The sequence below is a fragment of the Vigna angularis genome, chromosome 5 (assembly GCF_016808095.1).
Source record: "Vigna angularis cultivar LongXiaoDou No.4 chromosome 5, ASM1680809v1, whole genome shotgun sequence".
Taxonomy (NCBI): Eukaryota; Viridiplantae; Streptophyta; class Magnoliopsida; order Fabales; family Fabaceae; genus Vigna; species Vigna angularis.
In genome coordinates, this window is record NC_068974.1 from 21,463,104 (window position 1) to 21,535,192 (window position 72,089).

Consider the following 72,089-nt stretch of genomic DNA (forward strand, 5'->3'; position numbering starts at 1 on the left):
GTTGTAAATGCTAAATCTTTAGAACTAAGGAAGTATTAACCGAGTTTCTATATTTTACATGATAGTTCAACTAGTTTATATATTTTATCATGGTTAAAAAGTGTGAATGGTAATGTGGAATGAGCCATGTGCATGGTTTATTGTAAAAGAAATGTGTATGAGCATTTAAGCACTCTATAGATTAAAGAATGAGCGTGAGGAAATAGAAAAAAAATTTGAATGTAATATCTTAATTTTAGCAGCTTATAATTGTTAAAATAAAATGTTATAAAATTGATAAAATAAAAAAATTGTCTCAAAATATGAATATATTATTAATATCATTATCTAAAAGAAATAATTATAATAATAAATATATTTAAAAGAACTAAGGATTACTTCTATATGACCAAGAGAAAACTTTGTTGTATTATCGTCTTCTATCAGATATGCATCCATACATATCTATACATATCCTTCATATTTTCATATTAATAAGGTAATCATCACAAAAAAAAACCAAACGAATACATAAGAAATATCAAAAGAAAACAACAAGGTAAGCGACACAAAAGAGTTATTCTAAGACAATTAAATCATATCATATATAAGTTAAACATTAATGAAATACAATAACTCATAAACACACATAAATAGTTAACATTAGACTCAATTATCCAAATACATGTCTTTGATATTGAGTTTCATTGTAGGCATGCACTTGTAGTAGTATTTATATTCTGTAAAGCCATAAATAAAGAGGTTATCACCCTACTACTCACAAAGTTAGTCCCTTTCGTGCTTAAGACCAACAATAAAGTGGCTAAGACCTCTTGTCATTCTGTCCCCCACCATTCCTCTCTATATGAGTTGAGTGGTTGGTAGAATATTGAGATATCTCCTTATTAACACCCCCCCCCCTTAATGTCTCAATGCATACACAATTACATCACAAAGAATTTCTCTTTGAAATTCTCATAGCACCATCACCACACATATCAATAAAATATCATCATAATACTCATAAACATACATAAAGTTCATTTTAAATCTATCTCTATCTCAAATAGTAAAAAAAGATAAACATATTCACACATACATTACCAGTACCCAGAGGTGACGCCCAACACTAGACTTCTCGCAAAAAGGTGACGTTCAACATGTCACCTCCACCAATGACCACATACAATGAAGTCATATCCACCACAAACAATCACCACCATGTCACCTCCACCAATGACCACCACAGTCCTTTGGTTCAACTCTCGAACCACCTCGTACAACTAGTTTAATGTTTCCTCCTACACAACACATATTTTAGAACTAACCAAAGCTTTGGAATTGGTTCCAAGCACGAGAGAATAGAATCCAACACCTTAGAATTAGTTCCAAACAAAAGAGAATATATTTGGAATCGATTCCAATTTTCAAAAATACATGCAATTAAAGACGAATATAAGCTGTCAAAAATATCCAAAATCCATTGGTATAGCATATTTTCTAACGAATTATTGATATGTTTAGATTCATCGATAATGTCCTTATAGGAAACAATTATCGACGACCTATATCTGTTAGTAATTACCGACGGTCTATATCCGTCGGTGATCCATCGATAATATGCGAAACAGATTCAAGTGTAGTGAGCAACATTTGCTTCCCACCACCTTGAACTTGGACAATCAAAGACAATCAAAATCACAAAATCCAGATACATCCAAAAATCAATCAAGCAATGTAGTGGTCATAATGAAGTTCATATCATTAAAAACATAATATAATATCGTAAATACAAACGTATAGAAGTGTTTTTAAATCCTATAATATGTACATAAACTAACTAATATATAATAATCGTCATAGTTATTATTAGATCTATTTCTTTCTTCTTCTTAATCCTATTGTTGTTGGGGAGGTTGGTACCAGACAGAGTGTAACGCAGCGGAATAAATCTTAGAGTAGCAGAAAGCGTGTTCGGTCACCTTTTTAAAATAAATTGGTCTGTTTTTAGAAAATTAATTTTCTTTCAGAAAATTTATCGAACAGTTGATATGTGTAAAAGATAAAAAATGTAGGGAATAGAAAATCACACGAGTAATTTTTATACTGGTTCGATTCAACAAAATCTACATCCAGTCGTTAATCACTATAAAAAGTGATTAACAGTTCCACTAAAAAGATGTTTCACAGATTACAACAAATAGTAAATAAAACAGATAAATAAACCTTCCTTCGATGAACGAACCGGAAGAAGAACACTCTGCCAACTCGAAGAGAACCGCTCCGACTATCGACAAACGAAATGCGAGCTTCTCCTATTCACGAGACCAGGCAGAGCACCTTGCTAACTCGAAGAGAGCTTGCACCGACTATCGACACACGACACACGAGCCCCTCCTGTTCACGAGACCAAGCAAGGGAACTTGAACTATAGCTTCTGAGAACTTCCTCTGACAATCAGTATTCTGCAAGAGCTTCTGTTCAACAACTTCCACTTTTGATCTTCACAGAAACCCAATATATAGCCAGCTGTTCTGAATATCTAAGGTTATGTCCCAACTGCCACGAATAATCGATTATTGTAAGTGATAATCGATTATTCAAGTCCGTTACAGGTTTTTCAAAAATGTGATAATCGATTATATGAGGTGATAATCGATTATTCCTGGATGACTTTGTGATAATCGATTATTGCCATTCCATAATCGATTATTGCAGTTAAAAATGCAAGTTTTACAAAGTTTACAAGACTTTCCTACTATATTTAATTTCTACAAATTGCTTTTAAATAATTCTAATATCTTTTTCAACGAAAGCTTCTTGCAGCATCATCAAAACAATTTTCTTCAAGATTTACCAATACTCCTTATTGGTAACAGTCTTGTGTTAAAACTTTTGTAATTTAGTAGATTTATGTATAGGATGTGGTTTATCTCTGATTCTATGAATTGTTTGCCTTAGGTTGCGTTAAAATTCGTTTTGAATCAGAAAATCTCATTTTATACTCAAGATAATCAATTATAAACTTATAATAATCGATTATCAGTAATCAATTATGACTTTCCATAATCGATTATCACGAGCAATTATGAGAATTTTTAGCAAATTTTTTACCGTTGTTCATTCATTAAATGCATAATCGATTACCATAAGTGTATAATCGATTATCACACGTTAATTAGCTGATCACGGATTTTTGGAGGTATCCTTAAGTGAGATCTCTACAAATTGGATTGGAACTCTCATTCTAAAATAAAAAGTACGTTGAATTTGAAATTCTAATCTGATGTGTGCTGTGATAAGTGTTCTAGGGTTTGTGTAATCCTTGTGCTTGTGGCTTTGAGAACTTGGTCTTGGCATAGAACGAGAACTTTCACAAGAGTTGTGATTGACTGTTGTTGTTGTTGCTAAGTGAAAGCTTGTCATCCTTTGTAAAAATTCAAAAGAGGTTCTCATCCTTCTTGAAGCATTCAGAGGAGGTGTTCATCCCTTGTGGGTTTCAGGGGAACTGAGTTTCATCTCTTGTGGTAACAAGAGAGGTGTTCTAACCTTAAACTGTGTTATTTTCTTTGTGATTGTAACAATATGTTGGTTTGTGATAGTGAAGCGTTAATTCTCGTTTGAGATTAACAATTAGATGTAGGATCTGTGTGATTCGAACCAGTATAAAAATCACTTTTGCAATTTTCTCTCTTCCTTACTCTTTTATTTGTTTAAATTGTTATTAAGGAATTTATATTTTACAAGAAAACTATTCAAGGTATTATTTGTGATAAGAAACCAATTCACCCCCTCTTGGTTTGTTGTACACGCTAACCATTCCGCTGCACCGCTCTGACAAAATTTTTGTTTGAGATCATCATAAGCTTGGTCACAAACTTACAGTTGTTGTCTCAACTCTTCATAAACCTAGTCAGCATTCTTGATGGAAACCTATTCAGGGAATCCATTCAAAGGAGTATCAACTTAAGCTAAGGCTAAGAAAGGGAAGTAGAAGAAGGACTTTTAAAAGTTCTTTCTTGTTTTCTTCCTCTAAGCCATAGAGGGATTCTAAATACTTACAATTCTTGTTTTTGTAGGATTCAATAAAGTTAGGAACCACTGACCAACCAACTAGAATTTTGGAAGCATTTTCAAGCTTGGCAACATCGGGGGCTCTTAGAGTTGGCGAACCCCATTCAACAAACAACCTTTTCTGCCCAAGCGCGGCCAGACGCCATCAGCGCTAGCGTAGCTGCCTACTACACGTTTTTGCTGTGTTTTCCATGTAAATCAACATATAAGTCGTGACCTTTTACAACTGGTCTTTCTTGCTGGTTTTCATTTGAATTTTGGAGGGAATTTAGCTCAGATTAGAGGCTCTCCCTTGCCTATAAATAAGGGAGCCCAACCATTGTATTTTCTCTCTTTTGAGGCTTAACAAAATGTTGCAGGATTAATTCCAACTTCTTTTACTCTTCATTCACTTGAGAATTCCAATTCTCTCACTCTCCTCTGGCTTCCTTTCTTAGTAGGAAGACCTTCTGAGCTTAAAGGCATCATACACACACCATACTTTCATTCAGACTTTCATCAAACACCTTCATGTGACTTGATTCCATAGCATCTCTACTGCAGCAATATTCATTCCCCTACGTTTCTCATCCTTTATTTTTTCCATTGGTGACGTCCACCCAACACTGTGTCCTAGTGATGTCTTCGTCATTAGTATTTTTTCTTGTGATGCATCATTAGGAGGCCATGATCCTTGCTCAGATTTGACTTGAGAGTTTAATGGAAAATTCTTCCTATTAAAGAATATGCAAAGTGTAAGTAGAAGGAAGAAGTTTAAAAGGAACAAAATAATACAAGTTTCACATTTGCAAAAGAGTTTGCTTACATGTGTCCTCTACAACCTCTCCTCAACAAACTTGTCAAATCTCTTACGTAGATGAGTTTACTGAAACACCTCATTGATAACGGTTGAAAAACCGTTATTTTTATACTTAATTTTGATGTTAAAAACATCCTTTTTGACTTAGAAGCTTGTTTGAACTCATGTTTTTGCTTTAGTTTTGTGAATAAGAGAGTTGAGGTTATACTTGATGATTTTATCACTAAATTCCCTTGATTTTGTAGGCTATTGGAATGATTTGAAAGAAGAGTTAAAGTATCAAATAGTTGGAATGCAGAAAAGTCAACCAGAATGCAGAAAAGTCAACTAGAGTGCAGAAAAGTAGCGCTGAACGCCAGTTTTGGGCTGAGCGACAGTTTAGTGCCGCAGTTACCGTTGAGCGCCAGTTTCGTGGGCTTGGACCTATTTTCTGTTAGTTTTTAGTTCTATTTAAGGACTTGCACGTCCTAGGGATTGTATATTTTGATGGCTTGAGCACAAAAACATACTTTTCACCCCTTGGGGGTAGATTTGGGGATGCAAGAGTCTCCTCTTCTCTTTCTAGGGTTTTTCTATCTCTTTCATTCTTTTATTCCATTGTCCATCTAGTTTCTCCATGATCATGGGGAACTAAACCTTATTTGTTGTTGGGAAAGATGTAACCTCTTAAACTCTCATGTATTGAATTGATTCTTGATTATATATGCTTTACTTCATTAATTGTTCTTGATATTCTTGCCTTGTTTAATTCATTCATAGCATGATAATTGATTTTGTCGATATGGACACATACGGGGAAATCTGGAACTGGGGAAATTTTCCCAAAAGCAATATTACCTAGACATAGGGATAGGAGGGTTGGTTGCCTTTAAGTTTCTGTGCGAATGTAATGCATGATTAATTGCTAGGGAGACAAGACATTGTGAACTAGTAATTATGAGTAGGCTTTCTTCACCGAGACATCGGGTTTAAGGTAAGTTAGAAAGTGGCATTAACATTAATGAAGAAGATGAATTCATATATGCATGAGAGTAAATTAGGTGAAATCTAAACCCAACAACAATATCATCAACTTCATCCATTGATTCTTGTGTTTAGCCTCAATTGATCAAATTTCATTCATGTTTATTTTATTGCATTTGCATTCAAAACCCCCAAAATTTGTTCTTTAGAGTCTTAATTAGTTGAGTAATCACATAATATTTAGTGTCGTGAGTCTCTTGGGAAACAATACTTGGTCTTACCATTTATTATTACTTGATACGATTAAGTACACTTGCCGAAGTGTTAACACTCATCAATGTGGACAGTCCCAACTCAGGATATGCTAAATAAGGGTTGATGTGTCAGTTGAGGCTCGAACGAGAGCCAACCGTTGAAGCCTAACAAGGTTGAACATATGCGCTCCAAGTGACTAAGCGGGAGAGAGACCAAGGTCTGCTTGGACTATTGATGAATCATTATTTTGTACTATTCACTTAGCTTTCCGCACCGAATCTTATTAGTGAATTGTGTTTAACTCTTCATTATTGTCTCATTTTCATTATTTAGGCTTAATTTGATCAGTAATTCATATTTTTAATTAACTTGAATTATCTGAGTCTGATTATTCTCATTATTAATTGCAGGACAATTTTGGAATTATAATTAGGACTTCAAGAGGGCTGCCACAACATTTAACTTTGTTTGTAATTTTTATTATTTAAATTTTGGACCAAATTTGAGTTTTGGGCCTATTTTTGGTCAATTTTGGGAGAAGCTCATATGAAGGGCATTTTCTTCCAAAGGGGTTTTTAAATACCCAAATCAGATTTAGGGGTAGGATCCTCTCCTACATTTTGCGTTTTTCGGGTCCCACCCCCCCATCCCTTGGGGGTTTTCGGTTTTGTTCTCTTTCCCCTTCCTTGTAATGAATCATTTACATTTTCAATAGCAAATTTAATTTTCGTTTGGTCTTTATGTTTTTGTTCTTACCATTTTGTTTTCAATTTCATTTATTTTTCAATTGCATTTCGTTTTCCCCATTGCATTTTGTTTACGTGTTCAGTTCGTTGCATTTTAATTTTGTTTTACTTTGCTGGCATTTCATCTTGATGGTAGCTTGAATCTGTGTGGGTTGGTGATTAGGGATATTGCTTTGTATCCTTGAAATTTCTTGTTTGTAATTGATGGTGTTGTTCTTGCTTTGCATGATGTCAATTCAGTTTTGTGCTCGCAATTGGGTATATGCTTAGTTTTTCAATTTGTGTTTAATCATCGCTTAATTAGTTGTCGTCACAGTTTCTTAATTTGTGATAGTGCATAATTGATTGAGTGTGTGCAATGTGTTTGCTTAATTCACATTTTTGAAGACCAGATTAACCTTCGCCTAGCTGGTTTATTCGTGTTGGATTAGGGGTGAAAGTAGCGTTTAATTATTGTTAATCTGTGATTGGAGCATTGCAATTGATCTAGATGCCAACCCGTTTTTGTTTAATTTCGTGCTTTAATTTTTTCATTTCTATTCACACAAAATTGTCCAAAAACCATTCCCAACCACGTGTTCGACCTATTGCCTGAACCAATTTTGGTCCTTGAGAGACGACCTAGGAGTCACTTCCTAGTTTATACTGCACTTTAATTGCATAATAATTTGATTTGGGTACGATCTCGATTAGCTATACCATCAAACTTATCAAAATCAAAATTTTATGAAAATAATGTTTTTACATGTGTAAGCGATGCCAACAATTCTTTTTCAGCCAATGTCAAACGTTGAAATTGATCTTGAAGTCATCTCTTCAAGTTTCTCATTTGATTTATAGTGGCATGCTTTCACGACTTTTTGTGAATTTTTCCTTTGCCATCTTAATATTCCATCGGAGCTCTGCCTTAGAGAGCGAGTTGCAATTTCATAGAGAGTTTGCGCAACAACTAATATTCTTGGACAACGCTTATCATTTTATTTAGTATCATCTTGGCCTCCAAGTTCTGCTTTAGCTTGAGAGTCTTCTGAACAAGATACAGAAGATGAAGAATCCAACTGATGGAAAGGAAGGTTAGCAAAAAAAGATGAGAAATTCTTCTTTTTTGAACTACTAGAAGAAGGAATAAGGCTCTGATCATAAGTGAATGTATCAAGGTTTGTGAAGGAACTACGATCAGTATTTTTAGATCCAGTAATGATACTTATCCTCGACCATTTACCTTGGCATGTGCTTCTATTCGCTGATGACTTAACTGCATCAAAATTAGTTCTAGAATGACCACCAAAAGCATGTGACCATGTAAAGGCAGGAAGGTTAAGCCGACGAGACAACTACTTGCCAGAGCGTTGGTCATTATTACTATTCTTTGTGGTGGTAGTAGGCTTGGACACATCAAGCAGCAAAGACTCTAATTACTGTATTGGATGGACTACAAGTCGTTCCAAAACATCCTTTAGCTGATGTAATGGGAAGTTAAGCGGACTAGTTGAACTTTATGTTTCGCTACAATGATCCTTCTGATGAGGATGTATCTAATGAATGCTCTTTATCCCCATTACCAAGACTTTTTGTTGCACAAACTGAACTCAATTGGCAAGTGGACATTTTCATGTTGGAGTAGTCCACCTCCTGTTGGATTTTGCAGCTTTTCGTTGTAACGATACACCTTCCAATCTAGAATTAATTACAAGACTACTTTTTTCATTACCGCTAGGAGAATTTCTGGATGCCTCTTCACCCTTGAGATCGGGAAGCTAACTAGAATTCTTAGAAAGTTGAGTTTCAACAAATTTGTTGCTGGAGGAAAACTCGCCTGCTATTTTTATATTTGCAACTTCATTTTGAATTAGCGAGAAACCCTTGGATCCCATCAATTTGGGTGTGGGTGACAAGTCAAGTGGTAACGACAATTTGAGAGCGTCCATAGACGAAATCCTAAACCCCTTCGATCACTTGTTCTGGATCCCTCAAAGCTCCTAGGACAATATGAAGAACATGTTCGAGCTTACTTTTTATGAGCTCTAAACGACCTTCTAAAATGACACCCAAAGTAGTAACTTGAAAAACATGCTTTGGGATGTTTAAAGCCATAACATCAATAGCTTCTGCAACAGCCTGATTTGGAGCAAAATCATCATCTTCATTTTCATTAGTTGATTTAGCAAGCAAAGGGCATAAAACTTGAAGAATAGGTATGACTAGGCGGGACTGATAAGCATAGCTGTTGAAGTTGAACAAGCTGGGATGCTTGGTCACGAATAGGAGCCTTAAACCCAAGGACAGAGGAAACCGCTCAATCGCGACATTTGAAAAACTTGAGGTTGTGGTCCCCTACTCAAAGCACTCTAAATTGTCCTGAAAACTGGATTATATCCTCCATCATCTAAGTTACATTGTTCTCTCTCTTCTCCTTGTCTTGGCCGTAAGGTTGAGCACCTGTCAAAGGCATTCTGATGCTCAAGTCAGTGATTTACTCAATAATTCTTATAATAAAGATGAGTAATCAAAATTAATTACTTGACCTCTCATTCAGACATATATTTATAAATATCATAATAAGCTTACTGTTTCGCATGACCCATTAATTACCCATATTATTTTTATTAATTTTCAATCAATGACTATTATTCTCCTTAACTGTCCATTAATATCTATTATTGCTCAGAATAATTACCAATTAATGACTATTCTAGACGGATAGGTCATTTCTTCACTAGATAATTGACTGTTCAGTTCTTGGTTGACCGAGTGGTCATACAATATAAAATTCTTAGAGGAGGAGAGTTCTAGGATCAAGAAACAAAAGCAAAGTGATAATATTTATTAAATCAAATTCTATGAGTATAGAATGCAGAGTTCATTTCATAAATTTAAAATTCACATGTTTAGTCCAGCATGTTTTTTAGGCTATAAGTTAGATTAGAAAAATGATGCTTTTTTATTTTCTTAAAAAGACATTGAAAAAGAAATTAAATATAAATGATTTTCTTTTTCATTTTTAAAAAATATATATTTTAAAAAAAATAGGTTTGATTTTTAGGGTTTATAACAAATGTGGAATCAATTAAGCTACTGAGTTGTCGGATTGACGATCAGGGGGTGCCCAGACATTCACGGCGTAGAGGGCTACACAACTGACCGATCAATTTCTAAATTTTAGCGGGTAAGCTGTTCTTCCCTTTTCTCCGTTGTTCTTGAACTTAGACCATGCAATTTCTGCTGGTTGCATGCGTCTTGTAGCGTTCTTCTTAAATTCTCTGTTCAATTCTAGCTCCAAGAGCTGTTTTTATCACCAATTGGTGGTTTGTAGGGTTTTGTTGAGTTTCCTTGCTGTGTAAGGTGCTGTTGAGGTGATCCGGTGAGCTAGGTTGTGATCTTTGAGGTAAGGGGAGCTAGAATACTTCCTTATAACTAGTTATATGTTATGTGTATATACTGAATTATGCATTAATTTTGTTGTTTGGGTTACATTTTAAGTTTTGAGTGTATGGAATGGTATGTACTGGAATGTTCATCTGTGAATCTGTGAACTGATGCTTATGAACTGATGTAAATGTGATGTGTAACTGTAATTGAGTATGTTAGATGAACGTAATCTATTGTGATAGTTGTTATGTTGAAGTTAAATGAATTTGGTAGTGTTTTAGGTTATTTTAGAGGAAGTGAGGTAATGAATTGAAGAGTTAGTGGTCAAAGGCTCTTGTGGTCTATTGGGGCAGTCTAGGTTAGTTATTTATGACTTGTTAGAGTCATCAAACTGGTCAAAAACGGGTGCAAAGTGATAAAATTGAATTTGGGTCATTAAGTTGTTGAATTTGGTGTTTTAGAGTATGAATTTAGTTTTAAACACTATGGATTGATGTTAGGAAGGTTTAGAATCACTTAGATAAGTCTGATTAGGTATAAAACACAATCTAGGGGTGTTAGAATTTGAGGAAAATGATTAGAATTGGTAAATGGGGTGTGAGTTGCATAATTCGGTTCTGCAGATTATGCAAACTCGCTGAAGCGAATGGTTTTGCACAGCGAGTCCTCATAGCGAAGTTCTCTCTGCTTATTCATTCGCATAGCGAGTTGGTGCGTTGTGGGAGTCACTGGAGAGGGTTGCTCTATGTCTGCTGATTCGCATAGCGAATCTGGCCGTTGTGCGACTGGTAGTGGTCTGGAATCACTGCTAGATTAATTCAAATGGCGAATTTGTGCGTACAGCGAGGTGTTTGGGGGTGTGGTCTCTGTCTAGGCTCTCGCATACCGACCCGTGTGCGCTATGAGAGGTGCTTGAGGTTTGGTACCTCTGCGAGTTAATTCGCATAGCGAAAGGTGTCATTGTGCGAGCAACTCCTGTCTCGCCTTGCGGATAGGGTGCGTTGAGCAAACCATCTGAGTCTAGTGTAATCTTTAGTTCTTTATCTTGGTTTGAATTTAGTGAAATGTTGTTTGAGATGTAAAGTATGATTGATGTATATTGCTAAATTAAAAGTATATGAATATAAGAGATATGAATGGTGTTTAAAGTGAAAGTATGGTTAACGGACGTAATTCCATGATCCTCAAGGAGAGGATACATGGTGGTGCCCTATGTTGTGATTCGAAGTGAATTCTCTTGTTGAGAATCGAGTATGTTTAGATTGAATGCAGGAGCTCAGTCATGGGGGTTATCCTGAAACTCCAATGGTCTTTCATTCTCATGTAGAGAGGATTGATCCATGTCGTGAGGAGTAGTAGGAGGTCTTAGTCTTGGAGGCTTTCAGTATGCTCCAAGGCGTGGAACAGACTAACCTCGTGAGTGTGGTAGGGTGAAACCCATTGGCAATGGCTTTGCAAAGCAGTAGATGTCACCACGAGTGCATGACCCGCCATAGTTCGACAATCATTCTAAGTCCGGACGAGTCAAGTTTAAAGTATAACATGGTATGATGTGTGATTCAGTTTACTTGAATTAAGCATGTATGTGTGTTATTGTAATAAGTATGATCTTTGTATATCTAGCTCACCCTTCTGCTTGTGTTTGTATCTTGTATGTATTGTGTTTCATTTTGCAATGATCATCCATTGGATGTGAGTAGAGGTAGATGAGGTGCCTTTGGAGCAGGTCTTGGAGGGTGATGACTCAGTTGTATAGTCTAGCCAGGCTATCTATTTTGTTTTGTGTAGTTTTGAAATACTCTATTGTATATAAAGTTTTAAATTTTATAGCCATTTTTGGATGACTGTAGGATTAACTCTTTATCTACAAGTCTTTAATTGTTCTATTATATTATAATGTAGACTACTCTTTTATATAGTTTATACTATATATTTTGGGATGTTACACCTGAACAATTCAATATAATTTCATTTAAGTATAATTTCCATATATATATATATATATATATATATATATATATATATATATATATATTGTAACTCTTCAAGTTTTTTTTATAGCATTTAACACGGGAAAGTTAATATGTTTAATGAATTCACTATTTAGAAAACGAGGTGTAAAGAATAGGAATATTCTTTAAAACATTTGGAATAATATGTATAGTTATTTTTAGTAAAATATTTCATCATCAACAAAAGTTAATTTTATGTTTTAATAAAGTAATTTTACAATTAGTTTACATAAAAAATTTTAGATACGAAGACAATATTTAAATTTATACTTATTTAAAAATTAATAGAAATTTATTATATTCAAAAAAATATTTTAATTGGAGGTATTTGTGAGAGATAGAGCTGTCAAAACGGGTAATCCGGCCCGACCCAACCCGACCCACCACGGGTTGGCCACTTAGTGAGTCAAACCAACCCGACTCATTTATTAGCGAGCCGAAAAAATTTGAACCCGACCCGACCCATCACGGGTTGGTGGGTTAAACGAGTTGGCTCATTGACTCACTTAACTCTTTTTCACCCTCTTTTTCCGAGATTCTTATAACATTTACTTTGATCGATCAAATTGAAACAGTAATAATTGGACCGATGATATAAAAGAAAATGAAACAAAAGAACTCTATTGTTATATATTTTAAGCTATCAAGCATAAAATTTTGCCAATTTAGTTTAATAAGACATACACAATCGTTTGATCAAGAAACTACACATATATAACCGTTAACAAAAATATATAGCAGAGGAAAACTTTTGGATAAACAACAGCACAACGCAGCACGAAAAGCTCTGCTGCAAAGTAAAGGTTGTGCATTTTGAATAATTAATTTAATTAATCTAATTTCAAAAATAAAAAATTAGGTGCGTTGGTGAGCCAACCCGGCTCACCACGGGTTCAACCCGGGTGAGCCGGGTTCTTAGCGAGCCGGGTCAAAATTGGCTTGCATCAAAATTTTCACATTTTTTTCCAACCCAACCCGGCTCAAACCCGTGATGAGCTAAAAACCTGTGGTGAACCGGGTTAACTCACGGGTTTCAATCCATTTTGACGGCACTAGTAAGAGACACCCTAAGAAGAAAAAAATAATTTCTTATTAATTAAATAAGTCATTTATATATTTTAAAATGTTTATTTAATTTTAAAGAAGGTAAAACCTAATTAAAATAAAGAAAAGTTATTTTATTTATTTAACGTGAATTTTGTTTTTGACAAAGACTATATTTAGTTACAAAATATGTTAGAAGCGATATAACTCAGTTTCTTTTTACAAAAGTTAACAATTAATAAAATTATTAAATATTTGACGTGGTCGTATAGTGGTATATAATAAATATATATGAAGTATTATTTCATACATAAATATTTTTATACGAGTATGATATAAAAATATATATTTTATTTAATATATGAAACTCAAAAAATATATGAAGTGTTATTATATATTTTATTTAATTATATAATAAATAAATATGATATAAAAATATTGATTTAAATATAATAAAATTAAACATATTAAACTATCTAATAAAATATATAATTTTATATATAGATGATATTGATTTTAAAATTTAATTAAAATTTTGTAGTGAAACTATACTCACCTTAATCCTCACTCGATCCATTTGAGAGGAGTTTTGAGTTTGGAGCATGTTTTTATCTTTACTTGAGGAACTTTTTAAGAGAAAATTTTTCAAAAATGAATTAAACTAATTGATGGAACATAGGTCAAATTGACAACTCTAATTATCATATAAAACATACACTTTGACACAACACCCCAACAACAATACATTCAAAAGGAAAATAGACCCTGCACTAAGCCTAACGAGAACCAAATATTTGGTGTGAAACAAGTTATTCCTCAGTTTAAAAAGAAACAGAGAATTTCCAAAACTTAGACATCATAATATCTATTGAAACTACACCAAACCACATATATTACAACCACTAGCCAACAAAATATTCTACACTTTTAACAATTTTAAGGTCTAAAGAAAATTACCTCTCTAAACAACTAATGACAGCACTGCACTACGACTTACGTAAACCAGTAACATCCACTGCCTTTCATTTCAAACGTAAGTCCTCCTAGTCAAACAAAATTCTAGATTTTTCTTCACAAACCACAAGTAGTATTTGTGATTTTGGAGCAAAGAAAAGACTCCAAACTTAATCATTTAACCCAAAACAGTAGATATCATTGGCTTGGGATTACTCCAACAATCATATAAAATTAAATCTTTAAGACACAAAATAAGAAAACAGAAGCAAATTGATTAGTGGGGACCAAAAACAGCGTGGAGACCTGCACCCAACAGCTTCTGGAAATATTCCATTTCGAATTCACACCAACGTGGCCAGAGTTAAACCCCATTTCCTTTCATTCTAGTACTTAACACATGCAATTATCACTCAACCAATTAGGCAAAGAGAAAACAAAAGCATATACGTCAACTCTAATTCAACAATATAGTCAAACTGACACACACAAGCCAGATTATAATTCAAAACATGCTAAACCATTCAACCAATTTGGATTTACATGTTCAGCCAATCATGATTTGTTTTTTTCCAATAAAATAGTAAATGGATCATAACTTGACAGCAAGCCACAGTGCTAGACAACAGCTAGATCACCCTTTCAAGACTAGACAGAACACTTGAATCTTTTGAGGTGGTCACAAAAGTGTTTACCATTTCTTGTCGAGGTAGCATTGGTTTAAAAAAAATGTTTCTCTATAAAAGAAAAGTAAAGGGAAAATGGAACAGATCCTATAATTGTGGTAGGTATAGATTAGGAGTGTTGGTGGCAATCTTGAGAGAGACATTCACTCCACCAGGCATGGATGCATCAAGCATCATTCAGGGCTCATCAACACCACATTGATCAACCAAAATACACAACTACCTCATCTATTATTATATATCTACTTTATCAGAGACTATGCCACACTACGTTCATGTAAATCTACTCTCACAAACAAACCTGATGCATAGATTTTTAGTTGCCCATAGGTCACAAGGAATGTAGTTAAATAACAACGTTAATTCTTTTCATTTTACAACGTTTTGTCATATTAAAAACGAAAGATTGAAGACGATGAAGTGTAGAAAAGATTAGATAAACAATCACCATCAAGAGTGAAGAGAAGGATTGTAGTTGAAGGATTAGATAGACATTTTACTATTTAATTAAATATATTTTTCAAATTAATATAATTATTTTATCAATTTTATTTTCTAAGTAACTGTTTCTTTAATTTTAACTATTTATAAATTTGGCTAATAGTTTAAAACTATTTATACAAAAAGCATGATGTCTCAGTGGACCACATTCATAAGAGTCACTTAAAATGTCTGGTGTCTAGTGGGCGAATAGTCAAAACAGTGTCAGTGCACAATTAAATGTCATTAAATGTATGGTGTAAAGTGTTCATATATTCAAGACAGTATAATTGTACAATTAAATGTGATGAATGTATGGTGTCAATGTAATGGTGTCATTAAATGTCTACACAGCTGACCTGTTTCTCGTTGAACTACGATTTTATTTCTAGCACACGTGTTTTTTAAATCACCATATACATTTCTGCACTTTTGTTCATTCTATTTCAACCAACCATCATCGTCTCCCAAACTCACACTCACACTCACACAAGTCCAAACATGTCTACTGCAACACTTCACGTGCTGGCATACCCCTTTCCAGCATCCGGTCACGTGATCCCCCTCCTGGACTTCGCCAAGGTCCTTCTCTCTCGCGGTGTTAAAGTCACCATTCTCGTCACCCCAAAAACCCATCCCTTGGTCGCAACCAACCCTTCTCCTCTTCTCCAAACCCTACTCCTTCCCGAACCCCAGTTGTCAAATCCCAACTTGAAAGATCTGGCCGACCTTATGAACTCAATGCGTCACCACCACCACCCCTTAATAGTGGACTGGGCTAAGACCCAGTCCACTCCCCCTTCAGCCATTATCTCCGATTACTTCCTCGGCTGGACTCACCTCCTCGGAGATGACCTCGGCGTGCCGCACATCGTTTTCTCCCCCTGCAGCGCCATCAGTCTTGCCGTCATCAATTCCCTATGGCGCGACGCCCCGCAAAATCACAACCCCCAAGACCCAAATTCCGTCGTTTCTTTTCCCAACCTTCCCAACTCCCCGGTTTATCCTTGGTGGCAGATCACGCACCTGTACACTGACAACGAAAGAGGAGGACTCGAATGGGAGCTTCACCGAGAGAACACACTCTTCAATATCGACTCCTGGGGCTTCGTTTTCAACACCTTCACCGAGGCGGAACAAGTTTATATAGACAACATGAAGAAAGAACTCGGACACAAAAGAGTCTGGGCGGTGGGCCCGGTTATACCGATTCAAAACGGTTCGGCGGAACCGGTTGAGCATGGAGGCAACAGCACCGTTTCGCAACGCGAACTCCTTGAATGGTTGGACTCACGCGAGGAATGTTCGGTTATCTATGTGTGTTTCGGGAGCCTTGCGGTTCTCACGAGTTCGCAGATGGAGGTGTTGGCACAGGCTTTGGAACTCAGTGGGGTAAACTTTGTTTTGTCGGTTAGGGTTTCAGACCCTCAAGGGCGGGTACAGGGTAAGGCGGCATGTGGGTTCATGGATCGGGAGGGAGTGAAGGGGAGGGGTTTTTTTATAGAGGGGTGGGCACCGCAGATGATTATACTGAATCACCGCGCGGTGGGTGCGTTTCTGAATCACTCTGGATGGAACTCGATGGTGGAAGCACTGCTTACGGGGGTGGTGATGGTGACGTGGCCGACGGGTGGCGATCAGTACCCAAACGCGAGACTCTTTGTGGATGAATTGGGTGTGGCGATTCGTGGTGCTGAAGGTGAGAAGCTTCCAGAGGCTAGGGAGTTGGCGAAGAGTATTCAGAAGGCTTTGGGGAAAACGAAGGAGAGAGAGAGGGCTGAAGAGTTGAGGGACGCGGCGCTGCGGGCAGTTAGGAGTGGTGGTAGCTCGCAGAGGGAGTTGGATGATTTGTTGAAGCTTCTCAACGAAGTTCACCTTGGGAAAAACGCCGCTTAAAACTTGCTTTTTCTATTAATTAAGTATTTATTCAGATTATCCGCAGCATTTTATTTTAATAAATAAAGTAATTAGCTTATAATTTGTTGAGTCACTCGTGCATTTGATGGTATTCAAATATTAAAGTATAATTGTCGTGCCTTTAAGGACGAAATTAAAAAAAAGTGAAGTTATACCAGTAGGATGATGTTGGTTCGTATGCCTTAGGTAGACTTCAAACTGATTATTTATTTCACCGAAGTCATCGCAGGTACCATCAAATGATTTTCTTTTTCTTTTATCATAGGTGACGTGCATTTTAGTTGATTTTTTTTTCTCACATAGCAAAGATCCCATTTAAAAGGATCGTGACAACGTAGTTTTAACAATAATTTAATAACGTATATGTGTCAAAAAACTATTGGATCATCTAAAATAACTTTTTTTTTTAAAGTTAGCATGTAAGGTTAATGAATTTGGCTTCCGAAAGTCTCTTCTCATTTTCAGTTTTCATTTTCCCTCTATTGTACATTTTAGTTTTCATTTTTGTGTGTGTGTTTTCTCTCCTTTCACTCTTTCTCTCTGATGAAGCAAGCTTCATATTTTCTGGTGAGACAATTTGGTGAGATTCCGGTGAAGCAATGGAAAGCTCCGATGAAAATGTATTTTCTTTCCCTTTTTCATTTTCTGTTTTCCATTTTCCATTTCCCTTTTTTTCCTTTCCCCTTACTCCATTTTCATTTGCTTTGGATGTATCCATTTCCATTTTGAGTTCAGCCGTTATTGTTTTATTTTTCATGCAGTTGAATGTGCGTCATTTATTCAAAACCAAATTTGGTGGAAGTACCCCTTATGAAGCAACAAACATCAACACTATCTTTGAAGGCAAGGAAAGCATTCCCATGAATTAAAGCAATATGTCCACGCGGATGAAGGAAGGTGGACGCAGACGTTTAAAGAGTCGTGCGCTAAGAACTTTGTACAAAGGAACTGGTCTGAAACAATAGTATTGTTTATATTCAATGTTTATTAAGAATAGAAGAAGATTTATGAACATTTTGTAGATGTAAATTGATTGTAAGTAATATTGACAATTATAATAAATATGGAGAAATTGATTTGACTTGATGATTCTGATAATTTGTGCAAATAACTATTGAAGTAATTGATGAGTGATTTTAATCATCAATTATGTTGTTTATTGCATAGAGAAGATCATAGTACATTGCACTTAAAAGGAAAGAGCCCATATGAGTGTTTGGACGAACATAGGTGAAGTACCTTACCATTGTTGTGTCCTTAAGGGTACCTTTTTAAAATTTTCTTAATGGATGAAACTTGTTGGTCATGCTTCTTGTTGCCCACTTCATTGTGGATGAAAAACCTCATTTTGGTGTTTTTAGCAGGTAGGAGAAGTCCTACAACATTTTTAGCCAACACATGTCGTGGTAATCGATTATGCTGTCCCAAAAGCAACATTTTCTAAGCTTCCCAAACGAGTTTACTTACAAGTTATTGTTTCATGTTTTTTATTTTATTTCTCTATTGTGTTCTAATGCACGTGACACCATCAATGATGTGCAACATGAGGCATCCATGCAAAAAATAACCCATAAGGACACAAAAATGACCTTGGGGAGTCAAGTTCTCCTAACTGGGGAGTACAGTTGAAGTTTCTGTACAAATGGCTCTTTTGCCTCTCATAATCGATTACAAGGGTCTTGTAATTGATTACTAGAGGCCAGAGGGCCATTTGTACAAAAACTTCAATTGTACTCCTAAGCTAGATGAACATTACTCCCCATGGTGGTTATTGCTTTGTTTTTGTTGAATTTTTTCATTTTTTGAGATGGGTGAGTGAGTTCAATGTTATTGGGTGTGCTTCCTACCTACACCAATAGTGAGGTTAGGCCATTGATTTCTTCAAAAAAAAAATGTCCATTTAGGTAGTTTTCTTCAACTCAGGTGAGGTGCATGACCATTGTTGTGACACCCTTTCTCGGAGTCTTATAGGAAAATTTTTCATTTTATTAATTAAGAAATATGTCATCCAATGTTGTTACAATGCACAAATTTTAAAAGGCATTTTCAACAAATAATAGATATGTCAACAAGAGGGAAAGATATACGTATAAGATAGCATGTTGTCAACTTTGACATTTACTGACTATTTTAATCATAACTTTTTTCACAGACCTCCAAATGATGTGATTATTTTTTATTAGAAAATAGACTAAAAAATATTTCCAATTACTACTAATTTGTAATTTTTGGACATCTGAGTAGGTACAGTTAATTCCTTAAAGTTAACGTTTTATATATTCCTGCCACCTCTGACCTTTGTTGGTTGTTTTGCTCATAACTTTCTCTACCGAACTCCAAATGAGTTTATTCTTGTTTTGTTGGAATGTAGACTCAAAGATCTTTTAAATTATTACTAACTCATAAATTTTAGACAAATTTAGTAGATGCAGTTAATTTCCCAAAAACAACGTTTTTCTAAGCATCCTAAATGAGTTTACTTTCAAGTTATTGTCTCATGTTTCTTATATTATTCTAATTTATTTTATTTCTTTATAAAATGTCCATAATTCAAGGTAAAATAGTAGTATAATTAAGGTGTGATGTGATTCTACTAGCATAAGCCAAACACTTATATGGACTTCACCTACCTTGGTTTAAACACCTATATGAACTATTTTATCCATAATTGAGTGGGGTAATTGTCCTTTGATGCACTTGACACCATCAATGATCAGCAACATGAGACATCCATGCAAAAAATCACCCATAAGGACACAAAAATAACCCTGGGGAGTCAAGTTCTCCCAACTAGGGAGTACAGTTGAAGTTTCTGTACAAATGGCTCTCTGGCCTCTGGTAATCGATTATAGGGGTCTTGTAATCGATTACTAGAGGCCAAAGGGCCATTTGTACAGAAACTTCAATTGTACTCCCAAGCTAGATGAACACTACTCCCCATGGTGGTTATTGCTCTAGTTTGTGACTTTTTCATTTCTTGTGAATGGGTGACTGAGTTCCATGTGAATGGGTGTGTTCCCTGCACCAATGAACACATTAGGCCATTGAATATATGGCAAAAATGTGATGGATCTCATCTAGCTTACAGGAAAGCACATAAATGACCTTTTTTTCAACAATTCAATGGTCTAATGTGTTCATTGGTGCAAAAAACACCGCCTATGACCATGAAACTAACTCATCCATATGAAAATTGGAATAAAAGACCCAATTGAATGATGAGGGAACTCCCTCTTCCAAGGAAAAAACATGACAAAATCATTCAATTGAATTGGATCTTTTTTTTAGGCACCAACACTCAAGCCTATCAAGGTCGCTTAAAGAATCAATTTTTGTACCAAACACTCATAACCAAATAAAGGTTTCAATATATATGGTCGAACAAAACTGGGAGAAAACGTATGGTATTAGATCAAAATTGAAATTTTATTCATATAATATATTATAAGTACATATTACCCAACATTTATAATCATAATCTTTTGTATACAAGAAACATGTACAAGGCTCATACAATGTAAAAATCTAGGTAACTAATCAAGGTACAATTGAAAACCTTTAAAATCCTAAGTGTTGCAGCACTTGTTGTCTTTGCACGTTATCATTGTCTAGAATCCAGTCCATACATATTTTTGTCTAAATACTTGCAACTGCTCCTGAAATCAACACAAGCCACTTTAAGAAATTAACACAATACCAAAATCATCAAGTATTTTAACAAAGTTACTGATACTTACATTGTTGTTGATGAAATCCTGCCTGACGTACCTTCTTCAGTGTTCTCTTTTAGTATTTTTACATTTTATTGTATACGTGTATTACCTTGCAAGGAGCATTGGTTACTATAAATACCCAGCTTCTCTCTTTGTAATGAACTTTTGAGATTAATGAGAATTGAGTTTTTTGAAACCAGAAACAATTCTCCCTTGAGAGTCAAGGCTAGAGATTCCAAGGACTTCCTCTAGCCACCTTCCAGCACACTACCTTCATTTCTCATTTTCCATTAGTTTTTCATTGTGCTTCAAATTGTTTTCCTCCACGATGTCACTTCTCCACCAATCCATTTCCTCTGCGTGGCACGCCTCGGCAACTACGTTTCTTCCTTGCAGCACGCGTCATCACTCCTCGCCACATCGTCATTTGTGATTCGCGCTCTCACTTCATCACATCAACATCTTCTCTCGCTGAGAGCATTTCTCACTCGCAGAATCTCCATTTTCATTCTCGCCTTCGACGTCCGTGGGAGCGTTCGTCTTTCTCGAGAGCCTTTCATCATCATGGTAAGCCTTCTTCACTCATAGAATCATCTCCATTTCCTCTATCCTCCATTATCCACTGAAACATTCATAGATCTAAACCCTCCATTAGGGTTTCTTCTCCTTTTCACCATTTTCCTTCGATTCCACCGATTAAAACCTTGTTTTCACCATTTGAAACCTTTTCCACCAATTACACTTTGATTTACACCGATCTATCGATTCAAAATAGGTTTCCTTCTTCTTCTAGGATTTCTATCAATTTTAATCCTTTGTTCCTTGTTCTTCTTCGAGTTTTTTTCATTTCCACTGCATCTTTCTCTCTGGAGCAAGCTTCGAGGATTCGCATCACGCCTACAGTTTTCTTCTTCGAGCACTCTTCCATCAGTTGGTATCAGAGCAAGGCCGAGCACGCTTCAAAGATAAGTTTCTCATTGTTGTTTGATTTTGTATTTACTCTTTCGCGTCTCTCTTCTGAGTTTCCTTCAATTTCTGAGTTAAGTTTGATTCACATCTCTGTCTTGATTATGTTTTGTTCATTTGATTCTGAGTCGTGTTTATTTTTTTTGTTCATTTTCGCGTTGTTTCGATTAGTATCGCGTTTTCTGTTTTCCTTGTTTTCTTAGTTTTATCTTTTTGATCTGATTCAATTTGTGTTCATGTAATGTGCAAGTTATTGATTTTGTCTTCTCTGTTTGAGATTCAAATCTCAATGTTTAGGATTCTATAATTGTGTGTGCTTGTTCTGTGCCTTTGAGTATTATATTGAGTATTATTTCATTTTATTTCGGTGCAAGTCTTGGTTTGAGTCTTTTAATTTCTAAATCCATTTCTGTCATGTCTTAGTCATGTTATTTGTTTATTTTGTCATTTAATTTCCAGTTTGAGCCTTGAATTCATGATTCTTGATTCTGAAGTGAGTCTTGTTGTTTGCTTCACAACTGCACACCATATGAGTCATGAAAAGTATGACTAAGAGCTCGGGTGAAAGTTTATTTGGCAGCAGTATAGATCTGAATTGGCCATTGCATTAAGCTTAAATCAGTTTTCAATTTTTGTGTTAATTGCAAATGAAGTCTGGTTTTCAGTTGAATTTGCTTGTGTTTTTTGATTGATTTGAGTTGCCTGCACTGAGTAAGTTCTGTTCACCATATATAAGCTATGACATTTGGATAAATGAGCTTGGTGGCAGATTTCAGTGGTAGAGATAATGAATCTCAAGTTCTTGAATCTAGTTAATGATAGCTTTGTTTGGTTTCTACCTAATCAGTAACAAGTGCATACCAAGTGAGCAATGAAAGGCTCAGCCTAGCTCGGTTGCACATTGATTAATCAATAGATTTGTGATTTGGCCAACTACATCGAACTGGTTTTTCTTTGAAGTTTGTGTTAATGTTTTGAGTGTGTGTTTGTTCTGCTTGGTATTAGTTCATTGCTAAGCTTCTAGTTCAATCATATTCAAGAGTCATTTGTGTTTGTTGTTTTGTTATTCAAGTTCAATTTCTACAGTTTTGGTTAAGAGTGAAATTTGATGCTAGAGTCAAAAGTTATCAATGAAACCAATTTTGTGTGTTTCTTTTTATTAAGTTGAACCATTAATTTGATGCAAGTAAAGTGTTAATTTGTAAACTGCATTGATCTTAGTCTATTGTGGATTGTAGAAAGAGTTGTAAGTCAATAACATTTAAAGCAATTAAGGATTAATCCTACTGTTACAAGTTATAAAAAAAAGAGCTGAAGGACTTAGTACAATTCACAATAGCTGCCTCTAATTCAGAACATAAAATATGAAAACTAAAACAAGTTTCTATGAGGCACGATGTCAAACAATTTGGTATGTCAATTTATAAATCAAATCTGATTAGTATTGGTTCAACTTAAGTCCTTTTTCTTGCTTTACTAATTTGTTCTAGTTCTATTCCTTAGGATCTATTTGTTGTGATTTCCTTTATTAAATTGTCTTGTTTCTTGCTTGTCTTGATTGCTAACTCTGGTTTTGTCCATCACATGTGAACTCTGATATGCTGTTCCTAATTGAGCTTTTAATGATTTTTATAATCTGATCTAGAGTTTGTCTTGAGTTTGTCTGCTTTGCTGTCTTCTGGTGCTTATATTATTTATGGTTGTCCTGTTCTATCCTCACGTTGCCTTAGCTTAGCCATTTCTTTATTGAGAAGCTGTTACACTTTGGTTTCTGGAATTTGAAAGAAGGTTTGTGTGTTGGGTAGCATATTAGGTGGTGGTGGTCTGAAAGACTCTCAAGCCTTGAACTGCCAAGGAGAACTACCCTTCCAAACCTTTCATTTGTGTGATTTAAATTTCTAAAGAGAAGCCTTGAGTGTTGTGAGTTTTGTGAGGCTGACTTAGCCCAATTCCTTCCCACATTTGTATGAGAGAATCAATGTTACTTAACTGTGTTGCTGACTATTTACTTGTGCATGAAAGTGAGATTGATTAAGCTAGAATTCAACCCATTGGACCAAGAGAGAAAGTTTTCTTGCATTGAATCTGATTATTGCATTTTGTTGCATTCATTTTAGATTATAAGTTGTTTACTGAAATCATTGGTATATTAATTGTTTTGAATATGAATGTTGATTCTGATTTGATAAGACCTATGGGAACTTGGTAAATGCATCAGGAATTGCAAATGCTGCTCTGAATTAGTTTTGAGCTTCTTCATTTCTGCATCAACACTATTTTAACTGCCAATTTCTACATTGCATCACGTTAATCTTTCTCCATTGATATGATTAGCTTGGGGTGGTTGTTTAATTAGTTGGTCTAAGGATTGAATTCCATATATTTGAATCTGGTTAATGTCCATTCCTATTTGTATTTGTTGGATTTGGGTTTGATTTTGTGTGCATAAATGAACCAGTGCAGGGTGTACAATAGAAGTTGAGATTAGTTTAGAATGAGCATGAGTATAGCTTGAGCAAACAATAGTCGCCATCTGAACTGAAGGGAGTTTCTTTTATCTCAAATTGCTTCTTATATGCTTAAATTGTTTTGTATGGCCTGCAATCGTTAGGATTAGAATTGTTTGATCTGTTGATTTAGTTGGAATTGTTTGTGCAGTATAAGTTGAGACCATTAATTAAGAGCAACAAGGATCTTTTGTTGCACCAACTACACCAATCCGAGAGAAAGGGAGGAATATTTTATCCTGTGTAATTTCCTCTTGCTATCTGTGTGTAGATAAGGTGCATTGATTCCAATTGTGATTTGTGATTGTAGGATTATACTGGCCTGGAGATTCAAAAGCATTGATTCCAGAAGCAACAAAGTTGAACCAAGACTAAGCTGTCAAGAAGCCAGATTGGGCACGTGATTTTCTTGCAGGATGAACAGGACCGTAGCATAGGATTGTTTACTTTTGTAATTGTTTTCTTCAATTTGTTTGTAATAGGCTTGTGTTAGCCTACTGTTAGCTTTAGCTTGTTTTGTAAAAGGCCTTTTAAAAAGTCCAAGTGCTTTGGAAGAGTCCTTGGTGCTCTTTCAACTCTTGGCAACTTTCTTGATTGCTTGAATTTTTGAATTGTGTGCACAGTTAGGGGTGAATAGGCTAAAAGAGATTAAACTCTAAGACTTGCCACATTAGAGTCCGAGGAGTATAGTCTTTTAGTGTTTAATTGTTTGTGTTTGTTTTTGAGTGGTGTCCTTTGATTTTAAAGGTGATTTTAGTTTAAGGGGTAATTAGTTAGTAGCCCAAGACATTTCTGGCAAGGCAAGACTTGGTACTTAAGAAGCTCTTTAGCTCACCTCTCTTACCTGGGACTTGTCTAAGTGGAAGCTTTTAACCCTTTAGATTAAGAAAACTTATAAAAACAAAGATGTCTTGTTATAGGTCGTCTAGGTCATCTTGGATAGAAAATTGTGATGAAATGTTTAATCAAGCTAGGAATCTTCCATTCTTTGGTAAAGACATAGGTGCATTAACATACCTAGCTTGGGAAAAAGAAATTGATAAAATAAATCCTTGGTTTTATAGAGAGAGTGAATTTATGTTCTTAGCATTCTCTTTAAGTTAGAAGAGCATGCAAGTGAGTGGTGGGATGAAAGACAATATCATGTTAGGAAAGGTAGAAAGTCCTCCATTCGTGATTGATATGAATTAAAAGCTTGCATGAGAAGAAAGTTTGTGCCTTCAAGCATTAAAAGGAACCTAAAATTAATTAGAGATTGCATTGAAGATGGTAAATTATTTCTTGAGAGTTTAAATGATCATGGTTTTCTTCGTAGAGAACTAGAATTTGGGGCAAGACTTAAAGAGATCGAGGATAAGAAAAGAGAAAGAGAGATTGAGAGAAAAGAAGAGGAAGAAAGGAGAGAAGAAGAGAAGAGAGAAAGAGAAAAAAGAGAGAGAGAAGAAAAAAAAGAAAAGAGAAGAGGAAGAGAGAAGAAAAGAAGAAGAGAGAAGAGAAGAGGAAGAAAGAAAAAAAGAGATAAAAGAAGAGGATAAGAAAAGAGAAGAAAAGAAGAGAGAAGAGGATAAGAAAAGAGAAGCAAAGAAGAGAGAAGAGCAAGAAAAGGAGAAATTGCTATAGGCAAATCCTATTCTTTCAAAAATTATGAAACCTAAAAGGAAGGCTTCCAATTCTTTACTTTTTTTCCAATAATTGTTTATTCTTCAACTATTAAATTCTCTTTTAAACAAATTGTCATTCCATATTTTATGCATACTTTTTCAAATGGCAATTCAAATCTTGAGTTATTGTTATCTTTAAGAAAACAAATAACTCAAGACAAAAATGAATTTGGACTTCTAAAAATTCAAAAGACTACAAAACAAAATATTAGAAGTCTTTATTTCCTTGTTTTTATAGAAAATTTCTTTCTTGGATTGATATTAATTAAAGATAAATTTGATGCCTATTGTAGATTTGTTTTTGATCTAGGAGGAAGAAAAATGGATACAAAAGAATAAGGCCAGTCCAAGATGGCCATGCTCCCAAGATGTGTGAAGTTTCTTCATAAGGCTATTGTCAGATTTGAGGATAAATCTTTTTTTAAAAGGGAGGATATGATGGAATCCTACTTGACGAACCTTCTTCAGTGTTCTCTTTTAGTACTTTTACATTTTATTGTATACGTGTATTAGCTTGCAAGGAACATGGGTTACTATAAATACATAGCTCCTCTCTTTGTAATGAACTTTTGAGATTAATGAGAATTGAGTTTTCTGAAACCAGAAACAATTCTCCCTTGAGAGTCAAGGCTAGAGAGTCCAAGGACTTCCTCTAGCCACCTTCTAGCATACTACCTCCATTTCTCATTTTCCATTAACTTTTCATTGTGCTTCCAATTGCTTTCCTCCACGACGTCACTTCTCCACCAATCCATTTCCTCTGCGTGGCATGCCTCAACAGCTACGTTTCTTCCTTGTGGCACATGCCATCACTCCTCGCCACATCGTCATTTGTGATTCGCGCTCTCACTTCATCACATCGACATTTTCTCTCGCTGAGAGCGTTTCTCACTCGCAGAATCTCCATTTTCATTCTCACCTTCGACATCTGCGGGAGCGTTCGTCTTCCTCGAGAGCCTTTCATCATCACGATAAGCCTTCTTCACTCACAGAATCATCTCCATTTCCTCTATCCTCCATTTTCCACCGAAACATTCATAGATATAAACCCTCCGTTAGGGTTTCTTCTCCTTTTCACCATTTTCCTTCGATTCCACCGATTAAAACCTTGTTTTCACCATTAGGAACCTTTTCCACCGATTACACTTTGATTTACATCGATCAATCGGTTCAAAATAGGCTTCCTTCTTCTTCTCGGGTTTCTATCAATTTTAATCCTCTGTTCCTTGTTCTTGTTCAAGTTTTTTTCATTTCCGCTGCATCTTTCTCACTAGAGGAAGCTTCGAGGATTCGCATCACGCCTACAGTTGTCTTCTCCGAGCACTCTTCCATAAGCTGTAATCAGGCATACTTTTCTCATTATATTTGAGAACATCATCCCACAATTCAATTATTCAACAAAATACCAAAAAATAACTCAGGTTTTGTGCCTGGAAAATGCTAAAAAACTAAAATAAGTTTAACACACCAACTAGTTAATCACATTAACAAATTATATTTGAAACATCTATTATCAAACATCAACAAATCATATGTTTGATGAGCATAATACCTAATGTTCTCAATCACCAAGGCTCCCAATAAATTAGTTATTACAAAAGTCTATAAAAAAGGCAAAAATTCCAAATATGTAAATATAGAAAAATAATTAAAAAGATAATATAATTTTCTAAAAGCATAAACAACTAAGAGATACAAAGATTTCTAACATATTTGATAATTTCAATACCCCAAGAAACCAATAGACAACAACTTACCCCAAGAAAAGGCCATGTTGAGATAAACTTTACCCCAACTAATATCTATAAACAAAACAAAACAATAAAATAATATGACCAAATAAATAATAATAACCACAATGAAAATAATAATTTAAATTCTATTTTATTCTCAAATCTTTCTTAACTGCCAAAGAAGACACTATAAATTTTCAATTAGTTATATGAAATTAACTTTCAACTACACAAATCTCATAATGAATTATTCATCAATCGTTTCATTTACTTTTCAAACAAACTCAGTTACTACATTTCCCTCAAACTCCAATATCCACAAAATAAAAATAACCATGCAAAAAAAAAAAAACCCTTTTCTCACCAAACAAAGTTCAAACCTTAGAGAAAGGAGATACCTTTACTCGTTGATGGAGAGCGCGAGAGAGGCAAAGAGGTGGAATGCTACAAAGCTGATGGAGCAACGTTAGGGGAGGTTACCTTCGAGCTTGCAATGGATGGATGAGAAAGCAAGGACAAATCGCGAGAGAGAAAGGGAAAATAACGCGACACAAACAATAAGAGAAAGAGGAAGAGAGGGGAAAATGCCGACAGAGAAAAGCGAGAATGGTAATGGGACCAAGTTCGTCAACGATGGGGAAAGGAAAAGCGAGACAGATAGATGAGGGAGATAGAGTGAGAGCTTTGGTGGAGAGAGAGTAAGAGCTTTCGCGAGAGGAAGAAGATACAAAGCATAGGGATCTTCTCAAATAAAACCGTGAAACCCTTTTTTCTTCCGAAAACGTCCACCATGTAACATTATTGCTTTTAGAAAAACATTTAAAATGGACCAATCTCGTTCCGCCACCTCATGTTGTCAAAAGGTTAGCAAAATATAGTTATTAAAAAAACGTTTTCCCATTTAAAATAACCACTATGCATTAAATTTACACAAGTAACAAAATTAATACTTAGATTAGAATTAGTTTTTTCAAAAATTAAATTTTGAATTTATTGTGTATTATTTTTGAGAAAAACTTAAGTTGGAATTTCGTTTCTGGAAACTAAATTCTTATATTTTAATTTTTTTTTATAAACATAGGGTAGAATTCAATTTTTAGAAAATCAAATGACTTTTATTTTCTAAGCATTTTTACAAAAGTATATTGGAATTTGGTTTCCAGTAAACCGAATTCTGACTTATATTTTGAACCTTATCATGCCTTCAAAAAGGGAATAATGGCCATGCACCTTACCTTAGTTGGAGTAAACCACTTAAATGAACATTTTTTTTTTGAAGAAATCAATGGCCATAATTGGTGCAAGAAACACACCAAATAGCAATGGACTAACTCACCCATATCAAAAAATGGAATTTTTTTACAAAAACAGAGCAAAAGCCATCATGGAGAGTGTTGTTGTTCCAGTTGGAGAGTCACGTTAAACTTTCTATACAAAGGGCCCTTAAGCCCTTAGTAATCAATTACAAGGTTCATGTAATCGATTATAGGGTTCGTGTAATCGATTACCAGGGGCTTAAGATCCATTTATACAGAAAGTTCAATTATACTTCCCAACTGGAACAATAACACTCCCCATGATGGTTTTTTGTCTATTTTGGGTCAATTTTTCTATTTTTGATATAGGTGAGTGAGCTCAATGTGAATGAGTGGTGTTTAAGTGCAATGATAGTCTTATTAACCACTTTTTCATTTTTTTCATTTTTCCATATGTTTAATCGATTACATGAACTCTAGCTTTAATTTTTTTTTCTAACTTAGCACAAATCACATTTTATTTTATTGAACCAAAAACCATCCTCACTCCACTCTACTTTCTCCACTCCACTATGCTTTGTCTTTTCTTTCTCTCTCACAAATGAAAACTGGTTCTCTCTCCACACTCTCTATGTTGGGGTTCAAGCTTTGTCCTTTCTCTCGTTCAAGGTTGAAGGTCTCTCCTTTCTCTTGTTGAAGCTCTCGTCTTTCTCTGTTCAATTTCATGTGGGAACAACATCAATTTTGAGTGCATGAACAACATCTTATTCCATTTCAATGTGGAGGAAAAAGGCTATATGAGTAATAGAAGTAAGATAGGTGAAGTCCAAAAAATGAAAAAATGGATAATAGGACCATCATTGCACTTAAACACCACTCATTCACATTGAACTCACTCACCCATCTCAAAAAATGGAAAAATTTACCTAAAACAGACCAAAAATTATCATGGTGATTGATGTTGTTCCAACTGGGGAGTGACGTTGAACTTTCTGTACAAATGGCCCTCAGGCCCCTGGTAATCGATTACAGAGTTCATGTAATCAATTACCAGGGGCCTAATGGCCATTTGTACAGAAAGTTCAACGTCACAATCCATTTTTTGACTCAAGACACAATAATTAACTTTAATAGAGGACGAAGTAGTTGACGTTAGTGAATGAAACATTTTCTTTAATTATATCATAATTGTATTGTATAATAAAGTTTGAAACACGGTTGACATTATGACTACATCGAATATTAAAACTAGAAATTAACTAATCATTCCCCATAATGGGATGTGACCCTCTAATGCTAGGATTGTGAGGATAATGATTTCTTGTGTGGCCTAGGGTTTGACAGTATGAGCAATTTCGTGGGTGTGCTCATTTCCTGATGGCCATTTCAGTCCTGATTCTGGATGATTTTGGTCGACCCTTTGCATTCCTTTTTGTGGCTGGATGAGGCCAAAATTTTGTGCCTTGGTATGATGGCTAATATTCTTCATATCGTATCTCCCCAAACATATTCTTATACACTTTCATGATGACTGTGTAGGATCAGGAACAATGTCGCTATTATCGTAGATGCATGCATAGATGGAAGATGTCATTTTAAGTGGTGGTAGAAGATTATTTCCTGGAAAATGCACATTAAAAAAACAATTATCATTATCCATGTTTCATAAATCAAAATTTTTACTTCATTAACCGGTTTCAAAAACCATTAGTATTTATTTTGTTAATTTTTATAATATTTTACATTAATAAATAATATGTTTTAGCAATTAAATATATTACATTAATAATAATAATACAATTAATAATAATAACAACAATAACAATAATAAAAAAATAAATAAATAAAATTAATGTATATATCTGATTTAGAAGTTAACATATTTTATAAAATTTGTTTGAATAATTTAAAATTTAAAATATATTTAATTAATTATTAGTTTTAGTATAATTGAAATTTAAAAAAAGAAGTTTGAAACCAAATTAACTATGAAGAAGATGAATAATTACGAAGAACAACACAATGAAAAATAAATTTAGATGTTTGAATGTGTGTATTGTAAATGATTGAAATGTGTATGTTTTATAGGTAAAAGGTGCACAATAGCTTAGTTGATGATGTTACTTGCAATAATACATTCATTTATTGATGTGTAGTCTAACATCAGATAAGTGAAACAACGATAAATAACATGCAATACTTCATTACATTTTTGAAAAATAAGGTAGGTCATCCTCAATCAAAATTTGGTGAGAAATTGAAGTTATTAGACAAATCGTAATAAAGTTCATTAGGGATTGTGTTTGGTTGAATTGGTGTAATAAATGTCATTATCTCAACATGAACCTACACAACTTTTTGTGTTGGCATAAAAAATATTACCTCTAAGTCGTCATTTGTAGAAATCATACATGAATTATAATGTGCAGTGTCACCACATATGTAGACTGGTTATCTAATTCAACTTGATATTGGTTTAGCGCTGACATGTTGAAGTGGTTGAGGATTGTTTTCTTCACTTCGACAATATTCATCGTATCAACAATGGTGACCCAAGCAGTTTAGGAACTAATGTATGTTTCGAAATAATTTTCTTCTGTGAAGATCTTGCCATTGAAGTACACTAACACAAGTAATGGTGTAGATGTCATGGTTGTTTACAATGGTCTTTTAGTGACTTGATTGGATTGATCAAATAAGGTAGAAGTTCCTTCATTTATAGGCTGAGATATTGGTTATGCACATTGTGTATCACTTTAATGTAAGGGTTAACAATAAACAAGTAGAGATGAATGAATGCATTTATTGTTTTCGCACATGTTGAAGGTCTGACAAGTCACGCTCAATGTTTTGTCCATATTTGCACCACTTTGTATGAAACAATTGACATTTGTTGTTTTCATGTGCAAAAGTTAATTATTTTCATGCATAATACGTATGGTTGGATGTCATTTTTTTACAGAAGAGGATTTTTGTGAATTTAATAGTGTCTACCAAATTTGATTTAGTTGTACTCATTCACTTTTGTCATGTGAAATATATGACTATTTCCATGCACACGAAAAGTATTGCCCATTCTTTTTTCTTTCAACATGTTTTCAATTCAACTTTATTATAAATATTATTAAATTATTCATTTCATAGTATTACATCCAAAACTGCATCTTACTAAGCTACTCCAAACAGTCCTCTCATACTCCAAACAGTTCTCTCATGATCACTTCTTACTCATTAAAGGATTCATTCTAACACTTGAAAATTTAATTAGTATATTTCCTAGCTTAAACATCTTGCGGTTGTACCACAAAAATTAAACAACATTATGCACCATATTATATACAATCCAGCAGCTTGGTTAAACCATTTAACACCAAGATAAAACTCTGAACCACCTTTGTTCATCCTACCATCAAAGGATAAGTTTACCCATGACCTCCTTCACTTTTCTATGCCTTAAAAAAAATCCTGCACCTCATTCTAATGTTCATTCCCAAACTACACCACACATAGAATCCATAATCACTCTAAATTATTGTATATAGCACCTATACAACCATATTAAAATATGATTTCATGTATGCCCCATAGCTTTGTCTCTTTGCATGGTTGTCTATTATTTTTCTAGCAATCCAACGTAACACCTCAACTTAAGTGGTCAAACCACACTATTCATTCATGTCCCTACCTTCTTTGTTTTATGCCTATCTACATATTCTTCCATGCTAATCACCATAACATCTCAATATATATACATACCAAACTTTCCCGCATCACTAGCTTTCTCACATAAAATTTTTCTTTTAATAACTATCAATTCCACATCAAGACTTATTATCATATATCAACAAAATTCGTTGGCTAATGAAAAAGAACCAATTGCATTCACAAACCAATCCAAGAAAGTCCTCCATGGTCCTATACCATTTTTCCAAATTAGTTGGCAACATACAATCTCCAAAACTTCACTATACATAAAACCTATTAATGTGTCAATTTTCAATGAAATGACCAAGGACTTGGTCAAATAAAAAAAACAGCCACCAAATACCCATAAATAAAATCCTGCACGTTAATTTTTCCTCTCAAAGTTTCACCATGTTAAACTACTTCATTCAACCATTTCATCTTCACTAAGTTTTGTTTGTCCACAAAAATATACTACTATACCAAGCTCATTTCTATGTATTGAACTACTAAAAAATTACTGCACCATTACAAGAAGTAACTCTACACTTAATTCTCCACTAAAAAAAGCATACCCATTTTTTCTAAGTTAATTCTCGTTCTTCTCTTCCTTCCTTTCCTTCCTTTCCTTCCCTTCCTATTCCTCTTTGCTTTCTTAAATAACACTAACAAACCAATCATGGCAGCTACTAAACGTTAGATTACAAGATTGGTAGGAGAAGTTTTCCAAACGGATCCCCTTTTACCCAAAACATGATGCATGTCTTCCAGAATTTGATTTCTTCGTGTTTTGGATTGTTTTTATGGTAGTCTTCTCTTGTTTTCTTTCCAAGAATAAAAACGTATGCAGCCCAACCACGGGTCCCACCAAGAAGAAAGAGAAGATAACAACAACTTGGTTTTCATCTAAGAATATAATTTACAACCCATTGAATTCACGTACATACTGTTATTGTCTCCTTTTCATGCTTTTTTGTTAATCTTATATACACTTGCATGAAAATCACCGAACTACATTACACAAATAAATCAAACGCTCCAAATAAGAAAATAATGCACCATGACTGATGCAAAACCTAAGGAGCTTATTAAACTACAACGAGTTTTTAAGAATTAACTGTATCTACTCATATGTCAAGAAAATATATATTTATATTCAAATAAAACTATTTGAGTCTAGTTTTCAACAAAAAAAAATTATTTCATTTAAAGTTTTGTAAAAAAAATTATAAGTAAAACAATCAACAAACGCTAAAACTATCAAAATGTTGTCTTAAACGTGTTTTTGGCCTTAACGTAACTTGATATGCGTTGGACTTGCTTGGTTTTACCGTTTTAGCGAAAAACAACACAGTTTCAGTGAAAAATAGCATACATATAGAAGGATAACTCCCCTTACCTAGATTTTCCATACTCACTTTCCTTAGTCAAAAAATTGCCCTTCTACTACACTCCAAGCTCTCACAAATCTTCAACACTATCACTATTTTATCTCACAGCACACTCACGTTTGTGCCTCTTTTTCTCGTTGACTAAGGTTTCTAACCTATTATAAATAGGAGGCACATCCAACCCTAATTTTAGAGTGTCTAGGTTTATCCTCAAGTTTCTGTAAAAGCCCATAAAATCAAAATAAAATATATTTTAATTTTGATTGATTCTTCATTGAAATGTTTTTTTAAAATTTTTTTTTCCTAATCTGCCTATTTAGCACATAAAATTCTGCTCACAAAATGTAGGAATATCCTCTTTAATTTTCATGTTAAAATGCACGCTTATATTCATCCAAGTCTAAGTAACTTTTATTTATTGTGTTTAGATACAATGAATACATTTCCATCCCTTTCACTGAAACGCAAAATCCAAAGAAACAATATACTTTTGCTTTATTTAAGGTTCAGACACACCATCCCAAGGTTCCAAGCAAACACACTAAACCAAATAGACTATCACAATTATTTTGTCAAACACATGCACAATGCAAAACCTAGGGAAAATAAATTATTTTAAGGGTGGTTTGGATGAGAATTATATATATTAAAAATAAAAATAACATATATAACATAAGTGAAGTGTCATACAGATAGTTATAACTCATTATTTGGGTTAGTGGTGATATAAAATTTGTTTTAATTATTTTATTGAATAATATGGTATATGTGTGTATATTTATATAGTTTATTGTACATGATTATAGTAACAAGATTGTGATAGTCTATGTGGTTTGATGTATTTGCTAAACATTAGTCCTTGGTTATGTATATTATGGTGAGCATGAGTGGTTGGATGTTCATATAGTGTTTGGTTGATGCATATAATTGTTGTTTTGGTGATGAACGTGAATTCTTTTATGTGTTGTTGGGGATTATTTTGTGACCACATCTGTTGGTTTTTGGGTAGGAATATAATCCTGTAATTTTGTAGTGCTTAATTCAATCAAAGGAGTAGCAAGACCAAGTATGTAATTCATCTTTTAATTTAGAAATTCTGAATTTTCTATGCAATAAAATAGTTGTGTTAATTGGTATAATTAAGGGATTAAAGTTTTTGCTGTGCCATAATTAAGGGATTAAAGTGTTTGCTGTTTTCTTGTCCAGAATAGATGTTTTCAAGCTGGTTTTGATACAAAATTTTGAGTTTAGTAAAAGGCATGGTTGATGATTCAGTGCAGTAATTTAGTAGGGGCTGTACATGTTGTTTTGGTGTAGAAATAGAGTGTTCTAGGGGTGGCATATTGATGTTTAAGTGCAGTGGATATTGGTGGTTTTGTATCATGTGTTGATAAGAAAAATTGGGTTTAATAGGGAAGAAAAATTGTATCATGTATTATTTCATTGTTCAAATTCTGGAAAATTAATTGGAAATTGGTGCAAGGTTGGAGGAAAAAAACGTGTGGAATTAATTTATTAGTTAGTGCAATGTTTTTTTCTTTTGCTTGAAAATGGATTTATTAAAGCTAACGTACGAATGTTTGTATTATGGTTGTTAAAAGGTTTCAGTTATTGGAAAATCTAAAAAAACAAAATTTGATGCATGATCTTGGAAGTTAGTGTTTAAATATGATTGGTTTAGTGTAGTGAATTTTTCTTTTTGGAAAATGGATTAGTTAGGTGCAGGGAAATTTTTCTAGATAAAAATAGATATTGTGCAGCACTCTTGTTTGGACCATTTGAGTTTTATGTTGGTTGGTTCGGTTATTGGCATGAGAAAATGGGTAGGTAAGTTTAATTGGGCATAAAATAGAGAAGAAAGACGGTGTTTACGTGAATCATAGCAAAGTGAAATTGGTGCGTGGTAACGTCACAGTGAAGTTATATTATTGGTTAAAGAAAAAAATTAGTATTTATAAGAACTGAATGTGCAGGTTGGAAAGTTCTGTTTTGGATATATATTGATGTGTTTATTGGGATTAGCATGGAAGGCAGTATGGTTGATTAGCATGGAAAGTTCTGTTTTGTAAGTTTTGTTTGAAATGATGTTAATTTTTTTTTGAAATGTTAAATCTAATTCTAAAGATTATAATTTGTGTTTAATTTAATCTTTTTTGTAAATACCGTTTAAATCGTTAACGATCACCTATTTAGTTGTGCAATACCTAAATGAGATGATATTTAACTGTTCACGTGAACACCTTAAGTCACAGTGAAGTGGATTATGAAAGATATGTCATTTATTTAGTGAAACCCAATTTTTGATGAGGGTGAATTCTGAAATTAGGGTTTTTATACTTTTCTTCTGTGAAAGTCATAGTGTCGTTGGAGGTTAAACAATCTTATTCCCAATCTTGGTGGTTGATGAGCCATGTCTACTTCTCAATCTTCTTCTTCTTGTTGTTGCAATAGCTTAGGCCACCGAAATTGTCATTTCTCACATGGTGGTGGTTCAGTGGGAGTAGGGATAATCCTCATTTGCAACAATCTACAGGTTAGGCCTTAAAGCCACAATCTGCAACAAACTAGACCCCAAGAAGCACCACTTCCTAAAGCTTCCAAAATCATAAGGAAAGAACCCCATTTTCCCCACCAATTTCTCCGTATTACCAAATTCACTCTTTGTCGCACCATCTCCACTATTCACAAAAATCTCAACCAAGGGGGTTATCCACAACAAAGCTACAAATATAACTAACACATGATTTGCATAAAGGATCACATGAGTAAAGCCCCAAAAACCCAAAAAAAAAATGCTCAATTGCTTGTCGGACCTTCTGGACGTGGATCTCTCAAACGTAGCCTTAATGAGCAGTGTCCCCCACATGTAAAGACTCAAAATTGATATAAGAATGGAAACGAAAACCCCGAAGAACCCATTATTCGGGGTGATTGGACTTGTTCCTCTTCTTGAGTTTGGCGGCGGTTTTGGAGAAAAGGGGCTGGTAGCCATCGATGTCGGGCAATGGATGGTGACTCTGAGGCCATTGGATTGGGATTGGGAATCAGGGTGTATGTAGGTCTAGAGAGCGTGAAGGAGAAGGAGGGGAATTTTGAAGAAGGCGAAGGTGAAAGAGGCTGGGTTCCCAAATTCTAAAACATGGAAGATGATGAAGCGGCTAGGATGAAGATGACAAGAGGCAACAACGTCAGATCAAATAGCTTACATCATTTATTTATTGCTGACTTTGACACTATGTTGTTAACGATTTAAACGACGTTTGTAAAAAGGACTAAATTAAACACAAATTACAATTTTTAAAACTACATTGAACATTTGAAAAAAAAATTAGAACTATTTCAAATAAAACTGATAAAAATTGAACCATAAGTGCTATTAAACCATTTTTAAAATGGATGTGATTAGAAGAAGAAATTAATAACAAAAGGGAAAAGAACTGAGTCTACGATGATGCAGAAATTTTGATGATGCAGACATGGGAAAGGTAACAAAGGGATGAAATTTCATCTCTTCTTTCTCATTCTCATCACTGTGTATTATTAGTATATTATACTATTATATATTACACTATTATATATTATTATATTATTATATTATTAAAACTTTAACTATGTTGCATTATACCTTTATTTAAAAGGTGAACATAAATGGTGAAAAAATTTAAATATTAGAATAATGTCATAATAACCAAAATTGAATTAATTTAACATGGCAAAATTGAGAAATATGGAATAGGAGTGAAACAGTTTCTATAACTTGGGCAATATAATGTCCGTACTAGAATTGATCATGTAAGATTATGGTGTTCTTAAATATAAGTTGAAATGATTTGCTGGTCAGGCCATGTTGACTAAAATATAGGGAATATATTTTTTATTAAGCAGAATTGTTGGGAGTCTATGCTCTGACGTGCTAATTATGTATACTAAATTCCTTACTTAATTATCTTGATAAGCTTAACCATAATCATTAATTTGATCAATTAAAGAGATAAGGTTGATTCATGATAATCAAAATGAAATAATATGTTGACCGAAAATCCAACAAATAAAGCATACACGTAAAAATTAGCACTCACACATGATCATGTTTAGCTCCGTATTTATCTAAAATAGAATAACAATTGTTTCAATAAAGTTTTCTGAATATAGATTTCAGGTTAGAGGATTTAAAATATATTTTAAAATTTAATAGACCAAAACTGTTTCGTATAAACTTTGATGGAAAGTTTTTATTTTTTTAAAATTTTATTTCCCATTTCACTTCAACCTAATATATATATATATATATATATATATATATATATATATATGAGAAATTAGAAAATAATATTTTAAAATTAAGAGATTTTAAAACAGTAAAACTTGATTATTTTAATATTAAAATATTTAAATATAATAATAAAAGGTTTATAAGGAGTTTTATTACTTTAAAATATATTATCTATAAAAATCATTTTCTAAAAATTTTGTCTTTTTTCTAAGTTTTTTTATCCTCGATTCATTTATTTGAAAATTTGAGACTGTTCAACTTATCCTCGCAAAGAGTTTTTCAAATTCAAGAGATCAATTTCTCAACTTAAGTAAGTTGGTTTTTTTACTCCTTTCTTTGGCCAATCTGTTTTTCTCTTTATATGTAAGTCTCATTCACTTGCACATTATTTTGCAAAATATAGTGAGAGCTCGTTTTAGCATTGTTTAGCAATGTATAGCAAGAGCGCATTTAGCAAGACTTTTTTATGACATATTGACACGTTTAGTGAAATATAGTTTGTTAGTGCATTTGCTGAGATATCAACGTGTTTACTAAAGTTTTCCTTTAGACATTCAAATTTTATAAATCTTTTTCACATAATGCTTGTCTTTTAACGATATTATTTTTCACTATGCTTTGTCAAATGCTCATTTCGTGTATTTTTGTTCGTTGAACCTCAAAACATATAAGGATGCTAGATGATCCAACCTTGTCTTAGCAATCTTCCTCTCCTCTTATAGCACTTAATTAATTGTGTGACAATAATGGTTTGTATTATATGTCTTCTCAGGAGTAAAGTCCTCTAGCTTAAGGTATATTCTTTCATTTTATGCATATGTTCTTTATACGATGTTGTAACGCTTGTTTCATTTGACAATTTTTACGCCTCTTGCATAGCGAGATTCATTTAGACACTTTTATAGCCATCACTTTGTGAGTATATATGTATCTTTAAGCACTATGTCATGACAAGTCTATGTATATTTTTTCAATTGATCGGACGTTATTTTTCAAGGATATGTCATGTTAGTTTAACTTATCTCTTTCGCTTTTTCATATTTATATGCCTTGTGTAGCCTAAGATAAATCGTTTGGTTTTCACTTTGATTTAGCTTTACGCTTAAATGATTATATGTTATCCATTATCTAATATTCAAGCACTTTTCCTTATGACTATTAGAGAATGAAATTTTTTTCTTTGCGAGATATATCTATGTTTCTTCTATTTTCTTAAATATTTAATTATCCATCATTGTTTCATTTAATGATGTTTGTTAAACTTCAAAACTAGAGATGCTTTTAACGATCTAGTCTCTCTCTAGACGATTGTCTCAACACTTTAATTGGGTAATGACTCTACTTGAGTCAAGGACATGAAATTTTATGAAAAAAGAATGTCTATGAAGTGAGAATTAACTCAAGAGGTGTCAAATTAACCAATTGAAGCTCAAAAGGGGAACTCTGGTTTCTGTATAACATCGGGTGACATTGATACTGCTAGGCATCACTTGTCAAGTGGCTCTTTGGTTTGGATTTTCATTGGGCACCACTTCCTGTCGTTGGGCACCATTTTCAGGATTTAAATCTCGGTGGTGGTTTTGTTGAGCACGCCCTAGGCTGACTGGGCAAGAAAGTATAAGGCGTCATTTTGGGTGGCACTGAGCGATAGCCTTCTAGAGGAACCTTTGGACTAGTGGTTTTAGGCGGAATTCTGAGACGCTAGGCGGGATCAGATGACTTTTCTTTTCTTGTGTGGAATTTTATCTGATGTGACATCATGATTATTGGAATGTATTAAATGTTTTGGATAATATGAGCTTTTTGGAATACAAATGAGGTATGAAATGGTGAATGATATAGGGAATTCCAAGGCGAAAATCCTTTTGATATGTGTTTCTTTAGGTATGCATTGAAGTAAGGATTCAGAAATGGAAGTTATCCTCACACTACTAATCATTCAAACTCAAGTAGAGGAGAATGGATTTGGAGTTGAAATTAGCAGGAGATCTTAATCTAATGGACATTGAGTTCTAAGGACATGTATAGGATTAACCTTGTGGGTGGAGGTTATCCATCACAAGTGCTAAAACTTCTAAGTAGTTTACATTTTATCCGAATTATTGAGTTTAGAAGAGTCTTTGACTATATAGTTTCTATCTATATGATTGTTTGGATTACATTGTATTGTGATACAACTTGTTTCATTAATATATGATGTCTCTTTTGGAAATTAGCTTATCCTATTGTGTTTGTAGGCTCTGTTATGTATTGTTTTTTTCTTTTTGCAATGATCATTTTATTGGTGTAAGCTAATGAAGATGCAGGTTTAAAGATACTTCTTGTGAATGAAGAGTTAGTTGTTTGAGTAGTGAAGTGATATTTGGTCATGCTAGATATAGTTTTGGCATAAAACTATAGTATAGAAGTTTGGGATGTATATCTTATATCATTATAGTCTTATCTTTTGGATGATTTTGGATGATTGTATTAATATAAATTATACCCTAAATAAGTTGTTTTCTAAATATTTATAATAAAATATTTTATTTTATTAGTACTACGTTATTAAAATAGAATCTTACATTGTTCGAACATTTCCAGTATTAACTCTTAAAGAATACACCTTACCAATAAATTTTAATATATTTTGATTTTGTAAATAAATTGACTTTTGCTTTTATTTCTAATTTATTTTGTTGTTTTTATTCTTCAACTGAAAACCAAAGGCTTCATTTAGAAAGAATGAAAGACAAAATAAAATCACTAAATTTATTATGACTAGAAACAAAATATTGCTATACTTGTTAAAGAACATAAAAGCTAACCTATTATATTGGTGGGAATTTGTGGAAATGTAAATCATGTTCCAATGCGATATATATAAACCAATTCAACAAATGTGTTATTCAAGAGAGAAAACATACATCATTTCTTCTACTGTGCTGCTACTTTCTCTGAGAATTACGTATATATATAAATCAATATTTGGAAGAATCAGTTGCAGAAGAAGGAAATGAAGGGCCAAAAACAGCTAAAAAACTCAAAGGTTGTGAACATTGACTCAAGAAAATGATGGGAATACCACATGATGCTACCAATAAAGGATTCCCTGTGAGTCTCATTTCTTTAATTTCTAATCACTACAATTGGTTGGTTAAGGAATCTGCATCAAATAGCACCAAGAATGTTCTGATGTGTCGTAAAGCTCTATCATATATATAGCTCTCTTATTATGCTTCCTATAAATAATTTGCAGGTTTATGGTTCATTTTTCTGCTTATTGGTGCACACCCTCTATAGCCATGAATCCTTTCTTTCAAGAACTGGCCTCCACCTATCAAAATATTCACTTTCCTAATGTGGATGTTGATGTGGTCAAGGTAATTTTTGTGTGTAAACTATAGTGGGAAAGGTCACCATATTCCACCACAACTCTCATTTTCAATTCATCTATTTCTAAGTCAGTGCTTCTAATTGGCAGAACATGCTATGCTAACTATTGTCAGTGAATATTATAAAGGGCTGTCCACAAAAACTATTTTCTAATGCAAAGAATCACTAGAGTCAAAATTTTGTAATCTATATTCCCAAAAAAAAAGTTGTTAGTTTGAAGTCTTTAAAACTAAACCTTTACTTTTAAGCTTAACATGTTTCTTTTTTTCTAGAATCATTATAAAAAGTTATATTTCTTCAATTAAATAATAAAATATTTAATTTTATATATTTTATGATAATCAATGTAAAACATTTTTTCTAATAATAAACGATATACAAAATATTTCACATATGATAAACTGAATTTCATGTAAACTAAAATATAACTTTTCATTTGTTTAGAAAGATGTTTGACATTAACATTAAAAATTATAAGGATTAAATACTTTGGGATTAAACACATAAACTTTCATTTTTCTTTTCTTTTATAAAGAAGTTTTCTAGAATAGATGATGTTAGAAAACGGTGACCTAGAATAGGTCATATCTTTTGTTACCATTATATATATGAATGGTTTGAAAGGGCAAAAGCTCTGTGCATTCCTGAGTATCTATCACCTGTATTAATTCATAGTTCCTATAACACTTTTTGTTATACTGTTGTTGCATTTTGTTTATGTGATAGAAGTTGCCTCCAAGTTGGAAATCAAAGCCTCTGGTGAATGAGACTGTTCACTTTTGGATTCCAAACCTAACTTTGAGGTCATGTGTTACTGTTTATATGTCAGTACACATAATATATTAAAATCAAGTTCCATTTCAATTTTAACTTATAATAATGGCATTATTGGTGTTAAGTGTGACTTTGCTAATGATATCAATTGGTAGCTTATAATATAATTTTTGTGGAGGGTTTCAAGAGACAAATTTGTAATGCATAATTGCTGAGTGTAAGTTATTCTCATGACCAACTTTTCTGTTGTGCTGCTGTGCATTGTGTGGCTCTATCTAGGAACTTCCAAGATGGAAATCAAAGCCATGCTACCTTTTTGTTGATGAATGGAGGAGCTCCAGTGGACAAAATTATTTTAGTGTATTCATTTTATTGAAATAATATCTTAATTTTTTCTGTTAAAATTCTTTGTGGTCAATGCAACTTTCTTACTTTCTCATGTATGTCATGTTTTAAATCATTTAGTTCAAATTCACACACCTTAAATGGTTGATGGTTAAATAAAGATTAACTTCTCAATCAAAGATATCATTATTGGTAAACTTAAGAATACATTTCCTTAACAATTTTAATGGACACATTTTTCTTTTACAAGTAATCAGGATCAAATAATTAAAAATTAAGAAGTAGGTTTCATATTTTTCTTGGTGATTTTTTAATAAAGTTTAATAATTAAGAATGTGTTTTAAAAAAATGTGTTGCTGGTATTTTTCTATAATAATATAATTTTGGGAGAGAAAGACATGAAATGAGTGATTTCAATCCGGTCTAGAATAGTTTGTATATAAAAATAATAATAATAATCTATTCTAAGTATAAAATATAAATATAATTGGATCTAATCTACTTAAAATTAAAATTTGAAATAAATTTAATGATTTTTTAAGAATTACTTTTTAGTTAGTTGAATGTTACAAAGAAATTTTATTTCATCATCTCGAATCTTTTCTCATGAAACTTATTTTTGTATAAAATATAATTTTATTGAAGAAAAATTAGACACAAAAACAACTCTAAACTAATCTATATAAACATGTAACTATTAAAATATGTGACATCTCTCTAAAAAAATATATAAATTTTGAGAATAAAAGCATAAAAATAATAAATTTACATATTAAACCAAAAATTTAATAATGAATTTTTTTAAAATAAGGTTTTAATTGTAGTGTTGATGAAAACTCGATTTTCTTAATGAATTAAAAAGATTCAAATAAAGGCATCATAACAAATTATTATTTTTTTTCTCTCCATAAATAGTTAAGCCACGAAATAGCTATTTAGTGCCAATTAATCGTCATTAGTGCTATGTCCTAGTGTTCCATTAGGAAGACAAAAGAGTACATTGATCAACTATTCTTTTAAGGAATCTCTGAAAAAACAAATATTATTAGAAAGGAAACAAAATAAAAAGGCAAAAACACTTTCTTTTATCAAAATTGCTTCTTAAACACATTCATTATATTCCCTTCTAGACTTGGGTCACATAATGATATTTCTAAAATGATCTCTTTAAATGCTATTGACCATTGATATAAAATGTTAATTAATCTTAAAATCCTAGGAAACTAAATTGGATATTTCTTAACTAGTATTTTTATTTTCTTTAAAAGGTAAAAATTTAGTAAGCAAATATAAAAAATTACCACATAAAATATCATATCCCAAAACATACAAAAAGTTTGAGATAAATGTAAAAATAAATTATGCTTCAAATCACAAGGGAGTGAATTCGTTTAAAATTTGACTTCTTGTGATTTAAAAAGAAAAATCCTTCTAAAAGATTCTAATATTAAGGATAAAAATCATAATAATTTCAATGAATCAAAGAAAATCACCATAATGTAAAAAATAGAAAATAACAAAAAAAAGGATTGAATGTGTTTTAAATTTTTTTTAGTTGTTTTATTGTATTATACGTGCAAGCATTATCAAACAATTTATATATATATATATATATATATATATATATATGAATAAACTAATAAAACGCAGTATGAAATATCAAAGAAAAGAAAAATATACTTAGTGATTTGTCTAGTCACACCAACTACATCCAATTATTAATCAATTAATTAAGTTTCATTAAATAAACTCAGGTTTAATAGGTTCGGAGGTCCTTATATTTGTGGGTTCGTTTCAATTGGGTCTTCCAATTTTGAAAGTGATCAATTTGGTCCCTAATTTAACAAAATTGAGTCAATAATACCCTTTCTGTTAAATATAATGGACGGCGTTAACTTTTTAAACATGTGGCATGTTGAGGCATCCTTTTATTTGCAGGTGGCACAGTTTTATTTGAAGGATGCTTCAACATACCACATGTTTAAAAAGTTAATGACGTCCATTGCATTTAACGGAAAGGGTATTATTGACTCAATTTTGTTAAATTAGGGACCAAATTGATCACTTTCAAAATTGGAGGATCCAATTGAAACGAACCCACAAATATAGAGACCTCCGAACCTATTAAACCAATAAACTCATGTGAAGTACAAACAAGTATTTTTTTTTTTATGAAATGATTCCTAGTTCAATTAAGTATTATTTTTGAAGTCACTATTGATTTAACATATGTATTCTTTTGACTTTCAATCACTCATGAATGACCTCATTTAAGTACTTTTTTTTACAAATCATTCTTATACAACTTTTATAAGTTATTGAAGTATTTAGTTATGAAAACTTATACAAGTAAAACAAAAAAATCTTATGACTCTTTTTTTTTTTAAAAAAAACCCTCTAATAAAAAAAACAAGTTATTGAAAATGTTCAAATACCTACAACCATACAACAATGACAACAAAAATTACGAAGACAAAATGACAAATATTACTTAAAAAAATTATATGATAAAACTTATAACACTTCCAATCTTTACTGATGATATTGAATAACAATATTTCTTCAAATGTAAAATATGCTTCTTCAAGAAAACTTGTCTTTGGGAAAACCACTTAAAAAACTTTCATAAACATTTGGAAATACTTGTTAATTATGAAAATAATGGATGCTTTCCTTCTTAAAGAAGTTTGAAAATACTTATTGTTACTTTATAAGATAATCAATTGTTTGTTAAACTTATTAAAGTAACTTATGAAACACTAATGAGTATAGTGAATTATTATTATAAATATAATTGATAATTTACAAAAGTGTATATTTTTAATTATTTAACACAATCGAATAAATTTTACGGTAAAAAATTGTTTGTGAAATTCGTGAAAACAAATTTTGACAAAGATTATCAATTATTATTTGAGATAATAAATTATGTAATAGATTATAAACTTAAGCCCATTGATTTATGGTGATAAAAAAAAGTAAAAAGTTAGTAACCCTCAAGTATCTTAGAAATTGATTAGTCTTTTAAATTTAATCATTTTAAGATGGTTGAAGGTTACTCTATGGTTTTAGTGTAGAAAAAATAGAGAAAATAATGGATATAAGAAAAAAACATTGTGAATGATGTAACTTTGAAAATGAACTATCTTCAGAAGAGCAAATTGATTTGGTGGAGAATTCAACTATTTCATTTATATAATTTTACTTTGCTTTTATTGATAGATTTATTTTTACTATATATAATCACTTTATTTATTTATATATATATATATATATATATATATATATTGTAAATATAATTGTAAAGTCTCATGGTATAAAATTACTAAATAAAACATTATACAGTGGATAATAAAAAATATAATAGTTAACATCCAACTAGTCATCCAAAAGTATAACCATGGTATAACATACGTTTAAATACAAATAACTCTATAAATTAAAGTTTAACCAAATACAAATTTATTAAAATCTTTCAAAATGTTCAATAACCATGCTAACCAAGCCTACAAACTAGACAACTACATCTATAACATTCTATGGGGTACATCATCACTTGCTTCTTAATCTGTTCAAACCGATAAAAATAATTATTGCAAAAGAAGAAAATAAACCAAGAGGAAACACAGGATAGGGTGATGTAGTTTGTAAAAGAAACTAACATATATCAAATAAGTAGATTCATTATAATATCAAACATTTCAAAGAGTCACAAAGTAAACACGTAATTATGACTTTTATAACTCAATTATCCATATACATATATTGATACCAGATACATACATTGATATCAAATTCACTAGAGACATGCACTTGTTGTGGCCTTTACTACTCTGCAGAGGTATTGCCAATGAATTTCATCCTACCACACAAAAGGTTAGTGTCCTGCATGTCTTTGACCAAGGAAAAACTCCTAGACTACTTCATATGAGTGTGAATAATTATTAGAGTGTAAAGATATCTCCTTACTTGAATTCATACACCAATGCATACACTAAAGAAACATAACAATAGGATCTTCCCTTTAGAATTTCCTTGAATTTTCATCATCTTCTACACTAATACAATCTCTTTAAAAGCATAATATTAATAATTTTAAAGCCACAACCCATGAACAAGAAATTCAACAAAACTAGAAAATATTGCAAGAACTATGAAGTGAAGGGGGCGCCTAGTGTTGGCTCATAAGGGCTCACGTCTTTGGAGCACCCAACAGCTTAGGTTGGTGCCCAATGTTAGCGAACCCTAAAGCTTTTTGTAGTGAGGGTGCCTAATGGTGTTACCTAGCGCTCAATGCCAAAGGCCATTGGAACCTATGCCCAACGATACTCTCTATCATCCAACGCCCTAACGTGAAAGTAGCCCCTGATTTGGAATTTAAAACTGACACTTAGCACCCATTAGCATAGCTCAACGCCATGACATAGGCTATTTTAGACCCAATTCCAAAATATTTATGCATTGAGTTTAGTACTCGTGAAGTCATATACTTATCATATAACCATGAAATACAATGTCAAGATCAACTAAAATTTACCATGTCTAAATCCCTCATGATATGGTTAATTCACTTATAGCATCTTCGTCCCAAATCCTGCTAAAGGAACCTCTTTTAACTCTCACCACCTAACCTTCATTCTCTATATGAGTACATGAGTTTAATAGAGTTAGGATGACTTCCCAACATGGACCTTACTCATGCATAACACTAGACAAATCAATATGGCATTCCACCTCATGAAAGACCATATACATATAATGCATACATCTTGATATAAATCATTCCATTTTTTTAGTATTCTTTCAACCTCTTAAACTTATCACCATTCCTTGGTAATCCATAGCAAAATTTCTAAATTTCAAACATATATCTTATTAATCAATCATAGACTCGCTCAACAAAATCATGTGCTCACTTAACGAGTTACTACTAGGGATGTACTCACTCAACAAATAAGTGACTCACTTAACAAGTCAAGCACTAGAACCAAAAACACATAAATTCACCTATTGAAGTTGGACTCACTTAATGAACAAATCGCTCCTGCCTCTCGGTCATTTTAAAGTTTCCTCTCACTCAACTATTTAGTCACTTGTTTAGCGTCGGTCATTTTAAAGTTTCCTCTCACTCAACTATTTAGTCACTTGTTTGGGAGCTTGTTTAAATCAAGCTCGCTCAACGAACTCTGACTCATTCAACAAGTGAAAAGCTCTAATGCTCTTTGTTATCCCTATTTTTTATGCTTTCTCGACGGAGATTTGGCTTGCCTAGCGAGTTTGAATTAATTAAAAAATCATCAAGTTTCCAATTTAGCCTATCTCACTCTTTTTACACATTTCTTGGTTCTTAAAACATAGGATAATGATACTTTGACAACATTTTTTTGATAACATTTTAACATCATCTACATGTCATTCTATGATTGGTCCAAAATTATTCCACAATCAATAATAATAATCATAAACACCAACATGGACCAATCACAGAATGACACGTAGATGATGTTAAAATGTTGTCAAAAAGATATTGTCAAAGTATCATTATCCTAAAACATATGTACACCATTAGATTTCCACATTAGATTTTTAGAGATAGACTAATTTGACCAATACGAGTCTCCTTAATGGTTCATTTCACTACATTATATAAGTATTACATATATTTCAATCAATTCAACTAATTACATAATTTCATTCGTATATAAATTTATTTTATTCAAGCACAATTCTAAATAATTTGTTCCCGTCAATTCATTCATACTAAATATAATAGATAAATTCAACCAAGTAATATTAGAATAAAACATTATTAGCTTGTCTTACCTTAAGTAAAAAACCTTATAGTTCAAAAATGTTCCTTAGAAATCTATTTCTCATAGGATGATCTAACTAAATAATTAAAACCCCAATAAAAATTATAAATATATCCTTCTAATAACAAACAAAAAGATAGTTTCACTTTAAGCTATTTTGAGTCATATGCGTTAAATCATCATAAGTCATATGTAATCTAAAAAATTCGAACTCAAAAAGAAACAAAAAGTGAACTTACTCTATTTTTAGTGATGAATTTGTAAAGTTTTCTCTTAAGATCTATGGTCTCTAATCTTGAAAAGAATAAAAAATGAAGTTTGAATTATAAAATAAAGGTAGATAATAACTTTATTAAAAAAATACTATAGAGATTATGATTTTTTACAAAATGGAGTCATCCAATATAAATTTTATTTATAGTGTTGAAATTTTATTAATAAAATAATCAAATATCACTTTTTTTAAATCACAACTATTCCTAGATTAATTTTTAAGTGTTTACATAAATATTTTTAAAATACATAGTAAAATTTATTATTTTATATTTGAATTAAGAAAATTATTTTATTAATTTTAATGTATTTAATTTTATAAAAGTAATTAATTATTTTCATGTTTGATTCTACTCTCATATTATTATTTTTTTGTAAAAATAAAATACAACATAAAAAATAATTTTTTATTTATTATATTTAAATTTTCTGTATTTTATTGTTGTTTTGTCATTATAAATTTATTGTGTTTTATTAGATCAAATTATTGGTACTATAAATTATTATTATGAATTATTACTGTAATGTTTATTTCTATTTAGAAATGGTTGTTGCCATTAAATTATCATTGTTTAAAAGTAAATATTTATTACTTTAAATGTCTATAGTATATTTATTGTTACATTGGTATTTAATTTTGTTATAAAATTTAAATTATATTGTTTGTAATGTATTATTCTACTACTATTTCTATTATTATTATTATTATTATTATTATTATTATTATTATTATTATTATTATTATTATTATTATCATTATTAAAAAGATTTGAATAAAAGTAAGATTATTTATTATGACTTGAAACATGTTATGTTTGAAAATTTCATTAAAAAAAACTTCATATTTTCTCTTTATTTATTTATGTTATTTTAATTTGTGAAGTATTGTGTGAAATTTCTTAAATTAAGGAAAACATGTCAAAAATCTCAAATTATAAAAAAAGATGTAATAAATAAACTTTAAAAATAAAATTTTATTGTTTTTAAAAAATAATAAATTTATTAAATAACTATCTAAATTAAAAAGTACATTTGAGTAATAATATTTTTTTAATTAAAGACTTCTTGTATTTATTATGGGTTGGGTTCATATTCCCCCTTATTTTTAAGGGTAAATAATAACTTTAATAATTAGTAATTGAACTAGGTTGAATCATATGACAAACTAAAATTTACACTTCAACCAAAATTTTATTTATGTTCTATATGTATTTAAATATTCAAGATTAAAAACAGAGTAATTAATTAATACAAAATGCTACAAATGCTAAAAGTTGAGAACAAAAAGCTTAGTTACTTATGTTAGAAAAGGAGTTTTAATTGTAGAAAGGATGCCAATTAGTTTTTGGTATTAATTTACATATGTTTAAAACAAACATATTCTTTTTTAGTTTTTAAATTTTCTTTAGGCTATTAGTTTTTATAAGGTTTAATACCTAATTTTGTCCCCAGTTTGGTTCGAAAATCTCAATTTAGTCCCTCGTTAGAAAAATAATTGTAATGGATCCTTACTTGTACATTTGTGAGTCAAGTTAGTCCCTTCCGTTAAATATAGGCAAACGGAGTTAATGGAATGATGAAGTGGCAGTAGTTAGTGGTTAGGTGTCAAAATGCAATTGTTTGCGTGGCAACTCCCTCTCAGATCAGAAACCAGGTTTCTTCCTTCTTCTAGATTCACAACAGCGTCTCTACTTCAAACAAAAGAAGCCAAGAAAGCTGCCCTTACCCCTAATTCATCTCCTCTTCTTCAACACAAAATAGAAACCCCCACTTTCTCATGGACAAACAAACACCAGGCCATGGTTTCGCCTACGCTCCCCTCCCACCGGTCGGAGCCACCGCCGATACCGCGTCGTTTCGACCTCAGGCCCCACCGGAACCACTGCCGACCGCGGCGCCGCTGCCTTCTCTTCTTCGCGCGCGAGGCCGACACACTCTCCTTCTGTCTACCGCAAAAAGCCCTTCGTTTGGATAGAGTGTTTGATTGTTATTGGTAATTGGTAATTGGCATGGGATGGCAGCAACATTTGACGGAAACAGGGTAATGTGACAGTCCAGTCACCTAGTTCAAAAACGTCATTTCGCTCCTCGACCCAGGCCCAACCCCAACCGGCCACGCCCGCTTCCGAAGAGCTCCTCTTCCTCCTCCTCCGTCTCCTCCTTCCACACAACCCTCCCAGCCTCCCCTCTTCCACGCCACCCCTCTGCACCAAATCCCCAAAACAGACGGCACCCTCAACGACTCCTCTTCAAAAACCAATTATTTCTCCTACCCCTCCCCCGCCACTTCCTTCATCTCCTCCCTCACCGCCGACGCCCACACAAAACAACCCTCTTCCTCCTCGCCGCCCCTGCCTGCGCCGGGTTCTTTCCACATCACCACTCCCCTCCCACGTCAAGCTTCCCCTCTCCTCCTCCTCCTCTTTCAAGAGGAAGTGCAGCTCTGAGAACTTGCCTTTTGGAAAGTGCGGTAGCTCCTCTAGCCGCTATCATTGCTCCAAAAAGATGTATCTCAACAACCATGCTTCTTTCTTCCAAATTACTGTTTTTTTTTTCGTGACTCAATCCACCGTGTCACTGCTTCTCCGATCCCGTCTGCTCTCTCCGACACCGGCAACCCAGGGAGGGGTTCGTCTTCATCGCACGTCCAAACCTCCCCAATTTCTAATTAAAACCCAATTTTAAAATCAAGTGCTCTAACACCACGTAAGCACAATCTCAATTACCTGTTGACACCTAATGAGTGACTACTGCCACATCAGCCCATTAACTCCGTTTGCCTATATTTAACGGATAGGATTAATTTGATTCACATAATTACAAGTAAGGATCCATTACAATTACTTTTATATAGAGGGACTAAATTGAGATTTCCGAACTAAACTGGGACAAAATTGGATATTAAACCTTTTTATAAAATTAAATTTACGCATTCCAAGACCTGAACCGTTTTGTAGTAAAATCCAATGACGAACACTTTCGCGGCCACTATACCCAATAGACAGTTGCCACCAATATTTCTCATTGACTGTGCATTCACATTCACATGTTTCCATAAAATTTTAATATCAATAAGTTAATATTATTAATCTGAATCATTAAACATGAATTCAGTTTTATTATTGTATAAACTATTTTTTAATTTTATCTTTTTAATAATTAATTTTCTAAACTTAAATAACTATTCATAAAAACTATCTGTATAATAAATAAATTATTATAACAAAATTACGAAAGTTATTTATTTTATAAAATTAATAATTTTTATATTTAATAACTATTGTGATAATAAATTTTTTATCATAATAAAAATGGGTAAACACATATAGTATGTATATGTTTCTACTAGTAATTTATAACTAAAATTATTTACTAAATTTCTTATTTAGTAATTTAATAAAAATTAATACTTAAATACCTAATAATGATAATATTATTTAATAAACATAATTCGTATTTTATAAATAATCTAAGTTGTCACTTACCTAGTCTTAATCAAATGGTTTATTTTCAATAAAAAAAAATAATAAATAAGTTCTCTTTTTCACCCTTCTTCTTCTTAACTTCAAAACGTGCAAGCAAACCTTACGCACACCACACACCTACGCACACCACACACCTACGCACACCACGCGCAGCCCCTGTTTGTTTTCCAGGAAAACAAAGCAAAAACGCGTTTTCCGTGCGGAAAATCCTCAATTTTCCGGGAATCGAATCTGCACAATGGTTTCCCGGGAAAACACCAATTGGCTCTTTGATTACGGCTTGATAGATGATATTCCCGTCCCGGATGCCTCCTTCACCGTCCCTTCCTCCGGCTTCACATGGCCTCCTAATGCCTTGAATGCCACTTCCAATGTCGGGTATATGCAGATCGTTTTGCCAATTGCCTTTTCCTTTTCAAGCTTTCGATGCTGTATTCTCTGATTTTTCTCCTTGACGTGATTAGGGTTTGTGCTTTGTTGTTTGATTGGTTTGACTTTGTGAATATTTGATTTTAGGGCTGTGTTTAGGAAGCTCTACGGCTGTAGGATTTTGTCTTTTCCAATACATGTGATTTATTTATTTATTTTATTTTTTTTTATTGGGAGGTTGTATTTGATGATTTTTGTTTTTAATGTTGCGTGATGGAATCTGGCCTAAGGGGGTGTATAATGTTATGTTTGAATTGAAGTTTGAAAAATGCTCTGATGAATTTTGATGTACTAAATGAAGAAGAAGAAAACTGTTTCTTTTAGAGGAATGGTACTTTTAAACTCTCCCAACTTCAATCCAGACATGGACTGGCTGGAATTAATTCTAGCGCCTCGGGACATTCTTGCATGAGATAGCTTTAATTTCTTAATTGACTGTTTAGATTATTCTATTGATGTATTTTTCTGTCTTGTTTTCAAGGCAATGTGTTGTTTTGGAACTGTGGATTGTCTTAATTCAAGCTTTTTTAATCAATATTTGTGTAATTATGTTGATTGTATATGAAGTTGAAGATCATTTTCTACCTCCTAGCTAGGTGGTTAGTTACTTTCTTAAGTTATAGGGTCATCTTAATTCTCATATAGGAGTCCAGCTAGGTGGATCAAATGAAGATGTGCTTCAGTCATAACTTATAATCGTGGAGGTTATTGTTTAAGACTAGGTGAGATTATTCTGTGTAGTTATGACTTACAATTTTTAATGCACTAATGAAGTGAATGTTATGGATAAGAAATGAATGTGTAAGAGACGAGAATGGTGAGGTGAATCATTGGATTGGTGAAAGTATGCAATGAGAGAGGTTTGTAATAGGAGAAGGGGATATTCTAGTTTGTGTTATGAGACACCATTAAGAAAAGTGTTTTGTAAATGGTTTTACTAAAATTTGGCTACTGCTAGAGCCAAATAAAGCAACACCTGAGATAAATTAGATTATTGTTCTAACTCCCAATAGTGAAATTTTCCTCTGTAGGTTTTAACAATATGAGAATGAGAAATGATTTTATACATAATCATGCTGATAATTTATCAATTTTGTAAGATTCCTATAAAATATGGAATGCTACATTTTTAATACCATTCTTATTAATATATTCTTATGTAAAGCATATATTTCAATTCTCGTATACTCAAATGTTTTCTTTTACATTTTGTCACTTGAGGCCATACACTTTTTGTTTGTCAAACATGGCTTCTGAAATTGTTCATAATACATTATTCAGATTTCTATCTGCCTCTTTATACATGTCCTCATAATAAACAATTTCTTTTACTGCCTTGTCTTTCTTACACCATTATGTTCTCCTAGTGTTGAAGCTGACGGTTCACTGGTGGATTCTGATGGTCTCAAAGAGTCTGGCTCAAAGAAGAGGTACACAGTGTTCTATTAGCCTTTCATTTTTATTGAATGAAATAATTTTGTTAAAGGAAAAAAAAAAAAGAATCAACATGTGTATCTTATTCTGAAACACCTCTTCTGTAGCTTTTTTTTCTTTGCTTGATTTCCTAATCTCTCTTTTGCTTGAGTGCTTCTTTATATTACAAGTATTAAGATGATTTAGTGTTTTTTTTTTTCGTTTTCTTTCCTTTTATACGGTAATAAATTAATAATGATTGCAGAATGAAGTGAAATCTTGAGGCAATACTAGTTGCTTAGCTAATTTACAGAATTTGCTTGGCAATTGTCATAGATGATCTTCTATGAACTGACAGATGTGTAGTAATGTAGTGCAGTCATAGGGTGAGGCTAATTGGTGCAGTCAACATATTGCAAATCCTTGCATTGCATCTATTATCTTTTTCGAGTATAACATTATTTTTCTTGGCATAAGATCAGATTTCCAAAATCATTTTTCTTGTCTTATTTCATTGACTGCACTAATTTGGAATACAAAATTTGATCAAATGATTAAACTTCTGAAAAAGGAGTGAATCCAATCTAGATAGCTTTGTTCATTTGCAGGGTTAGATCTGAGACATGTGCTGCTTCTAGCACCAAGGCATGTCGGGAGAAGTTGCGAAGAGATAAGCTTAACGACAAGTATACTTTCTACTTCAAAATTTCAACTAGTTCCTGTCTTTCTATACTCATCTTGAGCTTTTATGTGAATATGTAGCTGAGGCATGTACCTAATATGATGGACATTGTTAGGTTTGTTGAATTGGGCTCCATTTTGGAGCCTGGAAGGCCTACGAAAACTGATAAGGCTGCTATCCTGATTGATGCTGTCCGTATGGTGACACACTTACGGGGTGAAGCGCAGAAGTTGAAAGACTCTAATCAGGGTCTTCAAGAAAAGATTAAAGAGTTAAAGGTGATACTCATATTTGAATGACTTTTTGGGTTGGAAGTTACATATTGTGGATCACTTGGGGAGAAATTTGTTTAGGGAAGTATTTCCTGTTTGAGAAATGATAACAACATACTCTACTATAAGTTAGATATTTTGGAAATTCACAAATTTTGGTTGGTTCCACTACTTTTTTAGTGATTCTCTCCTGATATTGTAGTTCTCAAGAATTTTAGCCAATCATAAAGTGTGTGTGTGTGTGTGTTAGAGAGTGTGTTCCTAGTTCTCCTCTTTCTGTTTTCACATTAAATTACATAAGTTCCACCTTTATTTTTATTGTTTTCAAAGATTTATATAGCAACGAAGCAAACTGTTTCCTATCAAACTGTTGAAATAAAGTGGAAGCAAGATGACATTTCTGTAACTAAAGTAAAAGTAGTAACATATTTTTCGAATCCAATGGCAGCGTAAGTTTTCTGCCTCCACTTTTTTTCCTAACACTGAAAAATTCACAATTCTAATTGTTTCTGAAATCAAATTCCTTACATGTTGTGTAGGCTGAGAAGAATGAACTTAGGGATGAGAAACAGGTGCTCAAGGCAGAGAAGGAGAAGTTGGAGCAGCAGCTGAAATCTTTGAATGCACAACCCAGTTTCATGCCTCCCCCTGCTGCTATCCCTGCTGCATTTGCGGCGCAAGGCCAAGCCCACGGAAACAAGTTGGTACCTTTTATTAGTTATCCTGGAGTTGCAATGTGGCAATTTATGCCACCTGCTGCAGTGGATACCTCACAGGATCACGTACTCCGTCCACCAGTTGCCTAAGCTGGCACTGTACAATTCTCTGAGCTTGCATTTTGGCCCAGAGTTGTATCCATTTTACCAATACCTTCTTGGCTTTGTTAGTTCTCTTCCAAGTATTCTAACTGGACCCAGTGGTGACAACGGTCTGTATTTGGCATATGATACTATTATGATTAATGTTGTTATTTGCTTGTAAATGTTAAATAAGCTTGTCTGTCTAGCTGTCCTCGTCTCAGTTTTAATACTAGCTACTGGATTCTAAGATAATCCGATTTTAGGTTCACAGTAACATTATTTCAGCTTAGGCCATGCAAAATAGGTGAGAGGGCATTGTTGCTAGTAGAAGATATAGATAGGTTTTAACAATCGAGGAAGCAACAGAGCTATAGTGCTCCAGTTTTCAATTTAGTGCTGCCATATTTCCTTACGCAAGCAAAGATTGTTAACTTACATTATCCAAAATCTCTGCTGAATTATTTAGACAATGGTAATTAAATCCATAAAAAAAGTTTTAATGACAATACATAAGATTTGTATCATGTGTAGTATAAAGAAAATTGTGCATGAAAATGCAAGAAATTTTGCATTGTGTATGGATTTGTATTAATTCTTAATGTTAGTGTTAGTTATTCACTATTGCTATTATTATTATTGATTGTAAGAAAATAAAAGAAATTTTGATTGTTGGTTTTTACTATTCAAAATATGTTTTTTTGTTTACATAAGCAATTAATGAGTCAATGTTTTGTCCAAAACTTTTTGTTGGACAAATTAGACAAAGTGAACTAATGTTCTATATTTACTTCTTTTAAATAGATAATTTTTAAATTATAATAACAACAATTATAATTGTTTAATATATTAATATCAATAAAAATATTGAAACAAAAATAAAGCAATAAAAAGTTATTTTCTAGAGACATGTATATTTTATTTTCAATATTGTGATTTTTTTTAATAGGAAGAAAGGAATTATGTCCATAAAAGACATACGAGCTGCAGTTCGAAAAATTAACAATGGGAGGTACTTATGCAGTAAATAATTACAATATTATTCATATTAAAATCAATAATTGTAATTGTTATATATATATATATATATATATATATATATATATATATATATATATATATATTTATTTATTTTTGTATGTGTTAGAATATAGTAAAAACTATGTACGAGATTAATCTTTCTTGTTTTGAATATACTCATAGGATCTTCTATTTATAATAGAAGATATATGGGCTAAGCCCAAAATACAAACAAGAAATAATAACAAACTAACTAAAGATAAAAGATAAATATAAAATAAAGATAATATATCTAACATTCCCCCTAAGTTGGTGTATATAAAGCGTATGTACCAAGCTTGTTACAAATATAATCAATTCTTAGTTCCATAAAGACTTTAGTGAAAATATTTGCTAACTGATCACTTGAATTGACGAACTCAGTCTTGATATCTCTAGATACAATCTTCTCTTGAATAAAATGACCGTCAATCTCAATGTGTTTGGTCCTCTCATGAAAGACAAGATTAGAACTAATATGAAGAGCAACTTGATTGTCACATATAAGCGTCATTTGAGTGACATCTCTAAATTATAACTCTCTAAGCAATTGCTTAAGCCAAACAAGCTCACAAGTGGCTGAGGCCATAACTCTTTAGTCTGCTTCTGCATTAGATCTTTCCACAACACTTTGTTTCTTGTTTTTTCAAGAGATCAAGTTACCACCAATGGAGACACAATATTTGGATGTAGATCTCTTATCAAAAGGAGATCTTGTCCAATCAGCATCAAAATAACAAACCACTCTTGAATGGTTACTAGAACCATATAAGAACCCTTTTCTAGGAGATCCTTTAATGTATTTAATATACGAATAATTGCATTCTAATGATCTTCACATGGAGAATTAACGAATTAACTTACCACACTAACTACAAAGGAAATGTCAAGACGAGTAACTGTAAGATAATTCAATTTTCCAACTAGTCTTCTATATTTCTCGGGATCTGACATAGACTCACCCTGTTTTAGTAGAAATTTCATATTAGGATCCATGGGTGTGTCCATTGGTTTTGAATTCATCAACCTAGCTTCCTCCAAAATATCCAATATATATTTCCTTTGAGATATAACAATACCATCGTTGGATTGTGCCACCTCAATACCCAAGAAATATCCAAGTTTGCCAAAATATTTGGTCTGAAAATGGTTGCAAAGATGTTGTTTCATCTGAGGTATGATGTCATGACTATCACTATCTGTAAGAACAATGTCATCAACATATACTATCAAGTAGACAGATCCAACAATCGAGTGACGATAAAAGACTGAATGATCTACCTCACACTGAGTCATACCAAATTGTTGAACAACATTACTAAATTTTCCAAACCAAACCCTAGGAGATTGTTTTAGGCCATATAAGGATTTGCGAAGACGACATACCAACCCATAAGACTCTTCCTGAGCAATAAATCCTAGAGGTTGTGCCAAATAAATCTCTTATTGCAAATCTCCATTAAGGAATGCATTTTTGACATCCAGTTGATAAAGAGGTCAGTGCTGAAGAGCCGCAATGACTATAAATAAACGAACATATGTCATCTTTGCCACTGGAGAAAAAACATCACCATAATCCAACCCAAATATTTGTGTGTAACCTTTGCCCACAAGACGAGCTTTGAGGTGATCAATAGTTCTATCAGCACCAACTTTGATAGCAAAAACCCACCTGCAACCAACAACAGATTTTTCAAATGGTAATGGGACAAGCTCCCAAGTTCCACTACTCTAAAGAAAGACTTAGTTCATCTAGCATGGCCTGACGCCAACCAAGATGGGTTAAGGCATTAGTAACAGATTTTGGGATGGTCACAGAAGAAATAGACGAAAGAAAAGTACAAAAAGGTGAAGACAATCTATAATAACTTAAAGCAACATAATGTGGAGAGTGATTACGAGTAGAACGTGTACCTTTTTGGAGGGCAATTGGAAGGGTAGACTCAATTGTCGGAGTTGGAGAAGACAATGTAGTTGGCACTTGAATTCCCACTTGGTGGTTGTTGAGAAACACCTGGTAAACTAGGCATAATTGGAGAAGCACAAACAACAAGAATATTGATAGTATTAGAAGGAGACATATCAAAAGAAGAATGATTGTTAAAATAAAAGGAAAACTCATTGAAGGTGACATCTACAAATATAAAATAGCGATTAAGAGAAGGAGAAAAACACTTGTATCATTCCTTTGATTTAGTAAAGCCTAAAAAAACATATTTGTGTGATCAAGGAGCTAACTTATCAAGACTAGGACTAAAATTATGAACAAAACATGTAGACCCAAAAGCTTTTAGAGGTAAAGGTGTTGTTCGTGAGGAAATAAGATAGAATGAGGTATTTTGTTATCTGAAATAGAAGAGGACATGCGATTGATGAGATAACATGCAGTAAGAATATCATAACACTTGCAATGCATAACACCTGTCAATCGTGTGGCCTAGCTTGCCACATTGGTTACACTTGAGACGTCGTTTTCCCGATTTGCAAGAGTGATTGCGATCAAGACGTTGATATGCCAACATAGAGAAAACATATGTATCATTGATAGGTTTACTAGGTACACGCAAAAGGGTGGACCAAGTAGAAGTAAAAGTGGGAACAACAGGTGAACCCAAACTCTGATCACGAATATGAGAATACTCATAAGCAAGGCTGTGCAATGCCAATACCATGAAGAACTTTGACCATTGCTCTATTTCTTTGGTAGGAGTAGAGGCAGGTGGCAATAATTCATTAAATTCATGAGAAAGAGCTTGAATTTTACCATATAATCAGTCATAAAGTCCTGATGCCGAGGAGAACCAACATTAAGAAGATAATGACAAGCACCATAAAGACGTTGAGTATCATTAGTGTACAATAATTTGGCGTGTTCCTAGATTTAAAAATATGTTTCGTAGGAATGAAAAATTTGTTTTAAAGAGGAATGAAGGGTACCCTTGAGAACAATGCATAACTGAGCATAAACTTTCAACCAATGGGTAACTGCAACGGAATCAATAGTTGTCACATTCTGAGTAATATGATCAAGATACCCCTGACTCTTAAGCCAAAGTTTAACGTCTGATGCCCAAGTCGCATAATTAGTACTATATAACTTATCAATAGATAAATGCACATTGACATAGTTAGTATACATGAACGAGTCAGAAGCCGTGAACAAGCAAGAAAGTAAAAACCTAGAACTCAAAAGAGGCCCAATCAACACAACAAGGCTAGATCCAGATAAGGGAGGTTGTGATGAGTCCAACGAAGATGGTGGGCGACGGAGACAACGAGACACATGCTGTCACGAGCGACTAGAAAGTATAGCGGAAGCAAACTGTGATCGGTGTGTGAGAGCGTGTCTGGACTCAACTGGTAGCCATGTTGACGACGTTGTGGTTGCTTGACTGAGACGAGAAAAATTATGGTCACCGGTTGAAACTAATGCTCTAGTGATGATGACCACGACGATGAAGACTTTAACGGTAACAATGTCGACTCTAACGGCGACGACACTGTTAGTGGACAAGGCCAACGAACAAAGAACCTTATGCTCTAGATACCATGTTGAATATAGTAAAAACTATGTATGGGATTAATCTCCCTTGTTTTAAATATACACATAGGATCCTTTATTTATAATAGAAGAAATATGGGTTAAGCCCAAAATACAAATAAGAAATAATAACAAACTAACTAAAGATAAAAGATAAATATAAAATAAAAGATAATATATCTAAAAGTATGTATGAGTATATAATGCTCCAATAGACTACCACGCGTCTAACGACTAGGTTGTTTAGTAGCGCGAGATCATGTAATAGCTCGAGTTGTCTAATATACATAGTCGTCTAAGAGTCGAATTGTGTACGAGTCGAATCATCTAATAACCATAAATTGTCTAATAGCCCAAATTGCCTAATGGCCCAAAGTCATCTAATGAGTACCAAATCTAGTTTGACCCATCAAATTAATACTGATCCATCAAATGTCGCCTCTAAGACATGGTGCCTCATTTGACCTTTCTCACTAGTGTCCTCTAACCAAGTAATTCCAAACTCTACACCTTATCCTCATAGTTTTGGACTCACCCATCTCATCACCCTCTAGTATTCCCCTCAAAACCTTTCCTCATGGTTTTGACTAGATCTACAATGATCCATAAGATGGCAAACACAACCATGCTTATATCATCATGCAGAACAACATTTAGCATCTCATATATGTACTACCATGTTCTCAGCATCACCATACATTCTCATACACATTTCATCATATCATTACATATTATCATGTTCACTAAAATAATTTGCATGTTCATTTCCTTCATCTCATCAAAATCATCCCAAGGTAGTATCAACACATACAAGACATACTAATATATTTATTCATACAAATGAATCAAGGACTAAAATAAAAGGAAACTTAATCCTCAATCCATACAAAGAAGAATAAATGTTATGAATGGTAAAAATAAACAATCACTTGAAAAATACATGAATGACATAATGTAACATGCTAATTGATTCCATTTTTTCATTGAGAAATTTGACTAATGTTTCTCCAACTTTTGATATGTATCTCACTCCTCTTGGTTGAAGATATCTATGTTTGGTAATGGTTTTCATCCATAAAGTAAGAAATGAGTACGAGAGAAACACAAGGGATATAGAAAAATTGATCATCCATAAAGTACTCCTTATTTGAAGACAATTGAATATTTTTCAAAATCTTAGCCAAATTTGTTTTTAATGGATCATTTGAACTACTTAATCGCCTAAGAGACGACCTAATCATTTAATAAACTACTAATTTGTTTTTATTACACCATCTAGACTATCCAATCATCCAAGAGAGACCAAATCACTTGCTTATGTTGAAACCAACCTCATTATATGTTAGAGATACTATTAAGATGCCCTAAAAATCTAAAGTATCAAAATAACCAAGAAAAACTTAACTACAACTCATACATTGAAAACACTCAATTTTATGAGTTGATTTGGATTGTTTAAAGAATCATATCCAAGATGATACATAGCTCCCAAACTTGAGTCCAATGAGATAGAAAAAAATTATTATTCATCATAACCGAATAGGAGAATGCAACTTCAATGGGACTAATATAAAGGGTTACAAAGAATATGTGGTTTCAATGACTTTTAATATTTTGAGATTCTAACAAACATAACTTTTGAATAGTCTTGGAATTTACACGTAGCTAGTTTATCCATGTGCTTGCGTTGAAGGCTTCCGATAAGCCTGAGCGCTCTTTTTGTGCCGCTTTGCGCCAGTTAGTACCGGAACTCACGCCTGGGCGCCCTTTCAGGGGGCGCTTAGCACAGATGCTTTCGCAGTCATGCCTGGGCGCCCTAAGTTGGGGTGCTGAGCGCCAATCTCGTGGGCTTGGACTTTTTCTGTGCTCTATTTAAGGATTTGGACGTCCTAGGCTTGGTACCTTTTGACAGAAGAGGCGCATAAACACTCTCTGGGAGGCGGATTGGGAGGCAGAAGCTCCTATCTTCAACTTTTAGGGTTTTTCTATCTCATTCTTTTCGATTATTCATCTAGTTTCATTATGTCTATGATGAACTAAACTTCAATTGTTGTTGGGAAAACGATGTAATCCTTTGAAACTCTCATGTATTGAATTGATTCTTATTTTAAATGCTTTGTTCATTAATTGTTAGGGTTTTTCCTCTATACTCCATGCTTGCTTTGTTTAACTCATTCATAGCATGATAATTGATTTTGTCGATATGGACACATACGGGGAAATCTAGATCTGGGAAATCTCTCCCAAAAGCAGTAATGCCTAGACATAAGGATATGAGGGTTAGTTGCCTTTAAGCTTTGTGCGTTTATAATGCATAATTAATTGCTAGGGAGACAAAACATTGTAAACTAGTAATTTAGGATAGACTTTCTTCGCCGAGACATCGGGTCTAAAGTAAATTAGAAAGTGGCATTAACATTAATGAATAAGACAAATTCATAAATACATGAGAGTGGATAGGATAAGTCGAACCCCCAACAACATAATCATTCTATATTTTATAAACAAATCACCTGTGCATTCTTATTGTCAATTGATCAACACTTGCATTCCTGTTTATTTTCTGCATTTTAAACCAAAAGATTTTGTTCTCAAGTCATATTTAATCAAGAAATCACATAACTATTTAGGTCATGAGTCTCTTGGGAAACGATACTTGGTCTTACCATATTTATTACTTGATACAATTCGGTACACTTGCCGAGGTCTTAACAAATATACAGAAATATTATTGAATGTTAAAGTTCTTACCTTTCTTTGCCAGTTCTTCTTCTCTTGGGTCTTGTTGTCTCTCTTTCTCTACACCTTGCTTCAGCTTCTCTAGGAAACGCGTTTCTGCCATGGAGGTCTCCAGAGCCTTCACTGCTTCCACACGCGAGTCTCTCTTCACATTTTATCCTATATGCTACTTTAATATGGTATCAGAGAAGGTCTAGTACCTGCTTCGCCTCTGTTGCGCTCTGTTCTTGGTTTCTTTCCTATTCTCTTTGTTGTTCTTGGATCATGGAATACACAGATCAGACCAATAATCCTTCCAGCCCTTTCTATCTACATCCAGGAGAGAATCCTGGCCTCACTCTTATTTCTCAAGTCCTTAATGAGACCAATTATGCTTCTTGGAGTAGAAACATGAGAAGAGCTCTACTCTCCAAGAACAAGTTAAAATTCATTGACGGAGGGATCAAAAAATCCCAGAGAGATGACCCTCTTTTTGATTCCTAGGAGAGGTGCAACATGATGGTGCTTTCCTGGATCATCAAGACTCTCTCATCTCAGATTGAAGAGAGTGTTATATATGTGGAGGATGCCAAAAAGCTATGGGAAGAACTTAAAGAAAGGTTTTCTAAAGGGGACTAGTTCAAGATTTCTAATTTGCTTCAAGAGATACACTCCATCAAGCAGGGAGAAAGAATGGTTAGTCAATTTTTCACTGATCTAAAAATCTTGTGGGAAGAATTAGAGTCTCTTAGACCCATACCTTGCTGCATATGTAAAGTTCCTTCCAACTGTGATTTGTCCAAGATTTTTCACAAATACAGAGAAATGGAGCATGTTGTTTGCTTCTTGAAATGTTTGAATGACTGCTACAATACTGTGAGAACAAAAATTTTGCTCATGGAACCTCTTCCTAGTATTAACCGTGTTTTCTCCCTCATCATACAACAAGAAAGGCAAGAAAGGCATGATTCTGGAGTCAATAGCCAGAATACTGAGATTAAGGTCCTTGCCAACACTACTAACAAGCAAATTGAGTGGAGAAATGATCAGAGTTGGAAACCTAATGGACATGGAAATGGGTCTTGTAGTCAAGGAAGAGGAAGAGGAAAGAATTCAAACTATGGGAAACAGTGTTCCTACTGCCATAAGATGAATCACACAGTGGATGAATGTTACTCCAAGCATGGATATCCACCTTGGTTCAAAAAGGGGGATAACACCAGCTAAGGAAAAAGAGGACAAAATGAATGGAATTCTGTCAATTCCGCCTCTGCAGAATCACATTCTAACTCTGCCCAGATCAACACTAATTATGCTCCTAATACCTTTACTTTAGAACAAATGCAAAAGATATTACAAATGATAGAGAAGGTTGACAATCATTCTCACAGCATAAGTCAAATTCAGAGAAACACCATAAAGGATAAACAAGGTATGTTTTCCTAGATCATGGATACAAGGGCCACTGATCATGTGACCCATGACAAAAACAACTTTGTCACTTTCCGTAAGATTAAACCTATATCTGTTAGGCTGCCCAATAATGACATTGTCACTGCCCATTATGCCGGGACAGTTCAATTTTCAAAAGATTTTATTATCTTCAATGTTTTATACATACCTAAATTTTCTTTCAATCTTATATTTGTCCAAAGTTTAACCAGGGACATACATTGCACATTAATTTTTTCTTCTAAGTTGTGTCAAATACAGGACAACTCTACATTGAAGATGATTGGATGTGCTAATGTCTACAATGACCTCTACTATTTGCAATCTTTCCCTGTCTTTGACCAAGATTTAACTGTTAAGTTTGTTTTCTCCTATGAACATGTAAGCATAAACTTGTGGCATTATAGGCTAGGCCACCCTGGACACAAAATTGTTGAAAAGATATGCAAGAATTTTCCTTATGTTCAAACTACTTCTAATGATGCTTGTGATATATGTCATTATGTCAAACAACACAGATTACACTTTCCCAAAAGTGTTTCTGTTTGTACTAATTGTTTTGAAATTATACACTGTGATATATGGGGACCTATCTCCATTCCCTCTATTGATGGGCATAAATACTTTCTCACCAAAGTTGATGATTGTAGTAGACACACCTGGGCTTTTCTTATGCAAAATAAAGGTTAGGCTACGGATTTACTACAAAATTTCATTGTTAAAGTTAAAACTCAAATTGTCAAAACCATCAAGATCATTAGAACTGATAATGGGCCTGTGTTTAATTGTTCTAATGTGTATGGTTTTCATGGTATTGAGCATCAAACTAGTTGTTTTGAAACCCCACAACAGAATTCTGTTGTGGAGAGAAAACACCAACACATATTGAATGTTACTCGCAGTTTACTTTTTTAATCTAACATTCCCTATGCTTATTGGTCTTATGTTGCGTCCCATGCCATATACTTAATGAATAGGCTTCCCTCTCCTGTTATTAATGGAAGAACTCCTTTTGAAGTGTTATGTGATAACCCTCCTACCTATATAAACTTAAAGGTTTTTGGTTGTTTGTGCTTTGCTTCTACATTGGAAAATATTATAAGTAAATTTGACTCTAGAGCTAGAAAATGTATTTTTCTAGGATATAAGAATGGTATGAAGGGTTACATTATTCTTGACAATAACACCAGGGAGATCTTTATAAGTAGAAATGTGATTTTTTATCAGGATGTTTTCCCATACAGAAGTGAACAAAACAATAAAGATGCTCATAATAATGAAGAAGATAGAATGTCTTTTCTAAATGATATGTCTTGCAATTGTGATTCTATCAACAAGCAAAACTTGACTGAGAGTGGCAGAAATTGACAAAACAACACTGAGGATGTCAATACCAGTGTTGAAAACACTGATCCTATGGAGAATGAGGAAGTTCACAGCCAAAGAAAATCCAGCAGAATTAAAAGAACTCTTGAAATATTACATTCTTGAAGCTGACTAACCTTGATCCACATCTCTATGTATCAAAAATGGTTTGAAAACTCCTTATCCTATCTCTAATTTTTATTTTATGGGTCTTTGTCTGAAAAACACTTAAAGTACACCCTAGCTTTAACTGAAAGCAATGAACCCAATTCATATAATGAAGCTAGAAATAGTCCTGAATGGACAGATTCTATGCAAAAGTAAATTACACTAGTACAAAAGCAGCGTATAACGTCACGCGTTCAACGTCCAACTATTGAAAAGCCAACGTTAAAAATGACCAGTGGCATTTTTGTAAATAAATACAATTATTAGATGTCGTTTAGAACTGTAATTCGACGTCAATTTGTTATAAGACGTCGAATATTGAGATGTTCGACGTCCTATTGGATAAATTTTGCAAAAATGTTTGGTCCGAAGGTGAAAATATACTTACGTATGACGTCGAATGCCCTAGCGTTAAACGTTAAAATGTTAGTGAATTCAATAAAAATTTGAGCGGGAGATTGAAAATTCTTTCACTTTATCTTAGCGTGCGAGACTTTTTTCCTCTGTTCAAACATTTCTCAAACGAAGTTTGATGGTCATCATATGTAATATTTCCTTCATTTGATACAAATGCAGGTTAATTAACTACTTTAGGTATGATTTTCGTTTGTTTTGACCGATTATTTTCGTGTTCTAGTCCTTCGTAGGCGCATTCTGCTTTCTCTCTCACGGGTGGCAACACTTTATTCCGACGAACCCACCTTTTGAAGGTTAGCTTTCGTTTTCGTTTTGCAAAACTTATTTGTTAAACTTGTTTCTTGTTGTTGTTTGATTGAACTTGTTTGTTGTGGTTGTTTGGTTGAACTTGTTTGTTGTCGATACTACACTGCACGTTCATAGTTCGTACTTTATAAAATACCAAAAACTGAAATGTTTTGTTTTTCTGTTTTTCAAGTCTTTGTAGAGTTGTAAAAAAGTATCATAAAGGATCACAATTAATTAAAAAAATAAAAAAATTGATTAACGCCGTATATTAATAAAATTCGACGTTAAATAAGGTAATGTCGAATTTTTTAAATTCGACGTCAATTTAACATCTCCTGATATGACATCGACCTTAATTTCGACGTGAAATGCCAGAAAACACCGACGTTATACGATATTTTTGTACTAGTGTTAAAACCTTACAGGACAATAACACCTGGATTTTAACTCAACTTCCCCCTTGAAAGAAGCCTATTGGGTGTAGATGGGTTTACAAAATTAAACATAAAGCTGATGGTACTTTGGAAAGATATAAGGCCCGTTTGGTGGCAAAAAGGTATACTCAGCAAGAGGGAATAGACTTTATGGACACTTTTTCTCCTGTTGCTAAACTAACCTTTGTCAGATTATTGTTAGCCCTTGCTGCCTCAAAAAATTGGTTCCTACACCAACTTGATGTGGATAATGCTTTTCTGCATGGGGATCTAAAAGAAGATGTCTATATGGAACCTCCACCCAGTCTAGATGCTGACACTAAAGGACATCTTTGCAAACTGACAAAATCTCTTTATGGCCTAAAACAGGCCAGTAGGCAATGGTTTGAAAAACTATCTACTTTTCTCTTTTCAAAATTACATCCAATCAAAATCTGACCATCCTCTCTTCATCAAAAGAACACCTACAAATTTCACTACCTTGCCTATGTATGTAGATGATATTGTTTTCGCAGGTAATTCTATGGCTGCAATTACTCACATAAAGACACTTCTACATCATCAATTTCATATAAAAGATCTAGGAGAACTCAAATAATTCCTAGGATTTGAGGTTGCTAGATCTAAGAGGGGCATACATCTTTGTCAAAGAAAATATGCTCTTGACATCCTTGAAGAAATAGGAATGATGGGGAGAAAGCCTTGTTCTACCCCTTTTTTGAGCAACACATATTCCTTGTACAAAACCGAGAATTACTTGGATAATCCTAGTCTTTATCGCAAATTGATTGAGAAGTTGCTCTATCTTACTAACACTAGACCTGATTTGTGTTTTACTATCAATCTTCCAAGTCAATTTTTGCAGGAACCTACCAGCCACCATTATTAGGCTTTGCAGCATGTTGTAAGATACACAAAGTCCAACCCTTCAGAAGGACTCTTCTTTGCTGCTGACTCTGACATCCAAATAAAGGCCTTTAGTGATTCTGATTGGGCTACTTGTCCCAACACCAGAAGATCCACCATAGGTTTTTGCATCTTCCTTGGTTCTACCCTGTTAAAATAGAATGACTTCGTTTCTCACACCAAGAAGGGGGGAGGGGGGAATGAATTGGTGAATTGTAAAAAATATAATCTTTCAAAAACTATTTCACAAAATAAGATGCTTTTACACTTTTCTTGAATCGCAAGTTAAAAGATATGCAATGCAGCAGTAAACTTAATCGAATATACTAACAGCGTAATCGACTTAATAAAAGAATGTAGGGATTAGAAAACTTAAACGCTGATTTTTATACTGGTTCGGCCAAGCCTACATCCAGTGTCCTTCCAACCACAAGAGGCAAATGCACTATAAAGATCAAGGTTTTTACAACAAGGTTTATACAGAGACCTCACGTCAAAAATGTAAACACCTCTCTAACCCTCTAATCTAAATATAGGCAACAACACAAACAAGACCAGCAATAAGAACACCCTCTTCTGCTGTCTATTCCTTTGAGACACTCTCAAAATCAAGAACACCATTCTTCTTCCTGCTAATACCACAGGGAATCCAAGCCAATCTTCAAAGATTGCAAATCCTGATCATGCAGAATACACCCAGTTGTGCAGATTAATCAGACGTTCAAATCAGCAAGCCTTGCTTCTTAAGAAACCTGAAGTGTTTGATCACCACAATCAATCTTGTTTCTTGGAGCTTTTTCTTTCTCTGTAAGATCAAACAACTTTCTGTAAAAGATATGAAAATGTCAGATTCACAAAAGTTCTTACAGAATTCAAAACAACGTTAATTTATAGTAATACACTCATTATACGTGTTTTAATCGATTTCGCTACTAATGTAATCGAATGCATCTTGCAGTTATAACACACTAACATTAGTCAAGCTCATTAATTGAATGCACATTTAATACAATGGACTTACAATAAATGTCTGGTCAATATATTTAAAAATATGATCGTTAAGACAATTATGTCAAGCATTCAATCAGTTTTCAAAATAACAACCAACTTAGTCGAATACACATTGCATGTAGTCGATTAAGAAACATCACTTAGCACATTTTTGAAAACTTTTCTCTTCAAAATAACTCACAGCACACTTGATAAAAGTTTGTGCAAACACACGAGTTTTAATCGATTCATCCCATAATATAATCAACTTAAAACTGTTGTTTTGCTACACATTAAAGTTCAACCAAAGTGCTTGTGGTTTTCCATTTCCAAAAACTCATGTCATTCATACACATATAAAATCACATATTAAACACAGTAATATGCAATGAACAACACAATCATGTTCACAAATATGCTTATACAAATTTATCATAGTAAACAAAAGCATATAACATGTAAGCATAGAACATGTAACACAAAATACTCATGTGTTATTAATTATGTGTTGTCATCATAAAAAACACAGATTTTACTAAGATTGTAGGTTCAACTAAACTAGTGCTCCCCCTATCAACAATCTCAACACTCCATCATCTCATGGAAGTCAAAGACATAAAGTACTGTTTCGAGATCCTCAACAGAAGCTGAGTATCATGCTCTCGCTGCCACCGTATGTGAAATATAGTGGCTTCACTACCTTTTACAGGATCTTTACATGCAACCTATTGCTACTGTTGTTCTCTACTGCAACAACAACTCTTCCATGCATATAGCACACAACCAGAGTTTCCATGAACGGACCGAACACATTGAACTAGACTGTCATGTTGTGAGAGAGAAGATTCAAGCGAAACTTCTGCATCTCCTCCCTATTCGATGGAAGAACAACTCGCCGATATTTTTACTAACTTTCCTCACCGTGTTCGTTTCAGATTTATCATCCCCAAGCTTGGATTAGTCAATATACACCATCCAGCTTGAGGGGAGACTATTGACGTTCTCTGTTTTAGGTTGATTGTTCCTCAATAGGAGTAATTGGTTGTCAGGGTTAGTTTTTTTGTTAAGAGATAGGGATTTTCTACCAAAATCCCTCTTTTCTCTGCGTTTCAGGAACCCTATATATTTAGGGTTCCTTCCCCCCTTTTTCTCTTCTTGTACAATATATAGAAATATTATTGAATGTTAAAGTACTTACCTTTCTCTGCCACTTCTTCTTCTCCTATGTCTTGCTGTCTCTCTTTCTCTGCACCTTGCTTCATCCTCTTCAGGAAACGTGTTTCTGCTATGAAGGTCTTCAAAGCCTTCGCTGCTTCCCCACGCGAGTCTCTCTTCACGTTTTATCCTATATGCTACTTTAATAGAGGGAAAAGCTAGCCACACACCCTCGTCTTTATTTCCTTCCATATTCACTCAAATCAACAAATGCAAACAAGGACAATCATCGCTCTTATTTTTGTGTGAACAATGCATAACTAGAAGCACATAGGCTATATCCAAACAACTTTCCTTTTCCCTTTTTTTCTTTCCCTTTCCATCACCTCCTCAATCCAAACAATATACAAAGCCTTATAGTGGGTTTGAATCCAATGGATTACTATTCACACAAACGAATGTAAAGAAGAAAGTTCAAAATTCAATGTATACACAGAAAAATGTTAAGACACCAAAATCAAGATATAACTTTAATATCTCAACTTTCGTGCAATTTAGAGTAGATTTGCGAAGAAAATATCATAATCCATTATAATTTTAACGTAATTGATTATGTTAGAATGTGTATAAATATTGTATGTTTATTTCAACCCTCATAGAACTATAACATAACTAAACAATAAGTTTGAGACTTTGGGGGTAAACTGTGTCAAATTTGACTGCAGGAGTTCAGGTTTGTTCTAGTCATAGTTGACGCAGTCCCAACAATATTATAATATATAAAACGTTCTAATTTAAATGCCAAACGTGGATTAACATTAGGAAAGAAATTTAATAGTGTTATGACAAAAGAACTATATATATTTATTTTTGAAATGAAAATATATTTTTTATACGGACGAATTCTAATTTCATTTCAAAAAACTTATAATAGCATAGAACATGGTACAAATGTGACTAGAGGTCACCTTTTGAAAAAGATTTTTCAGTGGTCTTTACCTGTCTCCTCGAAAAGTTTTATTTCTTCATTTAGCATCTTAATCCATTAAGTGCCCTGTTCGTTTTCCAAAGAACTGCATTTTCTTATATATATGATCTAATACTCATACTTACATTGCGAATTGAAGAGAAAAAGAATTTCAACTGAATAGTTAAAAAGGAAAATTGAAACAAAAGCGTGCATCTTTCCAAGGAGCCCATAGATTGTTGTCTTGCCACTTCTTTGTGGTGGTGGAAGGGCACATGCTTTGAAGAAGTCCTCTCATTTCCATCTTCTTCTATATGCACATACCATTCATTCCACCCATCAAAAAAAGCCATTTTTTTTCTCATGATCAAAGTTACAATGCCTTGATATGGCAGCTCTTTATGAAGTAATCTGAGAAGTCAATGTATTTAGTCCACAATGGCCTTAGATGAGGAAAAGCTATATCTAGCCATGGCTTTGCCCTGCCATTGAAATGGATGACACCAGCA

At 33.4% G+C, this 72,089-nt stretch overlaps 3 protein-coding genes across 3 annotated transcripts in view; 2 read left to right on the forward strand and 1 right to left on the reverse strand.

Annotated features, from left to right (window-relative positions):
* Positions 1–15,722: 15,722 nt before the first annotated feature.
* Positions 15,723–17,351, forward strand: LOC108339648 (flavonol 3-O-glucosyltransferase UGT89B1). The gene has a single exon (XM_017576826.2). It carries the CDS (start codon positions 15,863–15,865, stop codon positions 17,255–17,257), a length of 1,395 nt encoding a protein of 464 aa, XP_017432315.1. The 5' UTR covers positions 15,723–15,862; the 3' UTR covers positions 17,258–17,351.
* Positions 17,352–52,602: 35,251 nt separating this feature from the next.
* Positions 52,603–56,328, forward strand: LOC108340821 (transcription factor ILR3). The gene is made up of 5 exons (XM_017578412.2): positions 52,603–52,905; positions 54,324–54,386; positions 54,978–55,055; positions 55,167–55,329; positions 55,863–56,328. The coding sequence occupies exons 1-5, from the start codon at positions 52,766–52,768 to the stop codon at positions 56,127–56,129; spliced, it is 711 nt and encodes a 236-aa protein (XP_017433901.1). The 5' UTR covers positions 52,603–52,765; the 3' UTR covers positions 56,130–56,328.
* A 15,346-nt stretch (positions 56,329–71,674) lies between these two features.
* Positions 71,675–72,089, reverse strand: part of LOC108339788 (probable galacturonosyltransferase 12) — a 3,162-nt gene continuing 2,747 nt past the window's right edge. Inside the window, exon 6 of the mRNA XM_017576993.2 lies at positions 71,675–72,089. This exon is cut by the window's right edge and continues 149 nt beyond it. Within this exon, the coding sequence (XP_017432482.1) occupies positions 71,954–72,089 (136 nt within the window). The 3' untranslated portion in view covers positions 71,675–71,953.

Excerpts from the sequence above, each read along its gene's own strand:
- LOC108340821 (XM_017578412.2), top strand. The coding sequence starts at position 52,766 with ATGGTTTCCCGGGAAAACACCAATTGGCTCTTTGATTACGGCTTGATA. Across the intron at positions 52,906-54,323 it reads AATGCCACTTCCAATGTCGG|TGTTGAAGCTGACGGTTCAC; the intron begins GTATATGCAGAT and ends ATGTTCTCCTAG. Across the intron at positions 55,330-55,862 it reads AAAAGATTAAAGAGTTAAAG|GCTGAGAAGAATGAACTTAG; the intron begins GTGATACTCATA and ends CATGTTGTGTAG.
- LOC108339648 (XM_017576826.2), top strand. The coding sequence starts at position 15,863 with ATGTCTACTGCAACACTTCACGTGCTGGCATACCCCTTTCCAGCATCC.